A 62,180-nucleotide genomic window follows, 5' to 3' on the forward strand; every position below is an offset into this window, starting at 1 on the left:
ATGGTGGGTTGTGTGATAAGTATATGTTTAACTTTATAAGAAACTGCCAAACTATTTTTTTTCAATTGAAATATAGTCAATTTACAATATTGTGTTCAAGCTGTTTTCTAAAGTGGCTGTGCCATTTTGCATTGCCACTAGTAATGTATGAGAGTTCCAATTGCTCTGCACCCTCACCAGCTCTTTTTATTATCTTCTTTTTTTTTTCTTTTTAAAAACTAACCTTCCCTGGTGATAATTTCTCATCAGTTTTCTTTCTTTTTTTAAAAAGATCATTATTATTTTTTATTTTTGGCTGCCCTGGGTCTTTATTGCTGCACTCAGGCTTTCTCTGGTTGTGACCAGTGGGGGCTACTCCCTCGTGGAGCACGGGCACCAGAACACAGGCTTCAGTAGTTGTGGGCATGGGCCCAGTAGTTATGGCACGCAGGCTTAGTTGCTCCACAGCATGTGGAATTGTCCTCAACCAGGAATCAAACTCATGTTGCCTGCACTGACACATGGCTTCTTAATCACTGGACCACCAGGGAAGTCTTATTATTATTATTTTTGTTGCTGTGCCATATGGCATGTGGTATCTTCCCTGACTAGGGATCAAACCCTGTTTCCTGCATTGGAATTGGAAACACAGAGTCTTAGCCATTGGACTACCAGAAATGTTCTGTTTATTTATTTTTTTTTAATTATAGTTTTTTTTGTGTGTGTGGTGGGTGCATAGTAATATCCCATGGTAGCTTTAATTTGTATTTTCGTAATGACTAATGACATTGAGCATCTTTTTTATGCACCTTTGTTGCCATGTATACCTCTTTGATGAGGTGTCTGTGCAAAAGATTTGGCTTAATCTCCAAAATACACAAATAGCTCATACAAGTCAACAATAAACGACCCAAACAACTCAATCAAAAACTGGACAGAAGACCTTAACAGACATTTCTCCAAAGAAGAAATGCAAATGGCCGGTAGACACATGAAAAAATGCTCAACATCACTAATTACTAGAGAAATGCAAATTAAAACTACAATGAGGTAATTCCTGACACAGGTCAGAATGTCCATCTTAAAAGTCTACAAGGTTTCCCTCGTGGCTCAGTGGCAAAGAATTCACCTGCCAATGCTGGAGACACGGGTTCGATCCCTGATTTGGGAAGATCCCACGTGCCACAGAGCAGCTAAGCCCACGCACCACAGCCATTGAGCCTGTGCTTTAGAGTCTGGGAACGGCAACTACTGAAGCCCTCCTGTGCGCTGGAGCCCATGCTCCAGAAGAGAAGCCACTGCAATGAGAGGCCCTCGCACCACAGCTGGAGGGTAGCCCCTGCTTGCTGCAACTGGGGAAAAGCCCATGGAGCAATGAAGACCCAGTGCGGCCATTAAAGACATAAATAAAATTATTGAAAAATATAAAAATAAATCAAAAGTCTACGAATAGCAAATGCTTCTGGAGAAGGTGTGGAGAAAAGGGAATCCTCCTACACTCTTGGTGGGAATATAAGTTGGTGTAGCTGCTATGGGCAACAGTGTGGAGATTCCTAAGAAAACTGAAAATAGAATTGCCATATGATCCAGCGATCCCACTCCTGGGTTTATGCCCAGACAAAACTATAATTCAAAAAGACCCATGCACACCTATGTTCATAGCAGTGCTATTCACAATAGCCAAAACATAGAAACAAATGTCCAGCGATAGATAAATGGATAAAGAAGACATAATACATATACATGATGGAATGCTACTCAGTTATTAAAAAAAAATAATGCCATTTGCAGCAATATGGAGGCAACTAGAGATTATCACACTCAGTGAAGTAGGTCAGAAAGAGACAAATACCATATGATAGCACTTACATGTAGAATCTAAAATACTGCACAAAAGAATCTATCTATGAAATGGAAACAGACTCACAGACTTCTGGTTGCCAAAGGGGTGGGAGTCAGGGGAGGGAAGGACTAGATATGTGGGATTAGCAGATGTAAACTATTATATATAAGATGGATAAACAACAAGGTCCTATTGTGTAGCACAGGGAACTATTTTCACTCTCCTTTGATAAACCATGGGCTTCCCTGATAGCTCAGTTGGTAAAGAATCCGCCTGCAATGCAGGAGACCTGGGTTGGATCCCTGGGTTGGGAAGATCCCCTGGAGAAGGGAAAGGCTACCTGCTCCAGTATTCTGGCCTGGAGAATTCCATGGACTGTGTAGTCCATGGGGTCGCAAACAGTCGGATACGACTGAGTGACTTTCACTTCGATAAACCATAACGGAAAAAATATTTTAAAAAAAGGAGGTCTATATGTGTACAACTGAGTCACTTTGCTGTACAGAAGAGATTGGCACAACATTGTAAATCAATTGTACGTCAATAAAAAATTAAAAAATATTGTGTTGCCTTTTTTATTATTTATTTCTGAGATTAAAAAGTATATCTAGATCTAAGTTCTTCATCATATATGTGATTTACAAATATTTTCTCCTTTTGTGTTTGTAATTCCATATTCTTCATGGTTTCTCTTTTGGAGAAGCTATTAATTAATTTTGAGGAAGTCCAGTTTACCAAGTTTTTATCTTAAAGGGTCATGCTCTGGTGCTGTATTTGAGAAATCTTTGCTTATCTGAAAGTCACAAAGATTTTTTTTTTTCTGTTTATTCTAGAACATTTGTGATTCTAGATTTTATATTTTGGCCTAAGATTCACTTAAGTTAATGTGTTTGGCAAGCATTTTCTTCCAATCTGTGGCTTATTTTTGTATTTTCTTAATAGTATCATCACAATAGGTGAAGTTTTTAATTTTGGTAAAATTACATTGCCAGATTTTCCTTTAATGGTTTATATTTTTTTTGTGTTCTAAGAAATCTTTATCTAACCTGAGATCACTAAGGTTTTTCTTATGTTTTCTTCAGTTTTATATTTTTAGGTTTTTTGTTTTGAGTTGATTCTTGTCACTGACAAGCAGAGCACTTGGGTTGAGGTTAATTTTTTTTTTTTTTGGCACGAGGATCTCTAATTGTTGCAGCACTATTTGTTGAAAAGCCTATCTTTTCTGCAATAATCTACCTTGATACCCGACTCTGATGTATATATCTGTACTTATGCTGATACCCCACTGTCTTGATTACTGTAGCTTTATGGTAAGTCTTAAAATCAGGTAGCATGAATTCTCCAACTTTCCTCTTCTTTTTCAAAATTGTTTTTAGTAGTCTAGACCCTTTGTTTTGTTCCTGATCTTGTAAGGAGAGCATTAATTCTTTCAGTATTAAAAGTGATGTTGCTGCTGCTGCTGCTAAGTCGCTTCAGTCCTGTCCGACTCTGTGCGACCCCATAGACGGCAGCCCACCAGGCTCCCCCGTCCCTGGGATTCTCCAGGCAAGAACACTAGAGTGGGTTGCCATTTCCTTCTCCAATGCATGAAAGTGAAAAGTGAAAGTGAAATCGTTCAGTCATGCCTGACTCTTAGTGACCCCATGGACTGCAGCCTCCAGGTGCCTCCGTCCATGGGATTTTCCAGGCAAGAACACTGGAGTGGGGTGCCATTGCCTTCTCCGAAAGTGATGTTAACCACGCTTTTTTGTACATGCTCTTCATCAGATCATCTGATGAAGGTCATTTTTGCTGAGAGTTCTTAATCATAAATGAAGGTTGAACTTTGTTAAATGTTCTTCTGTATTGATTGAGATGGACATATAATTTTTCTTATTTAGTCTACCAGTAAAATAAATTATATCGATTTTGAATATTTGGCCCATCTTCTGTATCTGGGAGAAATCTTATTTGATTATGATGTATTGTTCTTCTTATTTGTTGCTGATTTGTTAATATTTTGGAAAAGATTTTGCATTAATGTTTCTGGAGGATATTGATCTATTCTTTTCTTGCAATGTTTTTGTCTGGCATTGGTATCAGAGTAATGCTGACTTCATAAAATTAGTTAGAAACAGGTTCCTCCTCTTCTGTTTTCTGAAAGAATTGTGTAGAATTGATATTATTTCTTCTTTGAATGTTTGGTAGAATTCATTAATGAAGCAATCTAAGTCCAGACTTTTCTTTGTGGAAGGTTTTTAATTAAGAATTTATTTTTTTAAATAGATGTAGAACTATTTAGGTTTTCTAATTCTTTTGCATGCTCTTTGGTATTTTACATTTTTAAAGGAATTAGTTCAGTTCAGTTCAGTTTAGTCGCTCAGTCACGTCCAACTCTTTGCGACCCCATGAATTGCAGCACGCCAGGCCTCCCTGTCCATCACCAACTCCCGGAGTTCACTCAGACTCACGTCCATCAAGTCAGTGATGTCATCCAGCCATCTCATCCTCTGTCATCCCCTTCTCCTCCTGCCCCAATCCCTCCCAGCATCAGACTCTTTTCCAATGAGTCAACTCTTCGCATGAGGTGGCCAAAGTACTGGAGTTTCAGCTTTAGCATCATTCCCTCCAAAGAAATCCCAGGGCTGATCTCCTTCAGAATGGACTGGTTGGATCTCCTTGCAGTCCAAGGGACTCTCAAGAGTCTTCTCCAACACCACAGTTCAAAAGCATCGATTCTTCAGCACTCAACCTTCTTCACAGTCCAACTCTCACATCCATACATGACCACAGGAAAAACCATAGCCTTGACTAGACGGACCTTTGTTGGCAAAGTAATGTCTCTGCTTTTGAATATGCTATCTAGGTTGGTCATAACTTTCCTTCCAAGGAGTAAGCGTCTTTTAATTTCATGGCTGCAATCACCATCTGCAGTGATTTTGGAGCCCCCCAAAATAAAGTCTGACACTGTTTCCACTGTTTCCTCATCTATTTCCCATGAAGTGATGGGACCAGATGCCATGATCTTCATTTTCTGAAAGTTGAGCTTTAAGCCAACTTTTTCACTCTCCTCTTTCACTTTCATCAAGAGGCTTTTTAGTTCCTCTTCACTTTCTGCCATAAGACTGGTGTCATCTGCATATCTGAGGTTATTGAGATTTCTCCCACCAATCTTGATTCCAGCTTGTGCTTCTTCCAGCCCAGCGTTTCTCATAAGGTACTCTGCATAGAAGTTAAATAAGCATGGTGACAATATAGAGCCTTGACATACTCCTTTCCTATTTGGAACCAGTCTGTTGTTCCATGTCCAGTTCTAACTGTTGCTTCCTGACCTGCATACAGATTTCTCAAGAGGCAGATCAGGTGGTCTGGTATTTCCATCTCTTTCAGAATTTTCCACAGTTTATTATGATCCACACAGTCAAAGGCTTTGGCATAGTCAATAAAGCAGAAATAGATGTTTTTCTGGAACTCTCTTGCTTTTTCCATGATCCAGCAGATGTTGGCAATTTGATCTCTGGTTCCTCTGCCTTTTCTAAAATCAGCTTGAACATCAGGAAGTTCACAGTTCACATATTGCTGAAGCCTGGCTTGGAGAATTTTGAGCATTACTTTACTAGCGTGTGAGATGAGTGCAATTGTGCAGTAGTTTGAGCATTCTTTGGCATTGCCTTTCTTTGGGATTGGAATGAAAACTGACCTTTTCCAGTCTCGTCTAAGTTGTCAAGTTTATAGGCAGCAATATTCCCTTATTATCCTCTTAACATCTACAGGAGCTGAAATCCCCTCTTTCATTGCTGATATTGGTAGTTTATGTCTTCTTTTTTTTTCTTTCCCTATTAGATGAGTTTTACCAATAGTTTTCATTTTCCAAAGAATCAGCTTTTGGTGTCACTGGTTTCTTCTACTGTTTTTCTATTTTTAAGGTCATTGATTTCTGCTCTTAAATTTATTATTTCCTGCCTTCTGCTTGCTTCTTGCTTTGGTTTTAATTTGCTTTCTTTTCCTGTTTTTTAACTTGGAGGCTTAGGTTTTATTTCAAGGGTTTTAAAAAAAGTATTTAATGCTATAAATTTCCCTCTAGGCACTGCTTTATCTGTGTCCCAAAATGTTTAACTAATTTAAAATATTTTCTAAATTTCCTTGTGAGTTGTTTTAACCATGGATTATTTATAAGTATGTAGCTTAATTCACAAATATTTGGAGATTTTTCCAGATATACTCTGCTATTAATTTCCATTTTTAAGCCTCTTATGGTAAGAGAACATAGATTGTATGATTTCATTTCTTTTCAATTTGTTGAGATCTGTTTGTTTGTTTTTTTTTTGACCCAGAATATGGGCTATTCTTGTAAATGTTCACTTGAAAAATATATATATTCTGCTGTAGTTGGGTGAAATTTTTTATGTATCAATTAGATCATATTGGTTGATGATGTTTTCTGAGTCTTTTACATCTTTACTGATTTTCTATTTATTTTATTAATTACTGAGAAAGGAACACTGAAGCCTCCGACTGTAATTTTGGATTTATCTACTTCTCCTTTCAGTTCTTTCAATTTCTCTTTTGTGTTTTTTAAAACTCTGTTGTTGAGTGCATACACATTTAGGATCACTGTAGCTTCTTGATGAATTGGCCTCTTCATCGTTCTATAATGTCCTTCTTTATCCCAGATGGAGAAGGCAATGGCACCCCACTCCAGTACTCTAGCCTGGAAAATCCCATGGATGGAGGAGCCTGGTAGGCTGTAGTCCATGGGGTCGCTAAGAGTTGGACACGACTGGGTGACTTCATTTTATCCCAGATATATTCTTTGTTTTGAAGTCCATTTTGTCTGATATTTGTGTGACTTTCTTCTAATTTTTCCCTTCTCATGGAATGGTATCACCATCCAAAGAGATGTCTAGGGCAAAAACTGAGTTGTCATCCTTGACACTTCCCACCCTCCATCACTGTATCAGCTTAGGGTCAAATCTTGTCCATTTTACCTAAGTGAGTGTTTTTCCCTACTTTTTATTTATTCATATTTTTAAAACCATTGTATTTATTTACTGTTGGCTATGCTGGGGCTTTGTTGCTGTGAGGGCTTTTCTCCAGTTGCAGAGAGTGGGGTCTACTCTTCGTTGCCGTGCTTGGGCTTCTCATTGCAGTTGCTTCTCTTGTTGCAGAGCATGAGCTCTTGGTGTTCAGGCTTCGGTAGCTGGGGCACTCAGGCTCAGTAGTTGCAGTTCCCAGGCTCCTGAGCACAGAATCAGTGATGTGACGGACAGGCTTAGTTGCTCCATGACATGTGGGATCTTCTTGGGCCAGGGATTGAATGTGTGTCTCCTGCATTGGCAGGTGGGTTCTTTACCTGGGAAGCCTCAATATTTACATGTTCATTAATGTGATTATTAGGTTACTATCTTTCTCTCCAACTAAATTGTAAGGTCAGGGGCCATGTCTATTTTGCTTACCCTTGTGTCCTCAATGCCTGTGTTTATTAGGTGCTCCAAAAATATTTGTTGAATATGTGGGGAGTCAACATATAGTGGATAGAAGGAAGAGGCAGAAGATGAAGTGGGAAAGGTTGCTGAGGGCCAAGTCAAGGAGGACCTTGCAGACTTTGTATAGTTTTTCCTTTTTTGCTTCTTAATTTTCTTTTACACAAGATACATCAGGGAATGCGTTATGAATGCAAGTGCCAAGGTACCCCCTAGGCTTGCAAAGGATTGGGGTCTGAACCTCTATTTATAACAAGTTCCCTAGGAGTGCACCAAAGGTTGGGGCTACTGTTTTAGGATCTAGGAAGACAATGAAGATTAAATAGGAAAGTGTCATGGTCAGAATTGCATTTTGGCAAGACCATTTTAGCTGTATAACTTGGAAAAATAGGAAGGAACAAGACTGGAGACTACTGCAGTCATCTAGGCATGTGATAATGAATGCCCAGCTTAGAGAAGGCAATGGCACCCCACTCCAGTGCTCTTGCCTGGAGGGTCCCATGGATGTGAGAGCCTGGTGGGCTGTAGTCCATGGGGTCGCTAGGAGTCGGACACGACTGAGCAACTTCCCTTTCAATTTTCACTTTCATGCATTGGAGAAGGAAATGGCAACCCACTCCAGTGTTCTTGCCTGGAGAATCCCAGGGACGGGGGAGCCTGGTGGGCTGCCATCTATGGGGTCATACAGAGTCGGACACGACTGAAGCAACTTAGCAGCAGTAGCAGCAGTGGAAAAACAGAGTAGAAAATAGATTCAAGGGAAGTTTGGAAGTTAGAGCTGGCAGGTCTTGGTATCTAATTAGATATAAGGGGGAAAAAAGATGAAAGAATAGCAACCATAATAATGAACAATTACTGAGAACCTATGAAGTGCCAGGCATGATCCTATGTACTTTACACATATCACATTATTTAGTCTCATAACAACCATATTAGGCATGTTATAGAGTACCATTCCTGGGTTACTCCCAATTTTCTTGCTTTGGAGGCAGTAATGGTGTCTACCTGACAAGGATTATGAAAGGAAGGAAGGCCAGGAGGGTGGTGTTAAGGCAGTGACTTCAGTTTGGAAACCTACTGACTTTGGGACTTGGGAGAGATATCCAGGTGGCAATCAGGAATATGGGTCTGAAACTTTCCTGAGAGTCTGGAGATGTGGGTCTATGAGCTGTCATCTTTGGGAGTGGATGGGATTGGCCAGAGGAGGTTGAGGTACCATCCTGGGGATCCTAACATCCAAGGCTGAGGCTCTCAGTCTGGCTTTTGTGATGGTTTCCTGAGCCCAAGAGCCCCCTGAGTTGTATGGGAGATGCTGATAATCTGTGATTGTGCTTTAGAGTCTCAAAAGGGTGCAGTTCAGTTTAGTTCAGTCTCTCAATTGTGTCCAACCCTTTGCAACCCCATGGACTGCAGCACGCCAGGCTTCCCTGTCCATCACCAACTCCCAGAGCTTGCTCAAACTCATGTCCATTGAGTCAGTGATGCCATCCAACCATCTCATTCTCTGTCATCCCCTTCTCCTCCTGCCTTCAATCTTTCCCATCATCAGGGTCTTTCCCAAGGAGTCTGTTCTTCACATCAAGTGGCCAGAGTACTGGAGCTTCAGCTTCAGCATCAGTCCTTCCAATGAATATTCAGGACTGATTCCCTTTAGGATTTACTGGTTTGACCTCCTTGCAGGCCAAGGGACTCTCAAGAGTCTTCTCCAACACCACAGTTCAAAAACATCAGTTCTTCAATGCTCAGCTTTCTTTATAGTTCAACTCTTACATCCATACATGACTACTGGGAAAACCATAGCTTTGACTAGATAGACCTTTGTCAGCAAAGTTATGTCTCTGTTTTTTAATATGCTGTCTAGATTGGTCATAGCTTTTCTTCCAAGGAGCAAGCATCTTTTAATTTCATGGCTATAGTCACCATCTGCAGTGATTTTGAAGTCCCCCAAAATAAAATCTGTTACTGTTTCCATTGTTTCCCCATCTATTTGCCATGAAGTGATGGGACTGGATGCCATGATCTTCATTTTTTGAATGTTGAGTTTTAAACCAGCTTTTACATTCTCCTCTTTCACTTTCATCAAGAGGCCTTTAGTTCTTCTTCACTTTCTGCCATAAGGGTGGTGTAATCTACGTATCTGAGGTTATTGATATCTCTACTGGCAATCTTGATTCCAGTTTGTGCTTCATCCAGCCCGGCATTTCACATGATGTACTCTGCATTGAAGTCAAATAAGCAGGGTGACAGTATACAGCCTTGACGTACTCCTTTCCCTATTTGGAACCAGTCTGTTGTTCCATATCCGGTTCTAACTGTTGCTTCTTGACCTGCGTACAGATTTCTCAGGAGGCAGGACAGGTGGTCTGGTATTCCCATCTCTTGAAGAATTTTCCAGTTTGTTGTGGTATGGCCCACCAAAAAGATTAAGGGCTACAGATACAAATGGTGGGTAGATAAAGTGAATTCAGGAGTGCAAAGAAGTGGCCAGAGAGATAGTAAGAAATTCAGAAGGCGATGTCAGGAGGTTAAGGAAATCATCTTTCAAAACAGAGGGAGTATCCACTCTAATATTGCAGGAGGTCAGATAAGAAAAAGCTTGAAATGGTCTACCAGATTTGGCTTTCAGTTGATCATGGATGGCTTTAATAACTTCTGTGACTGGTGGCTGGGGTCAGAGTAGATAGGATGCGATGAAAATAGAGAACGAATATGGCCTCTTTTTTAGGGGAAGAGCAAAAAGAGGGGTCAAGGATAATTTCCCTCCCTCCTTCCCTCTTTCCTTCTTCCTTACCTTTTTTTTTTTTTTTTCTCTTTTATTTTTGTCTGCATGACATGTGAAGTCTTAGTTCCCCGACCAGGGATTGCACCTGTGCCCCCTCAGTGGAACTGTGGTGTCTTAACCACTGGACTGCTAGGGAAGTCCCCTTCTTTGCTTTTTTAAGGGAGGAAAGGTCTTGAGCAGCGATACAGATAGAGGGGAAAAATCCCTCCTAGGATGAAGGTGAGAGGAGCAGGACCAGATAGAGAAGCCAGTTGATGTAGTGAGGTTCTGAGCAGTGGAGTTCAGAGTGCAGCTGAAGGGCCTGACTCAGAGCACAGCGAGGGCCATATCCCAGAGGGAGGAGGAAAGGATGGGAATGGGTACAGGCAGCGGGTAAGGGGATGTTGTTAAGGATGGTAGTGGCAGCAATGGCGGTCCCTTTGGGCACCATGAGTTTATGATTCTGATGACTAGCAGAGGAGAGTGATGGTGCATCTGGCCTCATGTTAGCTAAGAAGACACTGCTTCTTCCTTAGCCTGGATCACTCTCCTCCTTTATGGGGGCTTGGAAGCCTTCCTTGACTGATACCTCCACTCTGCCCTTTCCCAGTACACGCCTCAGCTCCCCGTTCCCTTTTTGCCTCAGCACAGAGGCCAAGAGCTCCCCTTGGCTCAGTGTCTGTCTGTCTGTCCCTTGTCAGAGCGAAGGCTCAAGGAAGGACGTGAGGAGGCGATGGGAACACATGTGAATCTGTAAAATGGGTGGATTCTCCCTCAGGACTGTCCCCCAGCTCTCAGGACAGGCTGTGCCCACAAGGGGGTGCTCAGCCAGAGAAGGCCTGCGTGGCACCATCTGGGCAAATGGCCCAGTTGGCAGGCTGGTAGCAGGGCCCTCACTCTGGTCAAGACCTTTGCTCCCTGCTCAGATGGCCCTGGGCTCCGTTGCCATGGCTGCTTTTTAGTTTGAGGTAAACAGAGCTCTTCCTCCTCCTGTCCAGACACCTAAGTTCTCTCTGGGGAAGGGTTGGAATTTCAAGCGTCCAGGTGTCCCTCACTCCCCTTCCCGGAAGGCACGAGGGCGGTGAGTCATGCATTTAGGCCCTTCTCCACCCCCTCACTGCTCTCAGGCACCCTGCTTCCCCCTCCTGCCCCTCCTGCCCCTGGGTCTGGAGAGAAATTGGGGAGGATGGGGTGAGGGCTGGGTCTCGCTATCAAGCTGGGTGTGGGGTGGAGGGCAGAGCCTTCCTGTCCTCCCATCTAGGGGCCTGGATCCTGGGGCCTGAATCCAATCCCTGGAATCAGTGAGAACAATTACAGCTTCTTTCCTCCTTATCTGCTGGATCCTTAGGGCCTGGGGTGAAAGAGAGGAGAGGACAGAAAAAACAAATGTGGGGGAGAAGAATAGGGATCAGAGCGGAGAAAATGATTCACCTGGATAGAATTGACTCTTGGAACCATTCATTCATTCACTCATTCTCTCATTCTGTGAATCAAACAAATTCCTGTGCTGGGTGCTGAGGGAAATAGAAACTTGCAAGACAGAACCCTGTTATGTTTTTTTTTTTTTCTGATGTGGTCCATTTTTAAAGTCTTTATTGATTTTGTTACAATATTTCTTCTTTTTTAATGTTTTGGTTTTCTGGCCATTAGGCATGTGGCATCTTAGCTCTCTGACCAAGGATTGAAACTGCCCCCCATGCACTGGAAGGCAGAGTCTTAACCACTGGACTGCCAGGGAAGTCCCACCACCCTGATTTTTGAGGAAGCGCCTTATAGCGGGTGTGAAGGCCCTGGATTGGAATTTGGGGGCCCTGGCTTGAGCCCCAAATACCACTGGATGGGCAAATCACTTCTCTAAGCCTTGGGTTCCTCATCTGTGAATGAGGATAACCATACTGAGCTCCCAAGGTTACTGTGCAGATCAGATGAGATGAATATGGGCGCCTGCTTCATTCGCCCTTGTCCACTGCCTGTCAGATGCCTGTGGCTTGGGTTTACAATCAGGGAGGGGTGCTCAGACAGGTATAACCCAGCCCAGGGAGTAACAAAGGTCGGTTCTTGGGGTCTCTGTGGGAGGGGCACTTCCTACTGTGCTGACTGTGGGTGGCGGTGTGCGGAGGTGCCTGGTGTGTGATTTTCATTCAGTAAATGTTTGCAGAGGGCCCGGGGTGTGCTGGAGCCGGGGCCTGCAGGAAGGGTAAGGTTTCAGCAGGTGCAGGTGCCAAGGATGGTGGCAGGAGGGACAGGCAGAGCCCTGGGGCTGGGGCAGGAGCAGCTAGTGCCAGGTAGGAAGGACTCAGCTCCATCCTTCATGAGCCGCTTGACCTTTACTCTGAAGGCAAAGGAAGTTCTGAGCTGGGGAGTGACAGGATCAAAGTGGTGTTTGTAGAACAGTCTGGCTGGGCCCTGGGCCTTGGGCCCTGGGAGAGGACAACTTGGAGCAAAGCAAAGCCAGCTCAGTGTGGAGGCGGAGGGGGGCTGGGCCACAGGGAAAAAGCCTACGTGTCTAGGAGCCTCAGGCGGGCAGTGAGGTCACCTCTCCCCCAACTCTGCGAGGAGGAGGAGGGCGTTCGTGGCTGCACGTCTCTCTCCCTGGGGCCCCTTCTCACCTGCTTGCGAGAAGGCGGGAGGGAACATGGCAGGGAGTTGGAGAATTTCTCAGGGCCACAGACAGCAAGGAACACTGCCTCTTCTCTCCTCCTTCCTTCCCAGAAGCCAGGGCTCCACTCAGGGCGGAAGGGGGACAGATTGGAATCAGGATTGGGCTCCCTTCTGGGTCCTACTCCAATGCCCCAAGAAAGAGGGTGAGTCAACTGCCATTTTTGAAGCTGGAGAAGTAGTTGATGGTGGCAGAGAGAGGGAAAACCCACAGGCCACAAGAAATTCACTGTCCTGAATGTCCAAAGTTGCTGCCTGCAATACAGTGCTGTCCAGCCCCGGGACACAACTTTCTTGGGAGGGAAATTTCTGGCTAAGGGCTGGCTGATAGGAATCCAAGACACTTAGCCTTTGTTGGCATCAGTGATCCTGGCCACCCTTTGCTCCAACTTCATTTCCGGATGGACCACCCATGCTGGGGTGACTCAGGTGTATGGCCTAGGCCTCCCAACCCCCAGGGCTGACTCAGCCTGAATTCCGGAGAATGAGGAGATAGCTCTCCCCAGCTCTCCGTGGGTGGAGAGATAAGGTTTACGGCTGGTTCTCTGCAAGGTGGTGGGCTGTGCGGACATCCCTCCAATTGCATTCTTCTTGGGCCTGACCTTGCGTTACACAGACTTTTCCAGGAATTTGAGGCATTTCAGCACCATATTCAGAAATCTGCTCCTTGGCACCTCCTCCCCCAGGAGGTCTCCTCACCACCCAGGCCGTGGCTTGCTCTTGTCCCCTCGAAGCACGCTGTTCCCACTCTCCTCTGGGCCTTGGACTCTGGGCTCCATGTTCCACTGTAGGTCTGAGTGAAAAGAGATCCCCCCGCCAACCCCTCACCGCTCCTTTTGCAAAGGAACATCCCCTCCTTTCCTTTTCCCTCACTCTCCTCCTCCTCCTTGCATTAGCCGGTCCTTCCTTCAGTCTAGCCTTTTCTCCCTTTCAATACTTAAACTTCCACTTAATGTAATATTTATTTTCATTTTATCTCCAGGTCACATTCTCTATATTAAAAAATAGTCATATAATAACAATAGATGGAGTATAACCTTTCAAAATTGTGACTATATTGTATATGTCTAACTTGTGTGATATTGTACAGCATTAAAAAAGACGTCGTGAGTATTGAGACTTCCTTGGTGGTCCAGTCGCTATGACTCCAGGCTCCCAATGCAGGGGGCCTGAGTTCCATCCCTAGCTGAGGAACTAGATCCCACATACCACAAGTAAAGATCCCACGTGCCACAACTAATACCTGGTGCGGAGAAGGCAATGGCGCCCCACTCCAGTACTCTTGCCTGGAAAATCCATGGATGGAGGAGCCTGGTGGGCTGCAGTCCATGGGGTCACGAAGAGTCGGACACGACTGAGTGCCTTCATTTTCACTTTTCACTTTCATGCACTGGAGAAGGAAATGGCAGCCCACTCCAGCGGTCTTGCCTGGAGAATCCCAGGGATGGGGGAGCCTGGTGGGCTGCCATCTATGGGGTCATACAGAGTTGGACACGACTGAAGCGACTTAGCAGCAGTAGCAGCAGCCAAGTAAATATATATATATATATATATATATATGTATACACACACACACACTTTGTAGATATTGAAAAAATTTGGATTTAGGGATTATGTATGATCATACTCACTTCCTGCATCCCCTACACTGTCAGAGAAAAAAGTGAACTTTACACACTTTGAAAGATGGGATGCACAGAGAAAGATACACCCAAGTAACAACACAGAGACCAAACGGCAGACATGTCAGAAGCACAGACGAGACAGCTCAGGGCTCACAGCAGAGAGGAGGAGTCACAAAAAGGCTCAAGCTTTGAAATACCATGGCTGGGGCCTTACTGAAAGGGAGAAAAGACCAGACTGAAGGGAGGACTGGCTAATTCAAGGAATAGCAGGAGCAGAAATCAGTGAAGTAGGGTGGTGATGTTCCTTTGAAAGGGAGGAAGGCATTACACTGGAGAAGGAAATGGTAACTTGCTCCAGTATTGTTGCCTGGAGAATCCCGTGGACAGAGGAGCCTGGCAGGCTACAGTCCATGGGGTCGCAAGAGTCGGATATGACTTAGCGATTGAATCATCACATCAAGGCATTACTTAAGGGAGCTGATGCTGTTTTGTTCAAGGGTTGGTATTGCAGGGAGGTAGCATTGGAGAAGGCGATGGCAACCCACTCCAGTGTTCTCGCCTGGAGAATCCCAGGGACGGGAGAGCCTGGTGGGCTGCCGTCTATGGGGTCGCACAGAGTCAGACACAACTGAAGCAACTTAGCAGTAGCAGCAGCAGCAGCAGACTCTGGAGGGCAGGTGAGAGTGGACTTACCACAGGAGCTCCTTAACGGAGGAGAAGGAGGCAACAGACAGGGGTTGGGTGAATTCTTGGGGGAGACCTTATAGTTTTCACCCATCAGAGCGGTAGGTTTTTTTTTTAACTTAAAAAAATCTTTTTATTTTATATAGGAATAGAGCCAACTAACAATGCTGTGATAGTTTCAGGTGGACAGCAAAGGGACTCAGCCATATATATATACATGTCTCCATTCTCCCCCAAACTCCCCTCCCACCAGGGTGCCACATAACACTGAGCAGAGTTCCCTATGCTATCCCATAGGTCCTTCTTGGTTATCCCTTTTAAATAGAGCCGTGTGGACGTGCTGATCTTCAGCTCCCTAACTCTCCTGTACCCCTCCCTATTCTTCCCAGCAGTAGTTCTATATGGGGACTGCACAGGGTAAAGAAAATCTCTTGCAAACATTAGCATTATATAATTGCCCAAATCAGGTGTGATTTCAAGCTTAATGTTTTCCCCAAGGCATTGCAATTACTTTGGGAAGATCAAAGTTCTAAAAACAAAATGAATTTAAATGTCATTAACAATAAAATGTAATTTCAAGGAATTTTTAAAATAAATGGGACTGCTCCTTCATAAAAGATGCAACAACTGTAGCTCTGAGAGGGGAAGTGACCTGTCTCAGATCACACAGCAACTTAGAGACTGAGTTGAGACTGGAGCACGGGTTATTTGATTTCCCAGTTTAATTGGCTGTGGCCGTATATGTTGTTTCAAGAACTGTTGAAAACAATTCTTAAAATGAAAAAAAAAAGAATTCTCCTGACAAAGCCTGGAGCACTTTGGAGGTGGTGGAGGAATCTGCAGAAGTGAAAGGTCCTGAGGGTGTGTCAGCTCGCAGGATTTGTGGGCTGGGCAGGGACTGGGAGCAGGAGGTCAGCTAGCCAGGGAGCCCGCTCTCAGCTGTCCCGGGGTTCCTAAGCCCCAGATCAGCAGGGCAACTTCTGCAGGCCTTCTGGAAGTCATCTTCCTTTGTCAGAGGTGCTGGCTGATGACAGCGAACGCTTTCATGCTGGCCTGGAGGGTCTGTACCCTATCCCCTGTGTCTCTGTGTCTGGTTAGACTCAGGACGGGGAAGCCCAGCAGGACAGGGAAAGCTAACTGGGTTTCGGAGCCAGAAGAGTTGGGTTGGATTCTGATCCTGACACCTAGGTGCTACGGGACCTTACAGAATGGATCTAAAGTTTCTAAACTTCTGCATGTTAATGTATATATAAGACTAGCTGTACTTTCCTCATAGGTTTAATTGTGAGGATTAAATGGGGTTATAAAAAGTCTATGATTCAGGGAGTGCCTGGCATATGGTAAGACCCTGAAGGGATGGGGAGAGAGGGAGGGGTAAGGCAGGGAGGCAGACAGGGCCCAGTTCTACTGTTAGAGCACAAGCTATTCTGAACCTCGATGCTCAGTTTCCTCAGCTGTAAAATGGAGACAGTGCTGATTTCATAGTTTCTCTAAGGATTAAAAGCTGTCATTACTGCCTTAAGGAAACTCCTAAGTCAGTGGATGGGTACTTACACCCATGCCCAACTCTGGGAGACCGGATCAGAGTCCTGGATGGGAAACCTGGGGAGAAGTCTGAGAGGGAAAGTCTGGGAGGGCTTCCTGTAGGAGGTATTTGGAGTGGAGCCAGAGAGAGGAGAGTCTGGTGAAGGAACCAGGTGGAGAGAGAGTTTGTGTAGGAGCTGGCTGTCATGTGAAATAGGGTCAGGCTGTGGGTGGGGAGGGGTGGTTGGAGGTGGAGGGTTCTTGTGGCTGCAAATGTGGGGGTCATGGGAGCCATGGACCTATGGGACTAGGAGGAGGCCTGGAGACTCTGACTTCTGCAGCGGGATACTCCTGAGCCAGAAGCTCTGATCCGGTAGGGAAATGGCCCTCTCCTTTGTCTCCCAGGGCTTCCCTTGAGGCTCAGCTGGCAAAGAATCCGCCTGCAATGTGGGAGACCTGGATTCCATCCCTGGGTTGGGAAGATCCTCAGAGAAGGGGAAAGGCTACCCACTCCAGTATTCTGGCCTGGTGAATTCCATGGACTGTGTAGTCCATGGAGTTACAAAGAGCCGGACACGACTGAACCACTTTCACTTTTGTCTCCCATGTTGTGGAGGCTGTTTCTGGGGCTTGTGCTTCTCTTAGCTTTCCCAGATGATCACCTGGGAAACCAAGGAAGGAGAGAGAGGGCAGTACAGGAGCAATGCCTTGGGGAGCCCTGGCCTCAGGCTGGAATTCTGTTGGGAATGCAAAAACACAGACTGCTCTGTGTTGCCATAGAAGCTTGCCTAACACTCCTTGGGGCTAAACAGGTTCCAGCTGGCTGGGCTGGCTGGGACCAAGCCCAATTCCACCTTCCAGGTCAGCAGCTTTGTCACTAGACCTAGGGTTGTATCACTGTGATCTGTTTTGGAGTTGTCTTAGCCCTTAGAGACCAAGGAGTCCCGGAAGGTATGTTGGATATCGGGTGGTAGGTAGTACCGACCTGACCTGACCTGAGCTGCTCTCCTACCCTCTCTAATACACACACATACACACGCACACACAATGGCATAGACTGAGCAGTGATTAGTGAATTCATTCATCATATGTTGGAAGGCGCTTTCTAGGCACTTTCTAAGGCTGCAGATATAGTAGTTAGTAAGGCAGTCAAGGTCTCTGCTCTCATGGGCTTTCTTTTTTGGGGGAGGTGTCCCCTAGGTCTGTCTGGATTACTAAGTAGGAGAGGTCATTTAGATATTCAGTAAATGAATATAATATATATTTTTTGGATTGCTAAATAAAAGAAGAAAATTTTGGGGGGGGGACATTTCTTCTGGGTTATTCACACAGACTCTATAAGAAAGCATCACTGAAAACAGCATGCCCAGGGTTTGGACTTACCCCAGACTTGAGGTCAAATCTTGAAGGACCTTTAAATTTCTTATCTGTAAAATGGGGTAATGTTACCTTCCTCCTGGGTTATTTTATGATTATAAATATGTAAGAGATCTGACACTTTGACCATTAGTGGGAACCCAGCAAATGAAAGCTGACATCATTATCACTATCATTTATTTCCCACATCACCACCTTCACCATCATCAAGGATGGCAGGGAAAAGAGCCCTGGGTTGGGAGCTGGGGAAGCAGAATGGGTGTCATGGGCAGAGCTCAGTTTGCATGGCTGGCTTCCTTGGAATTGGATTTGCAAGCTTCTGTTTTGCATTGCAGCAGAGTTTTGCATGTTATCCCTTTATTACAATCCCAGAGACTCCTTCTTATACTCGCAATCACCACCTCTCTCTAGTTACCCTCAACCCTTCTGAACGATCGCTCTCTGCCTTGTGAACACCTCCCATGGGCTGAGTGAACACTGCAGAGGACACAGAGATGCATGAGACATGGTCCCATCCTTCAGGGACTTCAATTTTCACCAGGCAAATGAGTCAAAGTGGGTGTGAACACAAGTTCCATGGGCTGCTGGTCCTGAAGATGGTGAAGGAATGGGGAAGCTGCACATGGGGAGGGGTGATGAGAGTCGAGCTAACATTGATTGAAAATCTACAACTGTCAACTTACCTGATTGTTAGACCAGTCCTTAGGTAGTTGCATTTTCAGCTGCGGAAAAGGAACCTCAGAGGGATTAAGTAGTGTGCCCAGCTTCACACAGTTGGGAAGTAGTTACAAAATTCTTTTGATCGCATGCAGTATCCTCTGGCCTTCAGTCACACTGGCTGCAGTAGGACATGCATCAACAGGCTTGGTCAGTCCCACCAGTGAGGAGTCCACCGCATTCAGTCCAGTCTTCTTCAGAGCCGTGTGGACTTGGGCACTTACCCATCCTTGCCTGGAAGGATAAACTTACAAACTCTTTGCAAGTTTCCATGAGGTGAAGTTCACAGTGCACATAGTAGGTCTTAGAATGTGTGTCTGGGGCCCTGCCAACCCATCTATTGAACTTCTGCCACCACTTCCCAGGTGACAATGCAGACTTCACTTGTCCAAAGCTTGAGCTTTGGGGAAGTTTTTCTTACAGCCAGCAGAAGTCTCTCTCTGGGGGCTCCTTCCTGCTGGTGCTGGTCATATCCCAGGGGCCATACAGATGAATTGGAGAAGGAAATGGCAACCCACTCCAGTATTCTTGCCTGGAGAATCCCATGGGCAGAGGAGCCTGGCAGGCTACAGTCCACGGGGTCACAAGAGTCAGACACGACTTAGCGACTAAACCGCAACCACCACCACACAGATGAATGTCCCTTCTTCCTCTGGCAGTCTGTGCCTCTTCTCCAGGGAGCATGCTCTCAGTGCCAGCTACCTAAGAGGTTTGCAGAATGTGGTTTGCATTCATCTCCTTATCTCAGACATCTCTTTGCATTGGCTCCATGTGTCCAGGTCCCTCGTCAGAGTCAGACAAGAGCCAAACCCTGTTCTCCAAGCATGGCATGATGGGAGGGGAGAAAACAGGTTCTCCCAGATTTGGATCTCCTGTTGAGGACCACAGAGGATTTCATGGTGGCCTCATCACCCTGTTGCTGGTGTGAAGGTGTGTGTGTGCGTGCATGTGTGATGAACAAAGGTAAGGTGATGGGTGTAAACTGTGTGTGTTCAGGGGGAGAGTCTACACATTCCCTCTGCGGCATCTTCTCTGGGTGGATGCCCTGCCAGACAGAGGTTGGCGCAGGGATGGGAACCAGACATAGATACTGGTGGATGCTCTCCTGTCTGCAAGAAGCTGCGGTCTGACTCTAAGGTCCAGCAGCTCGTGGTGAGTGTGAGCTGCAGTCTGCTAGAGCAGAAGGTGCTAGGGTCAGAAGGGAGCTACTAGAAGTGCCTCTGAGTCACCTTCTCACTTCCCTTCATGTTGGACTCGGCCAGGCAATCAACTGCCATATCCTGTTGGTTCTTTCTTCTTACCATCCTCTCACCACCCTGCTCCGGGCACCCCACAAGCCTTCTCTCTTGTGCTGCAATAGCCCCCTGTCTAGTCTCTTGCCAGTTTTAGCCCCTACCGTCTAACCTACACATTGCAGCCCCCTGAATCTTCCTAAAGCACCGCTTTAACCATGTCTTCCTCCCAGCCCGCATCTTCCTTGGCCCCTGTGACCTATAGGATAAGCTGTCTGGCCTTCAAAACCCTCAATCCCATCCCCTTCTCCCCACCTGGCCTTGCTTTTTCATAGATACCTGTTCTTATCCAATAACTCACTGCATTTTATAGGTTTCTTTTCTAAACTCACTTTCATCAAGCCCAAACTCATTTTGTTTTTTTTCAAACTCATTTAAAACAGCTCTTCTCTTCTTCTAAATTCCTATATCCTATGTCTCAATCACTCATTTATCTGAGATCAATATTTCCTTGATAAGTAGAGAAGGTAGACTTTGACCAGGCAGGATTTATACTTATGCAACGGCTGGGTACACCAATATCTTTATACCCCTACAGTCTCTATATTTCCATATCTCCTTTGTGTACATTGGGATTACAGTGAGTAGCGAACATCTGTTGTTTTTACCTGCCCAGCATCTCTTCCTCTTCTTTTGCTGAATTATCTTCTTCTGCCCTTCTTCTATTGAGTTTGGGAAGGGCTGACCACCTTGTCCTCTGCCTGGCTCACAATCTGGTATCCTAGTCCCCCTGCTACTGTGATTGGTTCCAGGAGGAGCACGTGACCTCAGTCAATCCAATGGGAGTCAGTTTTGGAACGTAAGCCATAAAGACTGGGAAAGTGGCTCTCCCTTGGTTGCCATCCTTGCTGCAGCATGGACATGGTCATGGTCAGCTAAGAAGGAAGCCCACACAGAAGGAAACAGTCAAGGGAAGGAGAGAAAATCCGATGCCATCATCAAGTTCCTCATCTGGCTGTACCAAAGCCAAATAAACATCCCAAACCTCCCAATTATGTAAGCAAATAAATGCTATTTCATGCTTAAGCCCATTTGACTTGGGTCTCAGTCACTTGCAGTCAGGAGTCCTCAGCAATAATGAGTACCTGGGTGTCTTGGTTTGGATGATTTAGCTGTGTGTGTACAGGCACTTGTGTGATGTGCATTGAAGGGTGGCATGCATGTGGCTGTGATGGGTGGGAAAGGTGGCACTATTCACGCTTGGACGGCGTGTGTGTGTCTAAGCGGGGAGGGCAAGGAGCTGACTAGCTGTTAGGATCAGAGGGGATGTATGCACACAGGGTGGGCATGTGAGTGGCTGTTTGTCCTTGACTCCTGTGTGTCCTGAGGGCAGGGGCTGAGTTTGAATTACATGTACCCAGGGAGAACCCAGCAGGTACTCAGAAAATACCTTCTTATCATCATTAGGCTCTACCCTCTGGAGAAAATCCTCATTGTTTTCTGATTGAAGCCAAATTCTTTGGACTCCTTGAGTGATATATAGAATCATAAAACTTGTGTTAATGTTGATGGCTGACTATCCCCACCCCTAATAACAGGAGAGGAAACAGATCCATATAGGAGTCATTTGTCGAGGCATAGCCAGATGTCACCAGGTGGAGTCTTTACTTCCTTCTTCTCCAAGAGGTGGGGACAGAGATGGGCAGGGCTGGTCTTGGGCACTTTTGAGGAGACCCCCCCCCCCCCCCCCCAGTCCTGCTTCTCCATGAGCTGTGGTTGAGTTTATGGTAGGTGATTAACCTCACGCTGGATGTTTATGGTAGAATTTCTGGGAATTTATTGCCGGCTCCCATGAGTGTTGATCTCTGAGCCCTTTCTCCAAGGTGGGCTGGGCCATAGCTGCTTGCATCTCATTTCTTTCTCTTCCTCCCTCAGCTCCTCACTTCACCAGAACAGAATAGTCTCCCCAAGCCAGAGCTTCCCTGCCAGGGTGTCTGGTCACACCAGCTATGCCAAGAGTGAGCTATACCTGTGTGATGCACTGGGCCCACCAGCTCTCTGAGTGTCAGAGGGAGGCTTTGCGTGGCCAGAGCACACCTAGTCCCAAGCATTTACCCCAGCTTACCATGCACAAATGATCACTTCCTGTGGGCCACGACTCCTGACTTCGGAGAAGGTTTGGAATGGCCTAAGAAGTGGCTGTTTCCCGGGATGAAGCGGTGAGATCTGGAGACCGGGAGAGCTCTCAGAAGATCACGCCTTGCCCATGACTTTTCACCACTCCACCTGCATCGTGCAACTTTCTCTTCTGAACCAGATGTGGAAGGGTCACAGCTCCTGTGTATCAGGAGAGCAAGAAGGGGCCCTTCTTCTTCACCCAGGGCTGGACTGGGTGCCTGGGCTAGTGTGTCAGAATGTGCCCTACCCTGGGACTCTGATCAGTATGAAGTATCAAGGCCTTCAAAGGTTCTTTTTTTTAAATTGAAGTATAGTTGATTCATAGTGTTGTGTTAGTTTCAGGTATACTGCAAAGTGATTCAGTTATACATGGACATATGTATATGCTTTTTCAGATTCTTTTCCCATATAGGAAAGATATTGAATATACTACAAGATATTGAATACAGTTCCTGCTGCTATACAGAACATCCTTGTTGTTTAGCTATTTTATATACAGTAGTAGTATGTGTCTGGTGATTTTGAAGTGTAGAGCTGGAGAAGACTTGAGAATCCCTTGGACAGCAAGGAGATCAAATCAGTCAATCCTAAAGGAAATTCACCCCGGATATTCATTGGAAGGACTAATGCTCCAGGTGGAGCTCCAATATCTTGGCCACCTGATACGAAGAGCTGACACATTGGAAAAGACCCTGATGCTGGGAAAGGTCGAGGGGAAGAGGAGAAGGGAGCGATGGATGATGAAATGGTTAGATAGCATCACTGACTCAATGGACATGAATTTGAGCAAACTCTGGGAGGGAGTGGAGGACAGAGGAGCCTGGCATGCTGTGGTCCATGGGATCGCAGAGTGGGACTTAGTGACTGAACAACAACAGTGTGTATTTGTTTTGATCCCAAACCCCTAATTTATTCCTCTCCAAAGGTTCCTATTCAACCCCACTAGTTCTGGGTTTTTACGGGGGTACCTGGGGGATGTTTTTCAGACCACAAAGGGCCCTTTTCAAGCAGAGCCCTAGATTTCTCTGAGGCCGGGAGATGTGGGCTGAAAAATGAATACTCAGAAGTCTGTCACAGCCTGAAACTTCAGGCAATGTTGTGGTAAGGGAGCTTACCTCAGTACCCTTCCCCACCAGACCTCCTGCCTCCCCAGAGGGCACTTTGACTCAGTGCTGACACTGTGTTCTTCTTCCTATCAAAGTACGCTGCTGTCCTCAGCCCCCCTCTCTCAGGCCCTGCCCCTGGGAGTGTCAGTTTGCTGATCTGAAGGTGGTCTCCAGGCTGCTAAACCATCAATATACCAAGTTAGTGACTAAGGACTCCTAAATATTCACCTTTCAATAGAAACCTTCAGGCTATACCTTGCTTAATTCATAGGAGGCTCCTACCTGCACTGAACTGGCATGAAAGGAACCAAAAGCTATCTCCCCACACCATTTTGGAGCTTCCCTGGTGGCTCACTGGTAAAGAATCCACCTACAATGCAGGAGATGCAGGAGACTGGGGTTTGATCCCTGGGTCGGGAAGATTCCCTGAAGGAGGGCATTGCAACACCCTCCAGTATTTTTGCCTGGAAAATCCCATGGACAGAGGAGCCTGGCAGGCTATAGTCTGTGGGGTAGGAACACCACACTGTTTAGGGTATTGTCTGATAAGCAATACCCTAAGTGGACAAGTGTGAATGAATGTGTGAATAAAAACAGGAGGGCATAAAGGCCTGGGGTCCCTTCCCCTAACTCCTTGCTTTGGTCTTCAGGTTGTTGGGCAGGAAATTCACAACAAAAGACCACTGGACAATAGCTCCATTGCCAAGCAACCCAGGCCACAGGTGGCTCAGATGGCAAAGCGTCTGCCTGCAGTGCGGGAGACCCGGGTTTGACTCCTGGGTCGGAAAGGTCCCATGGAGAAGGAAATGGCACCCCACTCCAGTACTCTTGCCTGGAAAATTCCATGGATGGAGGAGCCTGGTAGTCTACAGTCCATGGGGTCGCAAAGAGTTGGACACGACTGAGTGACTTCACTTTCCAGGCCACAGGTGATTCTCAGGGCTAGGAGTGAGGGTAGGCATGGGGGCTGTAGGGGAGACCCAGGTCCTTGCAGTTCCTTTCCCCTTCCTGCACTCCTATCTGGTTACCTGAACACACCTTTAGGGACACTTTTTTCTTGCAGTGGAGGTATGTAGGCGGGTGGGCTGTGCAACTCCTTCCTTGGGGACCCATCCTCCTGGGGAGCCAGCGACTCCCTGTGTCCTCCTTCCCATCACTCAGACCTCCTGCACATTGTCCTCACCTCTATGAGAGGGACCTATCTAGGTCCTCTCTCAGTCTCTGTCTGTATCCTTGGAGTGTCAGGCTCTGGGGACTGGTCACTATCTTCCTTCCTAAAGGGCAGGTATCTCCTTTCTGACCAGGGACCCTGAAGTGCTCTGGACTTGGGCTGTAGCCTATATCCTCTTGGGAGAGGAGAAAGGTGTATTTCTGGAGGTCTTCATGTGAGAGCAGAGCCAAGGCCAAGAGCTCAACCCTAGCTGCTGCAAGGAAGCTTTTAAAACGTGCAGGTGGGCTTCCCTGGGCTCTCAGTGGTAAAGAATCCATCTGCCAATGCAAGAGACATGGGTTCAAGCCCTGGTCTGGAAAGGTCCCACATGCCTTGGATCAACTAAGCCCGTGTGCCACAGCTGTTGAGCCTGCACTCTAGAAGCAGAGAACTGCACCTACTGAGCCCATATGCCACAACTACTGAAGCCCACGACTCCTAGAGCCTGTGCTCTGCAACCAGAGAAACTACTGTAATGAGAAGCCCGCATACCGCAACTGGAGAGTAGCCCCTGCTCGCCGTAACTTGAGAAAAGTCCGCAAAGCAATGAAGACCCAGTGCACTCAAAAATAAGTTAATAAAATCATTAAAAAAATAAAAGAGTTCTTGTATTAAAAAGAAATACAGGGGCAGCCTGGGCGATTTTGGTGTGCATGCTCCAGACGGAGAACCAGAATTAAGAGGAAGGGCAGCAATGACTGAGCTACGGTTGACTGTCTGTCCAGTAGACAGCTGCGTCCAGTTTGGTATCAGTGGAGACGAGGGTATAACGAAGGGAGAGCAGGCTGGAGACCTCATCATCTCCAGGCTGTAGGCTTGTCTCCTTTCCTCCATTAGGAGGCTTACCTTCCTACTTTTCTCCCTGTGCCTGTTCTAATAATTTCTAACTACGTCTTCTGTCAAAATAAAAAGTTTGGTTTGGAGGACATTCGTGGTTGTCCAACCAAAGCCTAAGTTCTGTGACAGCAGATCATGGATCAAGGCTCTCAGAGTGGGGAGGATCGGGAAGTTCTAGTCCAAACCCCTATCTGAGTTAGGAATCCTCCTACAGTAACCCAGAAGACAGCTGGTTAGCACACCTTGTTCTCCAGATTTCTAGGGGCAGGAGCTTGTTGCCTCTCTAGGCAGTATATTCCCATTTGGACTGGCTTGAATCATCAGAGCTGTGTTTATCACAATGACAAATAGTCGCCATTTACTGAGCACTGACTACAAACAATTTTGGCCTTGAGGCATAAGGCACAAAAATGAACAATCAGATCAACTTTATTATTCATGATGTGGCTTACTGATGGGTTTTCCCACCATCTGTGGCTTTCCACTTAAATTGTTTTTGCTGCCTCAGCCCTAAACTCAGATATTTCCATGTCAACAGTAAGACTCAAATGCTCATCTTTTAAAGTGACTTCAGTTCTTTGGAGACTCTGCTCTGGTTACTAATCTAGAAGCAGGGAACCTACCTTTAGCATCTAAACAAAATCTTCCTTTCTGTCCCCTGAATCCTATGCTGGTCCGCAAAGTCTCTACTTTATATATGTGGCAGATTTATGCTTTTGTGGATTGCCTGTTTTTGTGACAGCTTTATTAAGCTATAATTCACATACCACACAATTCAACCATTTAAAATGTACAATTCAATGATTTTTACTATTTTCACAGGCTTGTACAATGATCACCATAATTGAATTTAGAACATTTTCATCAGCCCTAAAAGAAACTCATATTTTTACCAATCACTTCCATTCCCTCCAGCCTGGAGGTAGTTTGGCAACCATGAATCTGCTTTCTGTCTCTATAGATTTGCTGCTTCTGGACATTTCATACAAATAGAATCATGCAGTACGTGATCTTGTGTGACTGGCTTCCTTCACTCAGCATAGCGTTTTTCAAGGTTCATCTGAACTGTAGCAGGTATGGGTGATTCATTCATTTTTACTGAGAATGGTACACCATTGTAGGGGGATGTCGCCTTTTGTCTCTCCATTCACCAACTGGTGGACGTTTGCGTTGTTTGCATTTTGGCTACTGTGAGTAGTGCTTCTTTGAGTGAGGTGTTTTGTGTCACCAGTCCTGATCACTGAGAAGAATGTGTTCAGACCATCTTTTCGGAGGATTGTGAATGACGTATGATAAAGAGCTACCCTGTTCACCCATCTCTGGCCTCAGCCTTGACCTGAGGCCTCCAGGGACTTCCTTGGTGCCATCCTGTGCCATCACCATCAGGGTGGAGGGGGTGAGCGTCTCCTTCTTCCCTCTTCTGACTTCCAGGAAAGGCAGTTTGGAGCAGAATCTGGATCTGGGTAGGGCGTCACCAAAAACACTTTCCCTTTTGTTGGGTAGGAAGCAGTGTGCAGACCTCAGTGGTCAGAGACAGCTTTACAAGTTGTCCCCTCAGGCCACCTTGGTCCCATTTTCTGCTCCCTCGTAACTTGGCCCTAGTCCTGAAAGTGAAGTGAAGTGAAAGTTGCTCAGGTATGTCCGACTCTTTACGACCCTATGGACTGTAGCCCACCAGGTTCCTCTGTCCATGGAAATCTCCAGGCAAGAAGATTGGAGTGGGTTGCCATTCCCTTCTCCAGGGGATCTTTCCGACCCAGGGATCAAACCCAGGTCTTCTGCATAGCAGGTGGATTCTTTACCGGCTGAGCCACCAGGGCTTCCCTCTATTGCTTCCAAGCCGGAATCCCAGGCAGGGGCCACAGGAGTGGGCAGGTCTGGCCTCTTCTCTTGCACCCCAAGCTGGGTTTCAGGCATGGGGGAGGGGTTGGCTAGGGCTCTGGGCAATAGGGAGCTGACAAGAAAGATGCAAGCACTTTCCACCCTGGATTGTTCTGGGCTGCCCCAGCAAAGAGGAACTTCCCCTGGGTGAGGTCTGGGCCTTCTTACAGCCTGAAAACCACAGAGTCCTCGTAGGCCGCTTTGTCTTCATCTTAAACAAAAGGCACTCCTGCAACCAGGGGACCGGGTGGCTGGGGCTGGGGGTGGGAGAGCTGAGATTTCAGGGGAGGGCTCTGGGCTGCAGTTCTGTGCGAGGACTTTAGGTAAGGTCTCTCCCCTCTGAGTGTGCCCAGGTCCGCTGTGTGGACCACAGTGTGGGGGAGGAGAAGCAGGGAGCTGCTGGGTTGTCCCTCCCCTGGGCTGCCATACCTGTCTGACCAGTCCCTCCCTCTCTCCTTCCGCCTTCTCTGGGCCTGGTTTGGCACCGGGCCCATACCCCTCCCTTTGGTCTCAGGAAAGCAAAGTCTCTCAGCTCTGCTCGGTGTGGGTGTTTGTTGGAGAGGGGGGAGCTTGCATTCAAATCACTCCTTGGAAAACTAAGCATTGTTTAAAGGGGCTGAGAGAGGGCCTGGTACAAACAGGTACGGCCTGGTTCTGTGTGGCAGGAGGCCAGGCCTGGGGAGGGTGGGAAGAGAAAAGAGGGGAGGGAAGAAAGGGATGTGGTCATTGTGTCCCCTCTGAGAGTCTCTGGGTTTGTCTTTCCGGAAGGGACTTCAAAGTACGTTCTTTTGTGCGTATGTGTGCATGGTCTGGTATGTGTGATCTGAGGGGAGCTTATCTGCAAGTCTGTCTTTTGGGATTTGTCCGTCTCCCAGGGAGAGGGTTTCTGGGTCTCACTCTCTAAGGGTCTCTGTGCCTGTGCTCTGGGTGCCTGGGATGCCTGCTGGAGAAGGACGTAGAGTCATCCACTCACCTGCCCTGGGGACAGGCATGGTAGCAGTCACCTCGGTTGGGGCTTGGGGGCTTTGGGCCACCTGTCCCTCTCCTCCAGGGAATCTGTTGGCTTTGAGTAAACAGCCACCCACTCCTCTCCATTTCATGCCCTGCAGGATCTATCAGAGAATCCAGCCCCAGCCATTAGGTAATTGCTACTGGAATCTCTGCCTTGGGGACCCAAAACTTGTGCTTTCCACCCACAGCCTGCCTCACCATGCCCCACCCAGGCCCTGGGTGCCTTATTCAGCTCCCCATTCTCCAGCCTTCTGCAGGTGCATGCGGTGCCCCAACCTGCTCTCCTGACTCATTTTCTTAATGGGTTTGGGGAGACAGGTGCAGGGACTCTATTCCTTCTCCTACGGCCAGCGGGGGACAGGGAGGTGGCCGAGAAAGAGAAGCTGCCGGTTGACTCACCGTTGGAGCTCCCCACTCCACCCCCACCTCACAGTCCTGCCTCTTTCCTGTGATCCACCCACTGGGGGCCGTGGGAATGACTCCTGCAAGGAGTGATGAGCAATGAGATGAAGCCCCCGCTGCAGCCACCTTCTCTCCTGACCTCCCCCAGCCCGCCCTTTAGCTCTTGTTCATCCTTCGCTGTGCCTTTCAGGCCCAAGAATCCTGTGATCTTGGGAAGAGAGAAAGATACCACGGCGTTGTGTCCTGGAAAAGCACTGTGTTGGATCTCACTTTAACTTTCACATACAGCCCCATAGCTAAGACAGTGTGTGTTCATTCATTCATTCATTCCAAGAATATTTTCCCAGTGCCTCCTGGCACTGCACCAGGGGCTGAGGGCACAGCAGTAACTGAGGAAAGACCAGGCAAATGGTTGACCTCAGGTTCAATGATTTGGAACCCAAGTGTCCAGCCTGGGCAGACCTTCGTAATCACACGAAGTGGAGGAAAGAAAGAACACAGGGTGGTGTCCTTGGACTATCGGCTGCTCAGAGGAGACTCAAATGCCAGGGGTCCCTTGCTGGCCGTGTTCCCCAGTGCGTGCATTTATTTCCCACGGGAGGGAAGGAGATAAGACCCAGGCTTTGGGGCTGCAGTGGCTGGGCAGCCCTGGGCAAGCTTTGTTACAGGGAGCTTGTAGAGGCTGGCAGAGTCCTTGCTCTTTCACATTCACAGAGTTGCCTTTTCCTGGGTTCCAGGGTGGTGCAGGCGTGGGCTCCGGGGTGGGAGCAGCTCTCTGCTGCCCCCACCTGAGTCCAGCCTGTAGGTGGCAGGTGTCAGGTTAGGCCCTGCCCCCTCAGGGACTAGCCACTCAGCTACAAGGCCAATCCCCTCCTCATGGGCTGGGCTCTGTTTTATAAAAGGCCATCGGGGAGCTGTACCCCACTGAGAAGCAGCTTCTCGAATCCTCGACTCCTCGACTCCTACTCAGCTTCGGCCTCCTCGCCTCCTCTCCAGCCTCCACCATGTCCATCAGGGTGACCCAGAAGTCCTACAAGGTGTCTACCTCTGCCCCCAGGTCCTTCAGCAGCCGCTCCTACACCAGTGGGCCCGGCTCCCGCATCAGCTCCTCGGCCTTTTCCCGAGTGGGCAGCAGCAGCAGCTTTCGCGGCGGCCTGGGCACCGGCATGAGCATGGCTGGAAGCTACGGTGGGGCCCCAGGTTTGGGGGGCATCACAGCTGTCACCGTGAACCAGAGCCTGCTAAGCCCCCTCAAGCTGGAGGTGGATCCCAACATCCAGGCCGTCCGCACCCAGGAGAAGGAGCAGATCAAGACCCTCAACAACAAATTTGCCTCCTTCATCGACAAGGTGAGGGCTCCCCTCTGCGTGGCTGGCAGTGCCTGGGGCTGGACCAGGATCCCAGCCCTTTCTCTTGGTCACTCCACCCATGGGCACATCTCCAGCCCCTCACTAGTGTCCTGCTGGGCCCCACCCACTCTGGCAACATTCTGCCTTCCAACTAGTGACTTGGCCCCTCTGCGCACTTGGGTTTGGGCAGGGGAAGGGATAGGGAGGGATTTTGGAGGCTTCTGACTGTAAATCTTGGGGGCCCCTGACTCACTCGCCCATCTCACCCCAAGTCTGTAAAGCTCTCAGCCTCGAAGTGTTCCAGGTGTTTAGCTGTGGGAGGGGAGTTCCTCCCTCCGGGTCACCCTTCTCCCTATCCCAGCCCCAAGGGCCTTTCCAGTACTGCTCCTGTGCTTTAAAAAAAATTTTGTTTTTTTAATAAAAGGAATTTGATAGAATTCTAGGAGAAGGAAGCAGCAGTCCTGATTCAAGCAGGCAAATATTGATCCAGGCCTATGGCGTTCTAGGGATCTGAGAGTGGGGGGCATCAAGATGAGTCATAACTTGGCCAGGGCCCGGGGAGCTGACCTTGTGGGCGGGGCCGGGCGGGGCAGAGACCAGCCCCCACGGAGGGGTGAGGGGCAGAGGCTGCGTGCTGGAGACCCGCGCCTAGTCTCCTGGGGAGCACTTAGCACCTGGGGTTTCGGGGGTGGGGGTGGTGGGAGTGTGTCAGGGTGGAGTGGGGTAGGGGTGGGGTGGGGTCGGATGGGGTGGGGTGGGGTCGGATGGGGTGGGGTGGGACGCCAGGACTGGCTTCAGGAAAGCCCATGCAGGATTCAAAGTCTGCGGGCGTGGGACACCCTACCCGCGTTTCACGTCCTTTTAAACCCCAGGATTTATGGTTTCAGATAAGGCGCCTATCAACCAACGCCCCTCTCCCCCCGCCTCGGCCCTTGTCCCCTCACTCTTCGCTCCTCAGCTCTGCCCCAATGACCTGGCTCCACTTTCTCAGGGAAGGCGCCAGGCCGGGTTTTGCAGCCTGGGGTTGGGAGCGGGTTGTTGCTCCCTTAAGGCCCCAGGGCCCCCAGCGCTGGAGGACGAGTTCCTCTATGCTGACTGGCTCCTGGGAGGCATTGTGGGAGCGGAAGGAGGGAAATCCTGGGGCAGATTGGCGCCTTTAAGAATAGGAGTCCCCTGGGAACCGGGCCCGCCCCTGTTTTTGGGGAAAGCTTGGTGGTTCCTTGGCCTTAGGGACCCTTGACTTGACTTCTTGACTGCCTTTAGCTAGCTCTGGGGTCTTCCCAGTGAGTAGTTTAGCAGAGGCGGAAGGTCCCCAGTGCTCTACCCTTTCCTTTGATGGACTAACTTGCTAAATCTGATTTCCTCATCTACAAAATGGGCTCCCTAATCCCCTAAATCCAAGAGGTTTTGCCTATTCAGGCATATAATACATGTAAGAGCTTAGCAGTGCTTGGCCTACATTAAGCAGTCTAATAAGGGTAAATGTTACAATCACTTATTTTTTATAATTTTGGGACAGAATGAGCTGAGGAAGAAAGGGATTTACAGAGATGGATTTGCTGGATCTGAACCAAACCCTCAAGACAAACTTCTTTTCCAAGTCCTCCTAATTTAAAAGAAGTTCCAACTTTGGGTTAATTAAAAAAAAAAAAAAAGCATTCCTCTTTTTGGGACCAGTTTGTTATTCTTTCTTAAAAAATTTTCTCTTCCAACATAGTTTAATTTCATCCTAAAATCTGGATTCCTCCAACCCAAGGAACCTAGGACCTTTGTGTTCTGGACACGAAAACAGGATTGTGGATTCAGGGTAGAGTAGGGTGGGGTTGGATGTCGGAGAACACAAAGAGAGGGCTGTGGGGAGGAGGGTCTTCAGTTTGCAGACAGATTTACCTAGTTTCTTGCTCTTAGAGATGGGGCTTGGATAGGGCTTGCCTGAGATCTTCTAGGCCATTGCAGGGTTGAGGAGACCTGGGCTCAGAGAGGGGAAGCGACTCAAGATCAGTAGCAGCATTAGGCTAAAACCTAGGTCTTCTGGCCAGTGCCTTCCAGACTGTAGGGCTGAAGTTTCCCTGTAATCTATGAGTCTTTCAAAGCCACTCCAAATAATAATCATGATTGTTTGATATGAACCATCTATATTTCTTTCAATCATGAAAAGTGTTAATCAAAACTTGGCTACTTTTACTGATGTGTAATATACAATCTCAGTCAATAATACCTATTTTTTTCCTGAAAGTATAACTTCAACATAATTCCTAGATATCTACTTCCAACCATGTACCCCCTTGTCTCCTTGCAGCCCAACACTAATGCAGTTCTGGAGACCCAGCTGCTTGGGGAGTGGATTAAGGGAAAACACAGTGCTTGCTTTGTGCCAGACTTTGAGCTCTGGCCTGATGTGACTGTGGACTTTTCTGCCCCATCATACAGGTGCGGCACCTGGAGCAGCAGAACAAGGTTCTGGAGACCAAATGGAACCTCCTGCAGCAGCAGAAGACTGCCCGGAGCAACATAGACAACATGTTTGAGAGCTACATTAACAACCTCCGTCGGCAGCTGGAAACTCTGGCCCAGGAGAAGCTGAAGCTGGAAGTGGAGCTTGGCAACATGCAGGGGCTGGTGGAGGACTTCAAGACCAAGTGAGCCTCCGTCCTCCCCAACTGAAATCATCTCACCCTGCCTGGCCCCTTGGGACCAGAGGTTTCAGACCCTAAGGCCCTCTGGTTTTGGGCAGTGCAGTCCTGTATAATTAGGGTGACCCCAGGACAGTCTGGGTTTATGTCCATTTTTAATAGCACTTCCCCTCCCCCTTCAATTGCAGAACTGTCTTGATTTGGACAACAAATTATCTTCTAGAGTTTACACAGTAAATCTAAGATGGGAGACAGAGGTAGCCGACAGGCCTCTGTTGTATGTTAATAGCCCTGGCCCCTATTTCTTCCTTATCCCTGATTTCCGGCACATTCCAGAAAGTTCTGTCAAAGGTCTCCTGTCAGTCACTGTTACTAACCCTCCTCATATGCCTAATCCAATATATATTCATGGATTTGAGGAGACACTTCCTGCTCTAGGCTTCCTCACTGACTGGGGATGGTGTGGGATAAGCCTGGGGAGACAGTAGCTGGTTGAGGCAGAATGACCAGCCAATTATCTCATATCTTTTTACATTTCCATTAACTGAATTTTCTAGATATTCTTCCCCCCCTCAAAAGACCCAATGGCAACCTCACCTTTCCCTTTCATCCTCTCATTCTATGTCTCTTCCTTATCAGGTATGAAGATGAAATCCAAAAGCGCACAGACATGGAGAATGAATTTGTCATCATCAAGAAGGTGAGGGAGCACCCCTCCCCCCACCAGACACAGAAGGCTGGCGCTTAGAGCCTCAGGCTAGAGGCTTTCTGTTCTTAAATGTTTCCAAGTCATGGGACAACATTTGGGTGCCTCCTAGGTACTGAACATAGAAGGACAGAGCTCGGTGCATTTGGACAGAACTATGCAGCAGCATGGGCGTTGGAACATGGTTAAGCAAATGGAGCAGTGGAACTGGAGGTCCAGCTATAGAAGGCCTCCAGGCCGAGGGGGAGGCGGGAGGAGGTGGAATGTGCAGGAAGGTGAGGTAAAGGCGCTGGGAATGCAGGTGTGGTGGGGCAGAGACCGGACTGGATCGCTGAGGTGGGAAGGCAATTAGAAAGTTCTAAGTATAGGCCCCAACTTGGAATCAGGAGTGGGCACTCAGCTCTGGCTCCCCTTTCCCCACCCCACAGGATGTGGATGAAGCTTACATGAACAAGGTAGAGCTGGAGTCCCGCCTGGAAGGGCTGACTGATGAGATCAACTTCTACAGGCAACTGTATGAAGAGGTACGTTCTTAGTTGCCGGAGACTGGGGTTCCCTGGCCCCATCAGAGGCTCCTTCCAGCCCCGCCAGTGCACCAACAGACAAGGGCCCAACCCGGAATAATTCCGACTGCCATTAGTAACCTGGCATGGATGTCCTTTATGTTCTGTCTCCCTGAATGAGGGAGGGTTTATTACCCCATTTCACAGATGAGAAAACGGGCTCAGAGAACTGAAAGAGACTGTCCAAGGTCATCATACATACTGCAGAGTGGTGACCTGGCTACCTCAGACCTGCCCTGTCCCTAGGGTTTAGATAGATCCTTTGGGTCATATGGGAGCCCTCTGGGGCCGCCATACTGGTAGCTGAGAGCGTGGAAGGGCTCTGCCCTTCTGGTCTCTCACCCAAAGCCAGATTTCTTTTTAGCCTGGCCTCATTTCATCTTTACTTCCCGCCAAGTTCCAGGTCTTCGACCCATCTTCCTTCTTTAGGAACTTTGCCTTCTCTCCCGCCCTGTCTTGTCCCTTGTGGAAGGCCCTTCTACAGAAGGGGACTCCTTGTGTGCGGGGCCAGGGCCTTACCACCTCCCCTTCCTGCCACAGGAGATCCGTGAGATGCAGTCTCAGATTTCTGACACGTCCGTGGTCCTGTCCATGGACAACAACCGCAACCTGGACCTGGATGGCATCATCGCTGAGGTCAAGGCCCAGTATGAGGAGATCGCCAACCGCAGCCGGGCTGAGGCCGAGGCCATGTACCAAATCAAGGTAAAGAGCAGGGGCTCAACCTGGTGCTCCCCTTTTGGGTAGTTCCGGGTGCTAGTCCTTCCTTGAGGGAGAAGCGAGATTTCAAACTCTGCCTGCTGGGAGTGGGGCTGCCAAGTCGTGCCGGGGGACAGGGATGGGATGTTCCAGGCCCAGAGGTGTGGAGCCAGGTGGGCGTGAGATGACCTGGGCTCTGGTGACTTGGCTGAGGGTACTCTTTCCTTGGAGGGACCAGGAGTCCCGTCTCAAACTCACTCCTCATTTCACATCTGCAGTATGAGGAGCTGCAGACACTGGCTGGGAAGCACGGGGATGACCTTCGTCGCACGAAGACGGAGATTTCTGAGATGAACCGGAACATCAACCGTCTCCAGGCTGAGATCGAGGGTCTCAAAGGCCAGGTATGGGCTGGGCTGGGGGTGGGAGAGGGTCCTGGGACACCTCTGGGGTGGGAGGAGATACTACAGAAAGGAGTGAGGTGTCTGGGGGTTGGGGAAAGCATCTCGGGAGTTGGAGGGGTAGCTACAGGCCAGACTGTTCTGGGAGGCTGAGGGGTCAGAACAGGGGTCACGGGTTGGGCAGGTAGGTTGGAGGTCCAGGATGGGTTCCCCAAGCTTGCTTTATCTGTATTATAAATCAGAGTGCTTATATATCAGATGACTTAAGGGGGTTTAGAAAGCAGAGATCTAGTCCCATTGGGAGTGGGGAGTACAGCATCCCAGGTGAGAAGTGTGTGCAGGAGGGATCTGGAAGCTGCTCATGTCCCCCCATTTCACTTCCTGACTCTCACCCACCGGTAACATTTTCTTCCCTTTTAAAAAAAAATTATTTATTTGGCTGCTTTGAGTCTTAGTTATGACACGTGCACTCTCTGTGTCTCGTGGGCTCCAGAGCATACGGGCTCAGTAGCTGACATGTGGGATCTTAGTTCCCTGATCAGGGATCAATCCCTGTGTTGCAAGGCAGATTTTTAACCACTGGACCATGACGAAAGTCCCCTCTAACATTTTCTTGGAATAAGGTGGGTGGAGTTGGTTAGTCCAGGTTGTGGAGAGGGGGTCCCTAAAGGAGGGGAAAGAGAGAGTGGGTGCAGGTGGAGAAGGAGAGGAGGCAACCGGCCTCTGCTTTACCTGCTTGCTTGTCCCCTCCCCCGACAGAGGGCTTCCCTGGAGGCTGCCATCGCTGACGCTGAGCAGCGTGGTGAGATGGCTGTTAAGGATGCTCAGGCCAAGCTGGCCGAGCTGGAGGCCGCTCTGAGGAACGCCAAGCAGGACATGGCGCGGCAGCTGCGCGAGTACCAGGAGCTCATGAATGTCAAGCTGGCCCTGGACGTGGAGATTGCCACCTACAGGAAGCTGCTGGAGGGCGAGGAGAGCCGGTAGGTGTGGGGGTTCCCTGAGCACCCCTGGTGCACCATCCCTGGAGTGCGGGAGATGGGACCTGGGTCCTCAGGGCCAAGGGTTGGTCCTGATGTTCCATGTGTCCTCTGGGTACAGGCTGGAGTCTGGGATGCAGAACATGAGTATCCACACCAAGACCACCAGTGGCTACGCAGGTGAGTGTCCGAGTCTTGGGGGCAGGGCCGGAGGGCAGCTCCTCTGCGGGTCCCTCTGGTACAGCTGAGGAAGCTGGGGCCCAGCTAAATGTCCTGTCCAAGGTCACACGCATGCGTGTGTGCTCACTCAGTCGTGTCCGAGTCTTTGTGACCCTACGGACTGTAGCCCACCAGGCTTCTCTGTCTGTGGGATTCTCCAGGCAAGAATACTGGAGTGGGTTGCTACGCCCTCCTCCAGGGAGTTTTCCTGACCTAGGACTCGAACCCAAGTCTCTAACATCTCCCCAAGGTCACATAGCTAATAGCAAGACCCTGTCCCACCCTGCTCCTGGTTTTCGCCCAGTCATCTTGGAGAAGTGAACCAGGGCAGTTCCCCCTCCCTGAGGACCACTTCTGGAGTGTCAGGGAGATAGGGGGAACGGCAAGCACCTGATGTGAGCACAGCCTCCCATACTCACGTGGCTGTCTTTTCCTGACCAGGTGGACTGACTTCGTCCTACGGGACCCCTGGCTTCAACTACAGCCTGAGCCCCGGCTCCTTCAGCCGCACCAGTTCCAAGGCTGTGGTTGTGAAGAAGATTGAGACCCGCGATGGGAAGCTGGTGTCCGAGTCCTCTGATGTCCTGTCCAAGTGAAAGGCTCCTGCGGTCCCTCCCAGCCTCTCCGGCTCATTGGCTCCTGCAGATGGAGCTGTGCAGGGGAGCATCTGCACAGGAGACCTGAGGTTTCGCCCCTGTCCTCCGCCCACACCTGGGGGGAGTCGACTGCCTGGGGTTGCCCCTTTCGCCCATGACCCCACCTAAAAGCCAATGTAAGCGTCTTTTTCAGAATAAATCCAATTCGAGTATCTTTTTTTTTCAAAATAAAGCTTCAGTTGGCTCTGCCAACCCGCTATGCTGTATGCAGCCCTTGTCTGTGAGGTGGGAAAGAGGTTGTCAGGAGGCCTGTCTCTGGGATCAGAAGCTGGGGTGGGGGGCCACGTGGAGGAGAGTCTGGCCTCTTCCAGGCTGATCCCAGAGAGACTATTTTTGCTGAAAAACTCATTGATGCCTTGGTCTCAAATACCCCACTTGACTTTTATCTGTGCAGCAAACCCTGTTGGGGAGCAGAGCAGATTTTGGGTGGGAATATCAGGGGGGTTTCCTTTCTGTAGGCCTCACAGGTGATTGGCATCAGGATCAGGCCCTGAGAGACCAAGTCGGCCAAGTTAGGCCAATGGCCTAACTAAAAATCAGGTATTTGTACCCCGCACCATCCAGTTCTCAGGCCTGTACTCCTCAACCAGGCATATGGCGTTTTCTTGGTGGCCAGAGATGCCTTTGTACCGTCTTCATTCCTTAACATCTGGGGACAAAGAATCCCTAGGGACACAGGAAGTTCCTGGAGAGATCTAGAGTCCATTCTCAGCAGCTGGGTGTGTCACACCCACAGTTTCTAGAAGCCAAGATGGTATAGGGACTTGGCATGGACTGATGCGCCCTTCCCTGCTCCACTCACAGTCACAACCACCCTCCCCGCCCCCCGCCCATGGTTCCTCGGCACTCTTTTCCATCCATTTACAGGCAGTGTTTGTGTGATATACAGCGGAGTATGTGAAGGGCGTGTGTGTTTGCACGTGGAGGGTGTGTTGTGTGTATATGGGTGTGGATGGGTTCTGTGGAGTGTGTATAGGGGTTTTGCTTATCTCGTAGGAACACGGGTCTCCAGGGTTCAGGGCAGGAGCAGGGCTGGGTGGAGCAGGGCGTCTCTGGTACTCCACAACCACTACCACCACTCATGGAGTTCTGGGCAGATTCGCTGGCCCCTCAGTGCTAGACGAAGTGAGTCCTTACTTAGCACGGCTGAGATGGGGGGCATTTTCAGACTTTCCCAAACACCAAAGGAGAACGAACAGGTGGGGGCTGTCTCACTACCTCCCTGCTGCCCACCTCAATGGAGCTGCTTCCAGACCCAGATGAGACATTCTGCCTCCTCCGCCCCCATCACCCAGCCTGGGACCAGGGTCAGGGCTCTGTCCCCTGTCACAGGAGAGGACTTCACTCTGATGATAAAACTTAACAGCACCATTATTCGGAGCAGTGACTCTTAACTACTGTGGCAGCAGCTCTCAGTACAAAATTCATTTTTATCAAGACCTGCCAATGTTTATTGGAGAAGGCAATGCAGCACCCCACTCCAGTACTCTTGCCTGGAAAATCCCACGGGCAGAGGACCCTGGTAGTCTGCAGTCCATGAGGTTGCTAAGAGTCGGACACGACTGAAGCGACTTAGCAGCAGCAGCAGCAGACGTTTATATCTATATAAATGAAAGAAAAATTTCATAAGACAATATCAGCCATCTGCCCTCTGTTCACATGTGACTGGCTGTCTTACTGGGAGCCCAGAAGATGATGTTGAGACCTGAACAGGTGCAGTAAGCACCCAGTGAGAGAGATTTCTCCCCCACTGAGGCCTCAAGTCAGCATTTCCAACTGTGCCCCACAGGTGGAAGCCAACCACCTGTCTTATCAGGCCTTGGCCCTGGGGCGGTGGGCATGTGGTGGTGGTCGGGGCGGGGATGGGGGGTGGTGGATGGGCAGCCATCAAAGGTCCCATCAAAGCTCTCCTGGAGTTTCCACCCCTCCCTCCACTCCCTCCACTGTTTGGTTATGGAAGAAAGCTCCAGGGAGAATTCCCTTTCTGTCTTCCACTCCTCCTTCCTTTCCTGTTTATTGTGTATCTAAGACACCATCTCCTCTGGCTTTGCTGTATTTAATCCCGTAAAAGAGCCGGGTCCTCCAGTTCTCGTTAGATGAGACACTGCTGGAGGATGGATGCTCATGTTTCCTTCATACCTGCCTGGTGGTAGATCTTGTGCTTCATCACATTTCAAGTCTCCGAGGATCCAGGGAGGCAGGTATTAGAACCTCCCCCTTCTTTCAGGAGCTGTTTTTCCAGCTCCAACCCCATGGTTCTGGTAGCCTGCCCCTAATAGCACCTCTTCTCTGGGGCCAGAAAGGCGGAGGGAGCCAGGCTTGGCCAATCACAGGCCCCTTTGTGAGGTTAAGAGTAAATGCAATAAAATGCAGACAGTGTTCAATGGGTTTCTTTTGACATTCACACTGAAATGGAGAACATTGCTGTGTCACAGAAGATTCCCTTGGGCCCCTTGCCAGGGTGCAGCTTTTCTTTTAATTGAAGTATAGTTGACTGACAATGTTGTGTTCGTTTCTGGTGTACAGGAAAATGATCCAGTTTATCTATCTATATACTCACATATATACACACATGTATTCTTTTCTAGATTCTTTTCCATTATAGGTTATTGTCGGTCAGTCGCTACGTTGTGTCTGACTCTTTGTGACCCCATGGATTGTAGCCCACCAGGGTCCTCTGTCCATGGGGATTCTCCAGGCAAGAATACTGGAGTGGGCTGCCATTTCCTGCTTCCCGGGATCTTCCCAGACCAGGGATTGAACCCGTATCACTGCTTTGGCAGGTGGATGCTTTATCCCCGAGCCATAGTTCCCTGTGCTGGACAGTGGGTCTCCCAGGTGGTAAGAAGCTGCCTGTCAGTGTACGAGACTTAAGACAGCAGGGTTGAATCCCTGGGAAGACCCCCTGGAGGAGGAAATGGCAACCCACTCCAGTGTTCTTGCCCGGAGAATCCCAGGGACAGAGGAGCCCGGTGGGCTACAGTCCGTATGGGGTTGCTAAGAGTTGGACAGGACTGAAGCAATGTGGCACACCCGTGGCATACAGTGGAAAACTGTTGTTTATCTACTTTATATACAGTTGTGTGTTTTTGTTAATCCCAAACTCCTAATTTATTCCTGCCTCCGCCCCGCCCTTCCCATTTGGTAATCATTAAGTTTATTTTCTATGTCTACAGAGTACACTTAAAAAAATGCAAATCAAAAGAAAATGCAAATCAGATTCAGTTACTCTCATACTTAACCCCCAGAATCTTGACCCCCAGGATAAAACCCCAAGTCCCCTCTGCCTTGGCCCACAGCCTGGGCCAGCTCAGCCTCCAACCCCCCTTAGCACCTCCCCACACACACCTCCCCCATCCCCCCTCTCCCAACTCCCCTCCACCCACCCTCCCCCACAGTTGTGCAGCTCCGCAGCATTCACATCACATTCCTTCTGCCCTGGGCCATTGCACATGCTGTTCTCTGCTTGGAATGGGATGGCTTTTCTTAGTGTAGGAGCTTCCTAGGCAGGTGGAATCTTTCTGGACCAGGGATCGAACTTGTGACTCCTGCATTGGCAGATGGATTCTTTACCACTCAGCCACCAGGAAAGCCATATTTTCAGCCATTTTAACCTTTTTAAAACTCGTTCCTTTTGGAGGAAAAAATCCATTTGCTCAGGCCTAGTCCATGAGCAGCTTATGTATTGATTTATTAAAGTGTCTCCCTGCCAAGTGGACTTAGCCCCATGTGAGCAATAGCCAGTCCTCTGTAATGGTTTGGGCAGGAGTGGAAAAAACAGAGTTAGGCCTGGGTTGGCCTAAATGTGCCTCTAGCAGTGTGCCTGGTACCTGGAGGGTGGGGAGGCGGATGGCAGAGGTGAATGCGAAAGAACTAAGTTAGATCTTAGTCTATTTCCAGCTTACTTGGGAAAACACAATACACATCTCAGAGATATCTTCTCAGTGTGTTCAGGCATGCAAACATTTATTGGTGATCTGGGGCGAGCCAGACACTGGAAAAAGGTCCAAATGCTTGGCACATGGCAAGGTGAGGTGCTGCTCTACATGGTGGTCTCAGCAGTGATTTAGTGCCTTTCCCCGCTGGTGGCTCCCGAATCCCTGTTCCTCCTCTTTTCCTCAGTAGATGGAACGCTGCTTTTTAGCTGGGCACATGGCTACCAGGAAAAAGGACTAATTTCCTGCTTCCTTTGCGGTTAGTTGTGGCCATGTGAGAAAGGGATAGAAGTGGAAGTGGAGGGTGCAACTTCTGGGAAGTGTTCTTAGAGGCAGGAAGCACGAGCTGTTTCAGCTCTGTTTTCTGAGGGCAGAAATGCATACATAATGGCTGCAATTCAGGAGCCATATAGGACCATGAGGTGATCTAGGGAATGGAAGCCACCCTTGGCAGAGCAGAAGACAGATAGGACCTGGGTCCACGGCACCATGAAATGTCATTCCTGCATTGGACAGAACATTTCCATGTGTCTGGAAAATTGAAAGAGAAACAAGCTTCTGTCTGAATTGGGACACTGTTATTTTGTCTTTTTTCCTGTTACTCCCAGCTAAGCTAATTCTAATATAGTAAGCATATCTGCCTGTCTCAGGTGGGTAGCTGCTAGAGGAGTCCCAAGGATGAACAGAGAGCACATTGCAATAAGCAAACTGGCTTCCAGCCCTGGCCTGCTTCCTGCCCTTGACTTGCTCTGGGATGTTTGGGAAAGCCCTCCCCTCTCTGGGCCTCAGTTTCCTGTTCTTGAACAAAGAGGGCTGGACTCTAGGGTTGCTATGATATCTTCTAGCTCTGCCATCTTATCTTCTGGACATCTTGGTGAGTCATGGAGACCTGGAATGCTGAACTGAGAAATTTGTGCTTGATCTCAGAAGCACTAACGTCACTAAAGACTTTTTTTTTTTTTTTTTTTTTTTTTTGTGGAGAGCAAGGAAATGAATTGATGGGGGCAGTGCTTTAGGAAGATGAACTTGGCAGTTCCCAACAGGGACACGTGACTAAGTGGGACCGGGCACTGTGTGAGGATCAGAAGACCTGGGTGGGCACCCTGGCTTTGCTAATCATGGTGTCTATGACCTTGGGCATACTGCTTCCTCTCTCTGAACCTCAGTTTGCAGTCAGTTTCATGGGACAATCAACACCGCCCACAGTGGCTGTGAGGCTGAAACTGGTCAGCCATGTGAAAGTGTCCTGTGGACAGTAAATGGAGACGCTTGCTCTTTCCCCATCCTGCTCAGGATGAATGCTCTCTGTCCCTCTGTATCTCCCCCACCCCATGGACTATACTACTCCCCATAGGACCAGGGAGACTCAAGAAGCAGCCTGGGGCTGAGAAGCAGGCAAAGGCATCCCAAGGCATATCTCTGCTCCCCACTCCCTTCCCGCTTTTCTTAGGTTTCTCCTCCTCACTTCTCTGTGTATTTTGCTTTGCAATTTTCAAAGTGGTTTCATTTGGTTTGGGTTTGGTTCACTCGCTCTTCCTCTCTGTGAGGAAGGTTCGAGTCTCACTTTATGTTTTTAAACTACAAATCCTAAATTTTTTAATGATAAAAACATCCATCATTACATGAAGTAATAACTCCAACTCACTATAATAGAACTGTATTGTGCAGGATGCGCCTTTTATTTAATACAGTTGTGAGTCTCTAAACTCAGTCTCCTTCTACGGTGACCCCTTTCATTCAGAAATATACTTGGAATATTGTCAAGTCTCATTTTATAGGTGAAGGACAAGACCTAAGATCAGGGAGGGGAAGACACTTGCTCAGGGTTGCCTGGCTGTTGAGGGGCAAAACTTGGATGAGAACAAGGACCTCAACCTGTTTTTCCCAGATTATTTTATTAATACTTGCCCAGACTCTTTTATCCTAGGGGGAAGTTGCAGGATTACAGGAAAGGACTGAGGAACGGACCACACTGGTGGATGCACCCAGGGTGAGGGGAGAGGTGGTGGTGGTGGTTTAGTCGCCAAGTCGTATCCGACTCTTCGATTGTAGCCTGCCAGGCTCCTCTGTCCATGTCCATGGGATTCTCCAGACAAGAATACTGGAGTGGGTTGCCATTTCCTTCTCATGAGGGGGGAGGAGGGCAGTACAACTTCAGGTTGGCGGGCTCCTTAGGTAACTTTACTCAGGCTTCTGGCGCCACCTGGAGAAAGATTTGGGAAGTGCAACCAGACTAGCCTTCCCCACTAGCCTTCCTCCTGGCTTCTGGATGTTTCCTCTAGACCCCCTTTTCCTTCTAGATGATGGTCTATTTTGGGGGCTTATTGGAACAGAGACTGTAGGTAACTTAGAGTTTTGTTTTTTCTTTGGTTTAGGGGGTCAAAATTCAAATGCTTACAGGGGTCAGACCACTAATGTGAAAGAGGAAAGTGGGTCTGGGCTAAGAAACTGGATAGACACCTGCTGTTTACACACAAAAAAACACTGGAATATCCTTCTGCTCACAAAGAATTGTGTTTTACATTATCTTTTTTTGAAACTTGCTGGCCTTTCATTCTCCTACCAGAGACTGAAAGACAGACTCAGGGATGGTTTAATTTCTTTTTATCTCTACTATAAGGTGCTCCAAGTGTAGAAAAGACACCTGCCATTTATTTGGATTCATTGTTGGGACAGTAAGAGGGAAGGGTGGACTTCCATGATGGTTCAGTGGTTCTGGGTCCTGCCAATGCAGAGGACACAGGTTCGATCCCTAGTATAGGAAGATTCCACATGCCACGGGGCAACTCAGTTCAAGTGACAAGTACTGAGCCTGCACTCCAGAACCCCACAATGAAGCTACTGAGCAGAAGTGCCTAGAGCCAGCGCACTGCAACAAGAGAAGCCTGCATGCAGCATCGAAGACCCAGCACAGACCAAAAAAAAAAAAAAAGGGAATAGCAAGGACTATGCCAACTACAGTTACTGATAATCTCTGGGCCAGAGGCATCCCTACTATGGGGCTCTTGTTTTATCAGGCATTGCTCCATTACCCTCTGGCCGTGACTCGCGACCCTTGGTGAGGAGTCCAAGGGACCAAGGAAGTGCCCACCCAGACAGAGCTGTGTCTTCCTGTTCCTATCCAGATGGCCTTGAGTGCACTTCCAGGAAGTGGGCATCTTCCTTGGGCTCTGTCTGCTGCTGAACCTCTGGTTCTGACAGTGGCTGTCTAGTCCATGGGGTCACAAGAAGTGGGACACGACTGAGTGACTTTCACTTCACTTCACTTATATTTCTTTCTTTTTTTAAGCATTAAAAGATCTATCCATCATTATTCCTTTTTAGCTTTCCTTTATTTATTATTCCCTTTTATTGAAAAGTTTAATTAATGAATGTGAAACAAGGTATATCCCAATGTGAAATTATCATTATCAGACAATCAAATGTTGGCTTTTTTTCATCACCGAGTCAATCTTGAGCATTTGCAAATAAAGGTCATAATTTTTAAAAGGGCAAAGGGGAGTCAAAGGTAAAAAGAACAAAAATACAGAATCATAAATTAAAAAATAATTTAAAGATGAAATCAAACTGTATTTTTCTTGACTGTCAAAAGCATCAAACTGAAGACAGAGCAAAGTGTGTCTGTGACCACGTAATAGCTTCTTCTGTTTTATATCAGTGCTGCTTAGCTGGGTGGTTGAGAGGGTATTTTCCCTTGAGAGTGTATTTGGTTCCACGGTTGAAGACAATGTTGGTTGTTAGGTTTCACATTATATTTCTACTGGGCTGGCACAGAGGGCTTTTGGAAGAGTTTTTAGGGTGTTCACAGGTCTGTGCATGAGGGCCTTTCAAATGCAGGGTGAGATTCAGGGTGCAGCTGGGTTAGAAGAACAGGGGGTGGTGGGCCTCTCTCTGTGCCCTGTCCTAGCTCCCCCCAAAATTGGGCCAGGCCCAGGGCAGCCTCTTTCCTCAGCCTCTGCCTGATACAGACACTCAGGGATTCCAGAACTTTCAGTTTTGCAACAAAAATCGGAAATCTGGATTTTTACAGAAACTCTCTTGATTTAAAAATGTTAACAACTGGGATTTCCCTGGTCTTCCAGTGGTTAAGACTTAGTGTTTCCAATGCAGGGGAAGTCGATTCGATCCCCTAGTCAGGGATCTAAGATCCCACATGCTGCACGGGTTACCAAAAATTAAAAAAAAAAAAAAAGTTAACAACTAATTCAAATTTTTAGAAAAAACACTGTCCAGGCCAAGACCACACAAGCCTCAGAAAACATATCTCTGGGCTCTGGTTCAAAAGAGGGAGACTGAGGTCCTTTCCTGGTGGTCCAGTGGTTAAGATTCTGAGTTTCCAATGAAGCAGGTATGGTTGGATCTCTGGTCAGAAACTAAAATCCAAGGTATGGTTAAAAAAAAAAAAAAATGAGAGGGAGAGAAAGAGAGACAGGCAAAAGAAAAAAAAGAAGTAGGGAGACTGAGGTCAGAGAGACAAAACTTAACTTTGTTTCCAAAGCCTAGGAGCCGGAACCAACACAGAAGGAGTGGGCCAGGGGGTGGCTTCCCCAGTGGCTCAATGGTAAAGAATCCACCTGCCAATGCAGAAGACGTGGGTTCAATCCCTGGGTCCGGAAGATCCCATATGCTGCAGAGCAACTAAGCCTGTGAGCCACAACTATCGAGTCTGTGCTCTAGAGCCTGGGAGACACAACTGCTGATCCCGTGCACACCTGAGCCCGTACTCTACAACAGGAGGGTAGCCTTCGCCTGCTGAACTGGAAAAAGCCCACGCAGCAACAAAGACCCAGCACAGCCAAAAATAGATAGGTAAATAAAATTATATACATATTTTAAAAGGACTGAGGGGAAGCAGATGAAAGGGGCTGTAAAATCTTCATCACCAGCTCCCACCTCAGTCCAGCATCTGTTTTATGGGGAACTGAAGTGGTGGAGACCCAAGGGACCCAGAGAGCTCTAAATTTTCCTCTTTCCCTGCAGCCTGTTGCTCAGCCTGTCTGAACCTCTGAAGAATGGGAAGAAAGACTGGGCTGCGCTCAGAGGGAGGTTGTACTTGCGCAAAAAGGAGGTTCATCAGGTGTCCACAGAGGGGCAGCAGAGGAGCAGGGAAGTAGCAGCTCTATGTGCTAGAGCAGAGCTGGCGTGCCTGTGGCATCCTCCCCATTCCAGGAGCCAGAGCTGGGAGGTGGGTTGCAGGCCCCCACAAGCCCTCCTCCAAGGTCGAATCAAGCCCACCACCATGATTTGATTCATGCAGATCAAAGGAAGCTCCTGTCCTCTGGGGTCTTGCAGTCCCTGGTCAGACTCTTGCTTGCTAAGTGAATGGAGCTGGGGGTGGATTTTGGTCTGCATCCACCTATGTGCTACGGGCTTCCCTGGTGGCTCAGATGGTAAAGAACCTGCCTGCAATGCAAGAAACCTGGATTCGATCCCTGGGTCGGGAAGATCCCCTGGAGAAGGGAATGGCTACCCACTCTAGTATTCTTGCCTGGAGAATTCCATGGACAGAGAGAGGAGCCTGGTGGGCTACAGTCCTTGGGGCTGCAGAGTCACACATGACTGAGTGACTAACACACACACACACACACACACACACACACACACACAGACCTATGTCCTACACGCCTGGCAATCCAGGGGCCATGGTTGCAGTGGTTGCGGTGTGGTTGTGGCGGTGGAGGAGCTGCGGGCTGAGGGCAGCCCTGTTCTGGTGGATGTGTGTCCTCTCTATTGCTCGAAAACTTTGAGTTCCAGGTGAGAGGTGGCGGGGTTCCCCAAGAGGGCGCCACACTGCCAGGTGCCAGCTGCTGGCTCCTGCCTCTCCTGGCAGTTGGCAGGCTCCAGGCTCCAAGCTCCATAGGCAAAGCCAGGTGAAGCTGGGGCAGGAGGCTCTGCTGTGGAAGGATCGGGGGCTGGCAGGTGAAGCTGGGGAGGCAGATGAGGTCGGCAGAATCCAGGAGGAGCAGGTATTGGAGGCAGATGGGATTCCTGACCCTGGAAAAGGGACGCCTGCCCCATCGAATGCAGCTGGCACCTGGCACCACAACCCCACCACCTCCCCCATGAAAAGCAGCCCCCCCCCGCCCCCGACCAGCAGCTCAGCTCCTTGCAGGTTTCCAGAGTAAGCGCAGTCTCACACCCCTGCTCTTCGCATGAGCTTTCCCCTGCGGCAGTGTGCCGACATGGGGCTCCCGTCTTAAGTACTCCTGAGGCTTCTGAATCCTGACTTGTCTGAGGCTGGGCTCCAGGCTCCCCTGCATTCCAACCCATGGCTCTTTTCTTTGCATGGAATTCTGCCCCCCAACCTCTACGCCCCAGCAGATGGTGAGCTTGGTGAGTCTGCCTGGAATGCCTCTCGTATCCCTGTTCCTGGCAGGAAAGCCTGACTACATCCCTTCTCCCTCCTCCCAGCGGCAGCCTCACCATCACAGAAGACCTGCAGGGAGCTGGTCATGTGTGTGCATATGTATGCATGTTTGTGTGTGTGTGCTCATATGTGTGTGTGGTAAGTGCACACACAGAGGGCCTCAGGCAGCAGAGGCCAGACTAATCCACATGGGAGGTACCATGTGCGCAGGCGCAGACAGGCACAGACAGGCCTTTCACATCAACCCAGAAAGACACAGCTCTGTATGCAGTGTATGCAGTGTGGGGTCTACTTTAAAAAAAAATTATTTCATTGACGTGCATTAAAACATACACACAAGAAGCACTCACATCAAAAGATCCCGTGTGCCACAACTGAGGCCTGGTACAGCCAAATAAATAAGATATAATTTTTAGAAATGTACAGCTTGACGGGTTTTCACAAGCTGAACACACTATGCTACCAGCAACAGATGAGGAAAGTTCAGCGCAAGCACTGGAGGCCACGTGGGGCCTTTTTAGAGGCCTGTGCCTTGACTCTGAAGCTGGGATGGGGTCTCCAGAGGGCCGGGGGAGGAGAGAATCTGGGGGGAGGTTCTGACTTTCGCCTGTCTCCCCAAGGGGCCAGACTTGGGAGGGCACAGCTGCTGGGGTGACATCCGCCCCAGACAGGCTTGTCATAGCTCCAGCGTACAGACAGAACAAGAATTAATGAAATCCATTGATTAATGAAATCAATGTCCTAGAACTGCAAACACAAGGAGGGTACAAAGACCTGCCCCCTAAAACCAGCACTTCCAGGATGGAACTGGCTTGATTGTGTCTGGGACAATTATAAATGCCCAGGGACGCTGTACAGGTCTGAGTGACTGGACATGCACAGGGACACCGTTGCCCACTGTGCATATTTTACGGAGACTGCACGGAACCCTGTGTGTGGTGGGGGTTTGCTGGTCTGGTGGTGTTGGGGTGCTGGGTATGACAGGCTGGGAGTGGGTGGCTGGGTGGCTGTGCGTGCAGGGCTGTGTATGTGGGGCTGTGAGAAGGGCTGGTTGTGTCTGCATGCTTGGGAGCCTATGGGCACAGATGTCTGTGGGTGAGGGGACAGCGCCGGGAGAGCAGTAACTCTACCCAGAGGTCAATCTGGAGAAGAAGAAGGGACAGCGGGGGGTGGTGGTGGTGGGAGGCTGCCAATGGACTGTTCCTTTTCCCGAGGGTCTTGCCAGTGGGCTCCTTCTCCTGGCTCCCAGCTCTAGGGGTCAGTCGCCCTGCCCACCGCCTGCAGTAACTAGCTAGGTGGAACCCAGGCTGTGGCCCAGATGCTGAGGTAGCAGGCAGGCCAGGGAGGAGGGGGTGGGGCCAGCGACATGCCAGAGCGGCAGCCAGCAGCATGGGGCACCCTGCCCTGTGCTGAGCTGGCAGCTGGCGCTGGAAGCAGGCGGGGCCCCACCCAAGCAGGCCAGGGCAGGCAGGGCAGGGTCTGTCTTGGGCCAGGGAGGGGATGGAGCCGATGGGGCAAGCCTGGGCCTTGTCTGGCCAAGAAGGAAGCTTGAGGGGCAGCTGAGAGAATTCCTTTTGTGCTGAGGGCAGGGTGTCCGTGCCTGCTTAGTCTTATGGGTGCCTGTGTGACTGATTTGCTTATGTATCTGTTTTTCTGTCTTTAAAAAAAAAATACTTATTTTTAATTGAAGGATCATTGGTTTGCAATATTGCTTTGGCTTCTGCCATACATCAGCATGAATCAGCCATAGGTATACATATGCCCCTCCCTCTTGAACCCCCCTCCCAGCTCCCTTCCTTTCCCACTGCTCTAGGTTGTTACAGAGCCTCAGTTGGAGTTTCCTGATTCAGCAAATTTCTCTCTTGTATGCATGGATCCGCGGGCCTGTGTGAGGGTCACGGGTGGTTCTGTGTGTGTGTGACTGTGTGTGACTGGCATCCAGGCATGTTTGTGTGAGAGTCTTGCACAGATGTATTTATGGGAAGGCTGTGGCCCCTTTTGGAAAGATGCACGTGACTCCTGTAGGTCACGTCTGTGGCAGACAACTGCCTCTGTCAATGCAGGCTTTCTCCAAGGCTACATGTGTGTGCAGGTCTCTGTGTGTGTATGTGAGTAGTTCAGGTCTTGGGTCTGGAGAGCAGAGGGCCAGTGGTTGGTAGCGGCCTGTCCAGGGTAGGTGGTGTGGGGAGGGGAAGGGTCTGGGTTTCCTGAATTGGAGCTTGGCCAGGCTCTGGGATCAATCTGTTCCTGCAACAAATTCAGGTGTTCTTCCCACCCCCATTACTCCTGCTTTAAAGGTTCTGATAGTGTGTGTGTGTGTGTAATGACCCACAAACCAGTGCAACTCTGTGTAACCATTCCACTGGCCCATTACAATGTGCTCGTGTTTATAACAATCCTAAAGACCATGTGTGCACCATGTGGAACATGCATGTGTAAGACACACTCCTACGTGTGTCTGTGTTTGTGTGTGTGACGACCTCTCAAGCCTCTGGCTATGTGCCTTGGTGTGTGTGGGTCCCACAGTCACCGTGCACGTATGGTCTCTTCTCAGCCCTGGGACTGGGCACATACCTCCTGTTGCCTCCTGAAAAGCCCACGTGTGCTGACACTCAGCTTCTTTCTGCTCCTCACCCCACCCCTTCTCAGCCCTTGGGGATCCTCCCTGGAGACGGGAACCCTGGGTGGTGAAGTTGAGAACCGGGCCTCCTGCAGAGTCAACTGTTTGCCTCCCAAGTCTGCTTTAGTGTCATGGGGGCAAACAGACGCCATACCAGCTAGGAGCTCAGGGGGTGGCCACGGCCAGGGCCGGTGGGAAGAGCACATGGTTAGAGCCAGGCAGAGCTGGGTTCAAATTCAGACTCACACCATACCTGTAGGACCTTGGACAAACCATGCTCTATGCCTCAGTTTCTCCTGTTTATTTTTGGAGTTGCTCTGACAAGCAACGGGTGAACAGGATGCTCCCGGCAGTAGGTACACAGACACAGGAGTCTCTGGACAAAGGTGGATCCTCTTCAGTGTGAGGGATCACTTTGAGAACACTTGAAGATCACCCTGAGATCTCGCAGGAAAGAGCCACAGGGGTTGGAGAAGGTGTCTGGGGTCTGGTCTCGAGGTAGCATCTGAGATCTGACCGTCAGGGGCCCTGCAGCGTGGAGGTGAGCAAAGCCATGGCTGGAGAACTCTCCAAACATGTAGCCCCTGCCAGGGCCCCCAGGGCCCCGCCTGTCTCAGAAAGCCTTGGGCCTTGCACCCCTCTCCGAGAGTGGCATAGAGGGGGGCACCCAGAGTGTGTGTGGAGGGGGCTATAGAGATGATCTTGAAATGGCGGTCATGGAGTGATACCCACAAAAAGTCAACTTGCAGGCTCCAAAAGACCACTGTCCATTAGCTGAACCCACAAAGATCCAGGTGAGGAAGACACCCTTAAAAAGAGAGGACACAGCCTCCCATTTCAGAGGGACAGAAATCCCCAGCACCTCAACGACGACCCTTGAAGAACACACACCAGATAATCCTCCCCTCCAGAGGGCCCCCGATTCTTCCAGAAGGGTGGACACGCATTCCCCACCCCCTCACCCCTGGGGAGGACGCACAGAGGGCTGCAGGCAGGCCCCGCTCCCCCTGCTGAGTCAGCCTGTCCCAGCTTAGCCGGCGGGTGTTGGGTGGCAGCTGCTGGGCGCCAGTCCAGCTCCAGGGGTGGGGCAGGGGGTGAGTCACAGAGCGGCCTCCAGAGCCGCCCAGGCCTCCCCCTCCCCGCCGCGGCGGCCGTGGGAGCGCGAAGGCCCAGCCAATCGGCGGCTGCCACCCGGCCTAGCGCTCTGGCCCCGCCCCCGCCGTGGGCCGCCGGCCTCTAGGTTCCCAGGGCCCCCTCGCAGATGGCCCGATGGACACCCCCCACGACCTGGCACCCGACCAGAAGGAGCCCGTGGTCGCTGCCTGGGGAACGAGGTGCAGAAGACGGAGCACGGGGCTCCCAGGGAACAGAGCTCCGAGCCAGGAAGTCTCAGTTCCTCCCCTGGGTCCCCCTCTTTGCCATTTCCACCTGCTGGTTCGGGGCAGGAGTGACCTTGTCAGTGACAGAGATGGGGTGGGAGTTGTTTTTCAGTCGCTCAGTCGTGTTCTTTTTGAGACCCCATGGGGTGGGGATGGGGTGGTGAAATGGCCTCCTTCTCTGGCTGCCCTGTGAGCTTTCCCTAGATTGTCCCCTCCTCGAAGGGACTAAATTGGCTTTGAGTTCAGGGTCTGGGACTGTGCTGGCCCACATTGGCACAGTCTTGATGGCAAAAGTTCTCTGGCCAGAGTCATCCACATCACAAGCTCTGTTTTCTGCTTCAGACATGACAGTCACTGTTCTTAGGTTGTCCTTCTTAAGACTCTGATCCCAGCTACTGAGCCCCTCCTGGCCAGGGCCCAGGCTTGATCCAGACACACAGGTATGCAGGTATGCACAGACTCCCCTGGGCAGCCAGAGGTTATGTGGACACACAGACAGACCTGTCCAGATCCTCACATACATGTAACACAGAGACCTTTTCAGCACAATAGGCAAGCATCACAGCTCTGTTCCTTACTACTTTCCTGACTTTGAGTCTGTCATCAGATTTCTCCAACCGTTTATCTGTAAAATGGGGATAGCTAGAATCCCTTCCTTACAGGGAGGATTCAAGGAAAAAAAAAAAACCCAACACCTAGAGAGTGCCTGTTGGAGAAGGAAATGGCAGCCCACTCCAGTATTCTTGCCAGGAGAATCCCAGGGACGGGGGAGCCTGGTGGACTACCGTCTATGGGGTCGCACAGAGTCGGACATGACTGACGCTACTTAGCAGCAGAGAGTGCCTGATACATTGTAATAACTCAATAAACGTAGCTATAATGATCTCCCAGACCCACAAGAATATATCCTCACAAGCACACTCATAGACCCACACCAATACACACACACACACACACACACACACATGCCAGACTTCAGACATCAATACATATGCAAGCACCAGGTGTGTTTGCATATAGAAACACAAACAGCCACCCCCTCGCCCCCACTGCCGCCCCCAGAAAAACAGCAGCCTCCGCAACAACCATAAAAGCAAGTTTTACTGCCCAGGGTGTGATGGGAACAGCCAGCCCAGCTGGGCGGGGGGCGGAGGCCTCAGCGTCGGGCGGTGCCCGCCCTGCTCAGGCTCCCACTCAGCCCCAGGGAGAGGACGCTTTCATTCTTCCAACACGCCCCTCTCTGTGCCCTGAGAACAGTCACCCCATCCTCTCTCCACTGTCACCTGAAATCAGGCTCCACCTTCTGGCAACACTCTGAGCCCCAGGGTGGGGGACCCCGAGGATTTGTGGTCCGTGGGGTCGGTGGGTGGGCATGGTGGCCTGGCTCGCTGGGGAGGGGCTGGGGGCCGGCAGGGTGGCCCTGTCCCCACCACTTCTCTGGGCTGGTGGATCCTGGAGGGTAGTGGTTGTGAGCATTTGACTGCTGGGCCCTGGAAGCAGCCAGAAGGGGACCATCTGGAGCTGGGAATACCCCTCTGGGCTTAGATTCCCCTGGACTCTGGACAGCTCTCAGGAAGCTTCTGTCTACTATTTATTTTATTTTTGTTGCGATAAGAATGCTTAACATGAGATCTACCCTCTTACATTTTACCTGTACAACATAGTATTGCTACAGGCTCCATGTTGAAGCATCTAGAACTTACTCGTCTAGAAATTGGACCACCTTCTACTTCGTATTGTGCTCCGCATCCCCAGCTCTTGCTGGACCCTCAGCTGTCCCCAGAGCTGGGGACATTTGTGAGTGGTTCTTCGGGTCTCCAGGAAAGCTAGAGGGAATGCTGCCTCCAGCTCTTTTCTGAGAAACCATGGCCACAACAAACTGGTCTTCTACTTTAAGCAGGTTCTCATTGCCCTCCAGTCCCCTCCCTCCATTAACACACAAGGATACCGAATACTCCTGGTAGCATAAGCTGTCAGAGCTGAAAGGGCACCCCAAGGTTACTGACACAAGACCCAAGACGGAGGGCCCCGGGTCTGAGGTCACACTGTGAGTGTGTAGACGCAGCAGTGGGACTGACCCAGGGCTCCTGTCTCCTTGTGCAGAAAGGCCCGAGTCTCAATGCTGGCGGTGTTTTACAGTCCCCCTTGTTTTACAGGGCTGTGCCCCTCCTGCAGCATCTGATCCCAGGAGCTGGGAAGGGGACTCAGGCTGTGTCCTCAGGGACTCCAGCCTGATGGGGAGGAGGGTGTCAGATCCAGGGAACAGAGAGGCTCATCCTATACATGGGACCTGAATACACCAGACCAGAAGGTCTCACAGTCTTGGGGAGGTTATCAGGCAGTTGCCTGGAGGAGGGTTTTGAGGGAGAAGAGGAACATGGGCAGGTCCAGCAGGGGTGGCCTCTGGACCGTGGGAGTGGGGGTCTTGAGGAAGGTTGGACAGGCTTGCTCTGTCCCTGCATGGAGTAAACCTCTGCTTCCCACTGTGGGGACTGGATTGTGGGGGCTGCCATTAGATACCAGGTGACTCTGCTTTAATGTTGCAAATGACCAAAGGGAGGCCAGAAAGTCTTGCAAGGACTGGATGTAGTTGTAATGACCTGTAATGTAACCTCCAGGGTGGGGACACTGGTCACCTTCAGAGACTGGTCTCCCTTGGTGGTGGGGGGTGCTGGGTGGGGAGGGGATGATTTCAATAATGTCTTGCCAACCTCCACTTGCCCACAGCCCAGCCCAAGCTTCATAGAGACCAGCTGGCCTTCGAGTGTGGCCATGTCCTGCCAATGGGTGCCCAGAGGACTAGGAAGACTTCTCAAATGTCCTGGCCTGCAACAGACCCTTTTCTTTCCTGCTTTCAGATTTCCTGCCCCCTTTTGCCCTCCAGGGCTGGGATGAGCCAGAAGGGTGGGGATCCCAGTTGCCAAGATCCAATTTTGCTGGCTGGGAGTTTTTCAGGTGCTAATTAAAAGGAGCCACCCAGAGAGAATGACTTCACTTGTTCACACACACACCCTGCACCCTGCCCTTTCTTCTGCCCCCATTCACACGCCCAGCCAAGGCCAGGGCGGCTGGCAAGGGAGCCCCACAGGGAAAGCAGGATTGTGAGCCTGTGTGGCTGTCAACAAGCAAACTGCAGGCTCAGAGCATTTTTGACATTTTTTTCCCCCTAGTCAAATGTTGCAGTCTCAGCATTTTCCCTGTTCCCTCCCCAGATGAACTGGATGGGGAGGGGCCCGTGAGGGCCCCACTGTGGGGAAACACTGAGGCCTAGTCTCAGTCCAGCTAGCTGCAGCCCTGGTGGGTGGGGGGCAAGGGGGCTCTTGGTGGGATCACCTTCAGCACAGGCAGGGAGGGCTTCTCCCCACTTCACAGTCCTCTCTGCTCTCTAAATTCTTCCAAAGATAAAACCACGATCCCTTCCATTCTGGGCTGCAGGATGGGAGCGTGATGCCCGAGGTGGGCATTGGCGCAGAAACAGCGGCATCTTAGGAGAAGTGTTGGAGTGTTGCCCAGAACTCCCAAAGGTTCCTGCGTTGGTGCTTGCTACAACCCCCATGGACCCCTTGGTCTCGGCTAGTTGGGAGGAGGCATGCGAGTTTCTGGATTCTGTCAGGATCGGGGTTATGGTGCGGGGGTCTGACCCCGGACTCCAGGTGCCGGGGAGCAGCGCGGCACATGGGAGGCCAAGGGGCTGGGCGGCCGCGCCCCGCGTGGAGCTGGGCGGAGCCGGCGCAGGCCCGCTCCCTCTCCTGTGTTCTGGGAACGTCCTGCAGGGGTCGCCCTAAGCCAGGCTCCTGGGCGCCGGGGGCGGTGCGGGTTCTCTCCCGAAGCCGGGTCCCAGGTCAGACCCCAGGTCCCAGACTCGGGCTCTCTTCTCCCTTCGGGGTCCTCCAGCCCTCAGGAGTCTGGGAAAAGCCACTAGGGAGGGACAGAGACAACGTGGGGTCCAATGGCTCTGAAGCGACAGGAGTGACAAGTGTCGTTGGCCCGACAGGGCTCATGCAAATGACATGCAAATGAGCCCAGGTAATCCGCCCTGGCCAGAGCCCGACACGTTTTGACTCGGCGGGGAGACCTTATCTCCGGTTTTCTTCCTATGTCTATGAGCGTTAGGATACCATCCTTACTCCCTCCCTCCAAGTAACTGTGCCAGTGCTGTGCTAAATGCTCTGGCTACTTCACTTAGCTGTCAGGATAAGCCACTGGCAGGGACCATCATCCTCATTTATATATGGTTCCCATGGGTTTAGAGTAATGTTTCCCAGTTTTTCCTCTTTTCCCTCAGAAATCACCAGGTATCAAATGAGCTTGAACAGAATATAACAGGACCCATCACCCACTCCCAGCCTCTGGAAAACAGGGTCCTTCTGCGAGGTCCCTGAGAATGGAGATCTTGGTCTGTGATTTGGCACAAAAGGACTCCCTGAAGATTAGGTCAGGACTTTGAAGAAGTCATCTGGAGCATTCCCTGCCTCTGTGGGGCAGCCTTTCGCTGCAGGACCTGGGTCAAGGGGACCTTGAGCATTAGTGACCCACACTGCTCACGTCCTTTGTCCTTTCCTTAATGGTGTCAGAGGTCTGACTCCATCCCCCTCTCTGTAGCACTGGCCCATTCCTCTGATGATGGGCCAGGCTTCCCAAGGGACTTTTAGAGGGGGTTTCGGTGCAGTTTCTGTACCCCTTTCTTACGAAAGGCCTTCATCGAGCTGGGGGCCTGTGGGTGACACTGATCACTTACCCAGAGTAGAGTCCCAGAGAAAGCAGAACTGAAGCCTTCTTCCCCAGGAGGTAGGCACAGTTCTCCTTGGCACTTGGCTGGGGCTGGGGCCAGGGGAGGTGTGCCCCTCCTCTTCCTCCAAGTGCCTGACAGCATCCTGGTCTCAGGATAGAATCTCCCCTCTCTACACCCAATTCCTCCCTGACATCTTCATTTACCCTGCCCTGCTATCTCTCCCACCTCCCACTCCTCCGTGGCCCCCTGCCCCTCTTCTCTCTCCTGGATCTTCCGCCAGGCACCCCTTCTCTGTCGCTGACCATTTGGGAACCTTGGCTGCTCATCCTGGAGACCTCCTGGGTTTCTCTTTCCTGCAGGCCTGGGGCCTTGAGTGCTTCTCCCAGTTGCTGGGAATGAGGTGGTTCGAGGAATGAAGGTCTGGCACATTCCAGAGTTTGGAGGTGCTCAGATGCCCAGCACCTGGGCTGTTTGGAGTCTGAGACCCCTGGCCCTGCAGAAGCCATGAGGCAGATGGCCCAGGTCTCCTTGGGGTAGTGATGGCACAGGGGGACAGGTACTTTGGGGGGCTCAGAAACCAGGCCTCAATTTCTACCATTTCCATTCTCTACTCTGCCACACTGCATGCCACCATGTGCTGCCCTCCCCAGCTGGCTGTCACAGAGGTCTGGGTCCCCCTTCTTATCCCCTTACTCAACAGTCTCTCCCTCTTGCTTCCGGAGGCCCTCCATACTCCCCTCTTCTGCAAGATGCTGCCAACTGCCCCAGCCCACTATTCCTGGAGTTGTTCCATCTGGTCTGAGCAGGTTTCTATCTTTCTTTAGATTCCCCATCTCCTCAGGTAGAGGGGGAAGAACAGAGGTGCTGATTCAGGTTGAGAACAGGTAGATACAGGCACAGACCTGAGAAAGGGTTCAGGTTTTATAGACAGACCTGGTTCAAATATTGACTCCACCACCACTGTTGTATGAGCTAAGACAAGTGATTTAACTTGACTGACCCTCAGTTCCCCCATCTATACAGTAGGGATAATTAGAAGCACAGTATGGAAAGCACCTGGCATGTAGTAGTTGTGCATTAAATGATAATTCTTCTTCTTTTGACCATGCTGTGTGGCTTGTAGGTCCCAGTTCCCCAACCAGAGATTGAACCCTGGGCCATGGCAGTGAAAACCCAGAATCCTAACCACTACACCATTGGGAATCCTCTGATTATTCTTGATACATATAATAGTATTAAAAATTGAGACAACTTCCTGGAAGAGAGGTCTTCTCTGGAACCCCTAAATGTAAGGAAGGACCCTTCTTGATGTCGAATCCCTGCCCCCAAGTAGCCTTTCTCTCTGAGACACCCTTCTCATCCAGTTCTTTATTGGGATTTTGTCTTCTTAGGAGAGGCAGGGTGGGGTGGAGTGCCTGCCTCCTGGGAAGGGGTTTGGTTGTGGGCTTGAAGATGATCACTTGCTCTCCTCCAGCCCCAGTTCCCCTCTTCATGAAGTTGCCAGCTGCCCCTGGTTGGGCCTGCCTGGGCAGGTAGGCAGAGTGCTCTCAAAGTCAGCAGAGGGGTTTAAGCGATCTCATCAGTGTCTGGGAGCTGCCCCGGGCACCCTCAGAGGGGCTGGGGAGAGCAGGGAGAGGGTGCGGCCTGAGCAGCCAGTGGGAGGTGGGGGTGCAGGGTGGGGACGGCTAGTGCTGGTTTCCTTCCCGAGTTTCGATCAGTGGGGCGGGTTTAAGGCTGGGCTCTGATGAGCTAGCAGCTTTTCTCTAGGAAACCCGAGAGCTTTGAAGACAGAAAAACAAGTTTGTTCCACATCAAATCAGGGGTGCTGGGGAACTTTTTTTTTCTGATGAAGCACCGTCTCCCAGAAATGTGTGCCTTGGGTGGAGCTGGGGACTGAGGGCATTCACACACAACCCTCATACACACACATCATCACATACAACCTCACCACACAGTCACACTCCTCTCTCCCCTCTTTGCACACCTTTATACGTTGATGTACACAAGTGTCTTCTACCATGCATATTCACAGAAGCTGTGTATTCACACTCTTACCTTATACACACTGCTAGCTTACACATTCACACCCAAACTCTGCTTGCACAGCTCCCTACACTTTTACTTGTATGCACACACATGTGGCCTTGCATGATCATATCCCATCCCTTTTTACATTCATGCTCACTCCCTCACATTGTATCAGCTCCTGGTGATACACTCCCCACCTGTATTCACATGCTTGTCCTTACTTTCTTTTACTGTGGGAGGTCAGAAGGGCAGTTGTCCTTGGACAGCAGTGAGAGCAGGAGGAATCCCGGGAAAGTCAGTCTTTATTTAGTAGGCTAGGCCTGGTTGGTGAGTGGAGGCTCAGAAAATGATAATAAAAAAAAAAAACCCTAATAGTTGATGGGTACCACCCTGTGCTAAGTACTGTTGTGAGCATTCCTCGTATATCAGTTGTTTGACATAATGCAGCAATCCTAGGATTGGATTGATTGAAATAGGAATGATTATCCTCATATTAGAGTCGGGGATGCAGAGGCACAGAGAGGTTAAGTCGCTTGCCTGAGGTCACACAGCTAGTCAGTAGTGGAGATAGCATCTGAACCCAAGCAGTCTGGGCCAGTTGGGACTTCTTAAAAGTTCAGAAAAATGCCCAGAAATCACCAGGGCTTAGGTCCCCATTAGGGGGCCTGTTTGGGGCCTCTATTTCTTTGCATTGATCGTTGAGGAAGGCTTTCTTATCTCCTTGCTATTCTTTGGAACTCTGCATTCAAATGGGTACATCTTTCCTTTTTCCTTTGCCTTTAGCTTCTCCTTTTCTCAACTATTTGTAAGGCCTCGTCAGACAACCATTTTGCCTTTTTGCATTTCTTTTTCTTTGGGATGGTCTTGATCACTGCAAAGAAATAGAGAACAATAGAATGGGAAAGACTAGAGATCTCTTCAAGAAAATTAGAGATACCAAGGGAACATTTCATGCAAAGATGAGGACATTAAAGGACAGAAATGGTATGGACCCAACAGAAGCAGAAGATATTAAGAAGAGGTGGCAAGAATACACAGAAGAAATGTACAAAAAAGATCTTCATGACCCAGATAATCATGATGGTGTGATCACTCACCTAGAGCCAGACATCCTGGAATGTGAAGTCAAGTAGGACTTAGGAATCATCACTACAAACAAAGCTAGTGGAGGTGATGGAATTCAAGCTGAACTATTCCAAATCCTGAAAGATGATGCTGTGAAAGTGCTACAGTCAATATGCCAGCAAATCTGGAAAACTCAGCAGTGGCCACAGGACTGAAAAAGGTCAGTTTTCATTCCAATCCCAAAGAAAGGCAATGCCAAAGAATGCTGAAACTACCGCACAATTGCACTCATCTCACATGCTAGCAAAGTAATGCTCAAAATTCTCCAAGCCAGGCTTCAACAGTACGTGAACCGTGAACTTCCAGATGTTCAAGCTGGATTTAGAAAAGGCAGAGGAACCAGAGATCAAATTGCCAACATCTGCTGGATCATTGAAAAAGGAAGAGAGTTCCAGAATAACATCTACTTTTGCTTTGTTGACTACATCAAAGCCTTTGACTGTGTGGATCACAATAAACTGTGGAAAATTCTGAAAGAGATGGGAATACCAGACCACCTGACCTGCCTCCTGAGAAATCTGTATGCAGGTCAAGAAGCAACAGTTAGAACTGGACATGGAACAACAGACTGGTTCCAAATAGGAAAAGGAGTACGTCAAGGCTGTATATTGTCACCCTACTTATTTAACTTATGTGCAGAGTACATCATGTGAAATCCTGGGCTGGAAGAAGCACAAGCTGGAATCAAGATTGCTGGGAGAAATATCAATAACCTCAGATACGCAGATGACACAACAGTTATGGCAGAAAGTGAAGAACTAAATAGCCTCTTGATGAAAGTAAAAGAGGAGAGTGAAAAAGTTGGCTTAAAACTCAACATTCAGAAAACTAAGATCCTGGCACCTGGTCCCATCACTTCATGGCAAATAGATGGGGAAACAATGGAAACAGTGAGAGACTTTATTTTCTTGGGCTCCAAAATCCCTGCAGATGGTGACTGCAGCCATGAAATTAAAAGATGCTTGCTCCTTGGAAGAAAAGTTATGACCAACCTAGACAGCATATTAAAAAGCAGAGACGTTACTTTACCAACAAAGGTCCATCTAGTCAAAGTTATAGTTTTTCCAGTAGTCATGTATGGATGTGAGTTGGACTATAAAGAAAGCTGAGCACCAAAGAATTGATGCTTTTGAACTGTGGTGTTGGAGAAGACTCTTGAGAGTCCCTTGGACAACAAGGAGATCAAACCAGGTAATCTTTAAGGAAATCAGTCCTGAATATTCTTTGGAAGGACTGATGGTGAAGCTGAGACTCCAATACTGTGGTCACCTAATGCAAAGAACCGACTCATTGGAAAAGACCCTGATGCTGGGCAAGATTGAAGCAGGAAGAGAAAGGGACAACAGAGGATGAGATGGTTTGATGGCATCACCGACGTGATGGACAGGAGGTTGAGTAAGCTCTGGGAATTGATGATGGACAGGGAAGCTTGGCATGCTGCACTCCATGGGGTTGCAAAGAATCGGACACGACTGAACTGAACTGAACTTGGGGCCTCTGGCCTTCCATTGCCACCAGGCACTAGGGAGGCAGTGGCAGAGAAGGGATTCAGGGAAGTCAGAATCAGCCTCCCCTTCTGTTCTTTCCACTGCTGCAGGACTGGTTCCTGCCTAACTCCCAGGCCTGGCTCCAGGTGTCTAGGTAGCCTGCAGGGGGAGTCAAGACTGGGAAAAGCCGGGCTCCAGCTCCTGCCTGAAAAGGAAAGCTGGGAATGAGTCTGTGCCCTGGAGAATCATGGAAACAGGTCTGGGATCAAGATGAGTTTAGACCTCACAGTCAGTTGAGGAGAGAGCTGTCTTCCATGTCTGCAGTGTGCAGGCGCAGGCTCCTGTATGTGTGTGTGTGTGTGCACGTGTGTGTGTGTGTACGCGTGTGTGTGTGTATGCATGTGCGTGTGTAGACTGGGTTTCCAGAGCAAGGTTCAGGTTTCCTGTGGGAAAGAAATCAGATAGTGGACCTGGTGAAAAATCCTGAGACTTCTTGCAAGGGAATATTTCTGAGCCATTCATGATAATCTAAGTGTATATTTACTGACATAGATGGGGCGGGGGCGGGAACTGGCTAGAAATCTGTGTGTGTAATATGATCCCACTTCTGGGAAATACATATTTGCATGAATAAATGGTGCTTACAGTAGATAGAATACAACCCTATACTAGACATATGAATACACACACATACACATATAATCATCATGAGATGCAAACTCCATAAGGGCTTGGATATTTAAAAAAATATTTATTTTTAATTTCTTTGGCTGCATTGGGTTTTTAGTTGAGGCATGTGAACTCTTAGTTGTAGCATGTGGGATCTAGTTCCCTGACCAGGGAAAGAACCTGGCCCCGTGGCATTGGGAGTGTGGACCGCCAGGGAAGTTCCCAGGGCATGGGTTTTTATCTGTTTCATTTACTACTTTATCTTTAGCACTAGAAAAATATCTGGCACATAGAAAGTGTCCAATAAACATAGATTGAATGCATAATGAGAGATATCTACATATGGAAAAGTCTAGAAGATTATGCACCAAAATGTTAATAGTGACTACTTCTAGGAGGTAGCATAAGAGTTTTATTTTTCCTAATTTTGTGACGTGCTGCTTTGAATTTTTCAACAATAAATTTGTAATAGTTGTATAAAGAAAAGGAAGTGCTACCAGCTCTGAACTCTTCTTCCTCCACATCTTTAAAACAGGAGCCTAGAGTTTAAGAAGCCAGGCAGTGGGTGGGATCTGCCTTTTCTTCCCCTTCCACCTGCCCACCCACCATCTTCCTGCCCTTCCTCTCCTCTTTCTGCCCCTTCTCCACCCACCAGCTTCTGCTGGCAGAGCTACCCAGGCTTTTCTGTCCTGCCTTAGCATAATAAGGTTTAGGTAAAGTCACTGGAACAATGGACAGGCTGACTCAGGAGCCAGGAGAGGGCTCTGTGCAGCATCAGCCTTCTCCCTCCCTTCCAGGCCAGGCTAGCAAGCAGGTGCTGCTGGGGCCAAGAGGGACAGGCTGAAGTTGCAGCAGGAAGGAATGAGGTTAGACCCGAGACCTTCCTGACAGTAATAAGAGTCTGGAGCAGGTCAGAGAGGTCTTAGAGCCTGTCTCCTTTCCTGGAGGGCAGGAGGGGCACTTCCTTTTTACCTGGAGGAGATTAGTTGGTGTATCTCCACATACCAAGCACAGTGCTTGGTGCTGAGAAGTGCCCAAGAAGTCTTATGGGCCGATGATAGTGTGTGTGAGCTTGTTGGGATGGTGGGGCTCGGGGTCCTCTTCTGTGGTCTCTGTCCTAGTCGTATGACTCTCCATAGTGCAGGATG

The 62,180-nt window shown here is 49.4% G+C and overlaps 1 protein-coding gene and 1 long non-coding RNA gene across 2 annotated transcripts; both read left to right on the forward strand.

The window, feature by feature from the left end:
* The first annotated feature begins 11,025 nt into the window (after nucleotides 1-11,025).
* LOC109559056 (uncharacterized) lies at nucleotides 11,026-20,953 on the forward strand. The gene is made up of 2 exons (XR_002180706.2): nucleotides 11,026-11,126; nucleotides 20,675-20,953. It is a non-coding gene; the product is annotated as an uncharacterized lncRNA (long non-coding RNA).
* Nucleotides 20,954-29,394: 8,441 nt separating this feature from the next.
* On the forward strand, nucleotides 29,395-36,889 carry KRT8 (keratin 8). The gene is made up of 9 exons (XM_070789043.1): nucleotides 29,395-29,836; nucleotides 32,267-32,475; nucleotides 33,109-33,169; nucleotides 33,604-33,699; nucleotides 34,279-34,443; nucleotides 34,716-34,841; nucleotides 35,598-35,818; nucleotides 35,937-35,995; nucleotides 36,476-36,889. Exons 1-9 carry the CDS (start codon nucleotides 29,492-29,494, stop codon nucleotides 36,628-36,630), a joined length of 1,437 nt encoding a protein of 478 aa, XP_070645144.1. The 5' UTR covers nucleotides 29,395-29,491; the 3' UTR covers nucleotides 36,631-36,889.
* The last annotated feature ends 25,291 nt before the right edge of the window (nucleotides 36,890-62,180 follow it).

Source organism: Bos indicus, chromosome 5, assembly GCF_029378745.1.
Source record: "Bos indicus isolate NIAB-ARS_2022 breed Sahiwal x Tharparkar chromosome 5, NIAB-ARS_B.indTharparkar_mat_pri_1.0, whole genome shotgun sequence".
NCBI classification, from domain to species: Eukaryota; Metazoa; Chordata; class Mammalia; order Artiodactyla; family Bovidae; genus Bos; species Bos indicus.

Bases quoted from the DNA above. Each gene is read 5' to 3' on its own strand.
- KRT8 (XM_070789043.1), top strand. From the start codon at position 29,492: ATGTCCATCAGGGTGACCCAGAAGTCCTACAAGGTGTCTACCTCTGCC. The intron at 34,444-34,715 runs GTAAAGAGCAGG...TCACATCTGCAG, and splicing joins AGGCCATGTACCAAATCAAG to TATGAGGAGCTGCAGACACT. The intron at 35,819-35,936 runs GTAGGTGTGGGG...CTCTGGGTACAG, and splicing joins CTGGAGGGCGAGGAGAGCCG to GCTGGAGTCTGGGATGCAGA.